A 72089-nucleotide genomic window follows, 5' to 3' on the forward strand; every position below is an offset into this window, starting at 1 on the left:
AATGAGCAGGGACAAAACCAGTCAGAGACTTGACATACTGGGAAGAGAAAGAGCCAATAATCACGCACTGATAGGAAGAGGTGCATTGAACATGTAGTTGCTACAGTGGTTCCCAGTGTGCTTATACAACATTGAAACTATGATGAACATTGATCATGTATGTGGCAAATCATGTTTAAAAATAGGTTTCTGTCTGCTCCAATTTTCTAGCAAAGTCTCCATGTAATGTCGCTGCAATGAATGGAAAAACATCATACTTCATAATAACATTAAGATCTTTATAGGGCAAGACTTCAGAGGATTAGAATTGGGATCCAGGTAAGAAGCAAGTGAGCAAATGCTTGTACTCTGCTTTGAAGCTGTGAAGTGCTGTATAAGGGCTAAAATTATTGTTATACTCGGGTGCACTCCAGTCATACTGCAGTCATGTAGATGGCGTGTGCATGTGAATCTCTGTTACTGCACTGAGGGGTATTTTCTGCTCCAGTTCAGTTATTAGAAAAGATCATTTTAGCCGACACCTGCTCTAAGATGAATGGTCTTTTCCCTTGGAAGTTCATTCTCAAGTAATGCTTTTAAATTAGTGATTAAGGAACATCACCGAATCCACATTTTTGTCCAAAAAACCCACAACATTTCAGTCAAACATTTTTTTGTCCAGCTCTATGGACTGCAATAGGGCTGTAACCCCAGCTCACCCCCTGCACGGGGGTTTGTAGCCACAAGGCTCACGTTAATATGGGCCCCAGTTCCAACTTAACCTGGTCTCTTCTCCCTCCATTTAATCACCTGCTCAGCAGTTGCCCATCCCCATGCGGTGGAAATCCCATGTTGTGGGGCCTAGAACAGCCATAACAGCCTTGGCTCAATGTCACCCTAAAGGTACGTCAATACTTGCGGCGTCATGTGGAGTACAGACACTGGATACCCAGGTAGTACAGGTATAAATAGCAGTGTAGACAGCAAATCACGGCTTGGGTGAGTGGAGTAGAATATCCTACATACCTGAACCACCAAAGTATGCCCCCTTCACAGTCTTTCTCCTGGCCCAAGCAGTGCCTCCGAAATCTACACTGGTATTTTTAACAGTGCATGTCCCACTGCCTACCTGCTGCGACAGTCTTTCCCCGCAGCCTACCCAAGCCAGACCCTTTCTTCGCTGCAGTGAAAGGCCCCAGCAGTGGGGAGCTGGTGGAGCTTTCCCTGCTGCCGGAACCTTTTACTGTGGCGCGTAGCTACAGATGTAGTGCCTGTGATCTAGATGCCACCATAAGTGTAGACACAGCCTATGGGAATGCAGTGCTAATAATCATGGTTCCGAAAATACTAACAGAGGATTGTTCGTGTGTGCAGGGAATCTGGAAGATGTGTGCACAAAGGAAAAATACTGTTCATTTTACAAACAATTCAGTAGAAATTATTTTGGGAGGCCATCGGGTTCTAGTTAACCTGACTGTGTGATATTGGGATTAGCTGGTGTACCTCAATTATTTCCTGTACAGTGCCTGCCCCTGCTAATTCAGAAAACGATTTCAGAGGAATAAATCCAATAATCAGAAAGTCCAATGGGAGGCTTCCGCTATAGGGATGATTCTCATTAGAAACTTTGCACATTCGTTTAGAAACAACTGCAGCTGTTTCCTTCTGCTTCATGCCAAGAAGGCTGCAGCACTAATGAGGTTTTTGCATTGAGTTGTATCACTGTGAGCGGGGTTGTATAGTCCTGCTGACAGTAGTATTCACCTTCATCATCAGCCTGCACCCCACTAATGGTGAATGTGAAGTCGGTGCCGCTGTATCGACCACTGAATCGATCGGGTCACTTTTTGAGGATGCTCTGGCAGTGGAGCTCAGCAGCTGGCAAGGTCACTCTTAGTTAATAAAGTGAGGACTATTTCTAACTCACGGGAGAATCTCTGCCCTCTATGGGGGAGCTTGAGCAGATGTGTCCTGTATGGGGGTTCTCCAAACCCATGTGCATTAGACATGTCTCTGCTCCGATGTGATATCTGGAGGCGAGAGGGGCCTCGGCCCAGTTCAGTGTTTGGGTGGAGGCTGCTCCTGATGAATATGGAGTTCCATGTCTTGGTGTCAAACATGTGCGGACTGAGATCGGAATCAAAACACAACTTCTAGCTCTAAGACACCATCCCGCCTCCGCTCTGGGCAGTGAATCTGGTGCAGTTCTGCTGCTCCAAGGGGCAAGTGAAAGGGAGTGTGGGCAGGTGCGTGAAGGGAAGGGTCCAGGGGAATCCACTGCCATGCAGAGCCTCCAGAGTCTACCCTCATTTGCCAACACAACCCCTGTGGAAAGACTCCACAGCCAATCCCCACACTCAAGGGATTGTTTTTTCCCATGATTTTTTCCCACCCTTGGCCTGACTACTTAGGCTGGGTGTTGTGCTCTGGATAGGGGCTCAAGAGATTTTTGTTTAAAACAGTCAGCTGCCTGGTGTCACTGGAACTATAGGGGTGGCGGTGGGTGTGAATGGGGGACTGAATATGTGGGGGGCCTGGATAGCACTGAGAAGCTAAAAATAAAATGTTTCACTCTTGATTGAATTAGATTTTAAAAGGCTCCTCCCCTTCTCCACCCTGCCCCCCCCCCACACCTTTGGTAACAGTGATTTTTAAAGAACCCTAGTACTTATCAAAAGCCCCAGTTTCTATACAACTTAACAGCTGCAGGGAGGTTTTTGTGACGCTCTGTATCACTGTGTGAGAGGGAAGGAGTAATAATCTCCAGCATCATCAACTTCAACCCTGCTGATGGTGAATGTGTAGTCAGTGCCCAACCCACTGCCGCTGAACCGGTCTGGGATCCCAGAGGCACGGGTGGAAGCATCGTAGATAAGGAGCTTAGGAGCTTGTCCTGATTTCTGTTGGTACCAGGCTATAGCACCACCAACGCTTGAACTGGCTTTGCAGTTGATGGTGACTCTGTCTCCTGAAGATACTGACAGGGAGGCTGGGTCATGACAATCTGTCCACTGGAGCCTAGGCATATATATAGAGAGAATGGAAAAATACAAGTAGAATATAGAAGGAAATTCTATTAATCTCACTGATACACTCATGCAAAGGATCAGCTACATTTATTGGAAAAAGGGACCGGAAATAATTTTAGCTAATGAGGCCAGGTTTTTTTTATATTAATAATTCAGCAGCGTTTTCCTTACTCCGAACAGCAGCAACCAGATACAGTGAGTCAGAAATGTCATGTTGGAGGATGTTCACAGATAGATTCTGGCGATGGGAGTCTACAGGGGAAGGGGAAGTATTTATAGGGGCTCAGGAGAATGGGGGAATGGCAGGTGGTTTGTGAATATGCAAAATAATGGATCAATATAATAACGCAGCCTGTATTTCATAGCACAGATCACTTTTGATTTGATTCGGATGTAGTATTCTAATCACATCCTTTATTCCTATTACTGATCAGCCCGCATATGTTTGTCAAATATGACTGTGGGAAAGATCAGTATTCATATACTTCCCTCTAGTGGTAGCTGAGACAATGTTCAATTTAATAAGTAGATTAGGTCTAAGCAGAATCCATGGTATGTGAGTGGCTCACAGTCTTTACTGTGTCTATCCTCACAACACCCCTGTGAGGTAGGGCAGTGCTATTATTTCCATTACAGGTGGGGAACTGAGACCCAGAGGCCCAGCTCCACAAAGGCACTTAGGAGCCTAAATCCCATTTCAAGTGCCACTGTGAGACAAAACTGCTGCTGCTTAACCCTGTAAGTGACTAAATTCACTCAGTGCCTAAATTTTCACTGTAAAAGTTCCCTAAGTTTTTGGGCATGTGCACTGCTGCGTCACTGTGGGGTCTGGGCACAGATCTCCTGCCTACACCCCAGTGTGATCCACAAACCAGGGGGAGATAGGTGCTCCACTTGCCTCCATCCATGGGGCCCAATCCGGTAGGTGTGCTCAGAAGGTCCAATTCAAAATCTGTCTGGAGGAGGAGGTGCCCACCTTATATTTAGCCCAGGCTCAATTCACCCCTCTGTCTGCGAAGGAGAAAGGATTTGACCAGCAGTTTCCCACGGCTAAGGAGAGTGCTCTAACCACAAAGCTATGGGATATTCACCCTCAGTCTTTCCTGTTGAAGCCATTCCACTTTGGGTAAATAACTACTCATGGGGAGGAGGAGGAGGGGACAGAGAGAGAGAAAGGGAGAAATCCTGTAGTCTGGTGTTTAGGGTACCCACCTGGGAGGTAGGAGACCCAGGGACCAATCCCCAGCTGCACTCACTCTTTTGTTATTCATCCAAAATGCAGCAGCATTGACAAGAGAGACTGTGAGACCTCCTCCTACACCAGGATAGCCCAGAGCATTCTGAGAGCCAGGAGAGCCCTGTTCAAATCCCCTGTCTCATCATCAGACAGAGGAGGAATTGAACCCGGGTCTCCCACATCATGGGTGAGTGTTCTAACCCCCCCCCCCAGTTAAAAGTGGGCATCACTACCCCTTCCAGCTGTACTGTGTGGGTGAGGCAGGTGCCTAACTCATTCTCACAATAAACTACTTAGCTGCCTAAGTCACCGGACTCCAAGAGAGGGGTTTTGAGCTGTGGATTGTTAGCAGAGATAGGCACCTCTCTACAGTTTGGATTTAGGTGTTTATTTCCCTGAGAGGGTGGGCTTAGGGCACACCCCTGTGGTGGGCAACTCCCATTGCTAGCTCCCTGCCTAATGTGCTGGTTTTTGGGGATCACATTCTTAAGCACTTGTCTTCCCCCATTCATTATATAGGGGCCTGGGCACCTAAATTAGGCTTTTTGGATTGCAGTGTTGGTCCAGTGATTTATTAATCATTTAAAAGTTAGTCATTTCAGGTCAACCCCATATTTTTTTTGTTTGGCCACCAAAACAAAAAAAAATGGCTATTTATACAGCTCTGAGAGAGACTGTATCTTCATCTATGAACTACCAACACAGCTTGGGATCTCAAAGCCAGGAGCAAGGTAGAGAACAGACTTGCTCACTCAAGGAGATCTGGCTATGGAATGAACTTCCAGGACAGAGTAGATTAATGCCAGAGCTGGTCGCCTTTAGGTCCTTCAGCAAGACCTTCCTCTTTTATAAAGCTTTTCCTCCACAACTAGAATCTCTTCATTTCTGCAATGAAGTAACCCTTCCTGTAGTCAGGGAACTATAGGAGAGCCAAAGACTCTATAAACTCCAAAAAGGACCTCATTATACGTAACTGCTAACCTATTAATTAATGTGGGAGGAGCTCACATAAGGCAGTGCAGGGTGCCAGTGCAAACCCCTAGGTAGGGAATTAGATTGAACTGATGAAGGAGCAGCACAAACAGGCTCCATCGAGAGTCCAATTGTCAAGGCTGCTTCCCCACTTTGAACTTTAGGGTACAAATGTGGGGGCCTGCATGAAAAGTTCTAAGCTTAACTACCAGCTTAGATCTGGTCCGCTGCCACCATCCCAAAGCTAATTCCCTTCCCTGGGTAGCCTTGAGAGACCTTCACCAATTCCCTAGTGAATACAGATCCAAACCCCTTGGATCTTAAAACAAGGAAAAATCAATCAGGTTCTTAAAAAGAAGACTTTTAATTAAAGAAAAAGGTAAAAATCCTCTCTGTAAAATCAGGATGGGAAAATAACTTTACAGGGTAATCAAACTTAAAGAGCTCAGAGGACCCCCCCTCTAGCCTTAGGTTCAAAGTACAGCAAACAGAGATAAACACTCTAGCAAAAGGTACATTTACAAGTTAAGAAAACAAAGATAAGCTAATACGCCTTGCCTGGCTGTTTCCTTACAAGTTTGAAATATGAGAGACTTGTTCAGAAAGATTTGGAGAACCTGGATTGATGTCTGGTCCCTCTCAGTCCCCAGAGCGAACAACTTCCCAAACAAAGAGCACAAACAAAAGCCTTCCTCCCCCCAAGATTTGAAAGTATCTTGTCCCCTCCCTTATTGGTCCTTTGAGTCAGGTGTCAGCCAGGTTACCTGAGCTTCTTAACCCTTTACAGGTAAAAGGATTTTGGAGTCTCTGGCCAGGAGGGATTTTATAGTACTGTACACAGGACAGCTGTTACCCTTCCCTTTATAGTTATGACACCAATCCAGTACATTTCAAAGGGCAGGATGCAGGTGATCATCTCCCCACCATGCAGAAGAGTAATTCCCTAGTACTGGGCACAGTGAGTCATGTAAGTGGCATGGAGCGCTTTTCATCAGTCTAGAATTTTCAATAGCTCAGCACCAGTATGGACGCTATCTGGACAATGAAAAGTCCCTGTAATGAGGGGTGTGCAAGAGGGAAGCTGGTTCTAGCCAGCCACACTAGATGCAGTTTTACACGACTGAACTCAGTGTTGCTGAATCTTCTGGGTCCTTGATCTCTCGCCTACCTGTTCTTTCAGCCTGTGTCCCGCCAACGCCCTGAATCAGCAGCACCCAGAGTCGGAAGCAGTAGTGCCGAGTGACTGACAGAAAGCAACTCGTGAGGTTTCTAGTGGAAACGGTCCAGTGACAGTGGCTGGGTCATGGGGTGATATGTGGAGCAGAGAAGAGATCTGAAACAGGGAAAGTGAGAAGAGACAGAAGGGTCTTTCAGGAAGCAGACACTTGCATCTCTCCTGGGACTAAAGGGGGAATTCCCTTTTGCAGGCTCAGAACTATCTGCAGTTAGAAGCCAGTGAGGAAACGGAGTTGAAACAGTTCTTGATGATGAATATGGACAAAACCTGTTTGAAAGTAGGCTGCTAGAAAGAAAATTAAGCCCTGTAGGAAAATATCACCTAGTGCAGTGTGTCTTTTTAATGTATTTGCACTACACAATCAGCAGTGACGTACACTGCAAGAGAAATATTGCAATATATAGGAAGAACATAACAACGGTCATACTGGGTCAGACCAATAGTCCATCTAGCCCAGTATCCTGTCTGACAGTGGCCAATGCCAGATGCTGCAGAGGGAATGAATAGAACAGGGCAATTATTGAGTGATCCATCATCTGTCTTCCAGTCCCAGCCTCTGGCAATTGAATCTCTATGGCCACTTGGAGCATGGAGTTGCATTCCTGATCATCTTGGCCAATACCCATTGATGGACCCATCCTCCATATTTATCTAATTCTGTTTTGAACTCATTTGTACTTTTAGCTTTCACAACCTCCCCTGGCAATGTGTTGTGTGAAGTACTTCTTTTATTTGTTTTAAAATTGCTGCCTATTAATTTCATTGGGTGACCCCTTTTTTCTTGTGTTATGTGAAGGGGAAAATAACACTTCCTTATTCACTTTTTCCACACCATTCATGCTTTTGTAGACCTCTATCATATCTGCCCTCTTTTCTAAGCTGTACAATCCCAGTCTATTTAGTCTCTCCTCATATGGAAGCTGTTTCATACCCATGAGAATGGTTCATACAGAATGTACCCTATAAGATTAAAATTACATGGAGATCTGATCATTTATATTGTGAATTGTGTTTTAAAATAGATTTCTGCCTGCTAGAATTGCCTAGCATGGGCTGCTGTAGTGAAAGAAAAACCACAAATGTTCACAATAACATTATGAACTTTTAAGATTAGAACATGGGACTGGGGTAAGAATTATTAGTGTGCTGTGTTTTGTAGATGTACAGCTATGAAAAGCCTACGTACTAATGTTATTAGAGGGCACTAATAGACCTGTAACAATATAGGTGAGCTGTGTATGTGTACCTCAGATATTGTAGTGAACGGGCCTGTAGTGTTGTTGTGCTGTTTCCAGGGGAGAGGATTTTTGCCAAGCACATGCTCTAAGATGAATTGTCATTTACTTTCTAAACCTATTCACAGTTTAAAGATTCTAAACCAACTGAATCAGAAGTGTCCCCATCTGCCCTCATAGGCTTCACACCCAGTGTGCTCTGGCATGAACAGGTTTTTGTATTGGACTGTATCACTGTGTGAAATCAGTACCCTAGTCATGTCCACAATAGTATTCTCCCGCATCTTCAGCCTGCACATCATAATGGTGATTGTATAGGCAGAGAATTCATTTGAGGTGTTCCTGAAAAATGCATTGAGATTTATTTTGGGGGGAAAAGGCAATCAGGTTTCATTTATAGAGAGTCATGGGACTGTGTGATACTGGGCTAGGCAGGTGGAACACAATGAATTTTATCCAAAAAATGTCTGTAAGAGAAACAAATCCACAAACCTGACTACAATGGAAGTGTGACATTGTAATTATTATCCTCAAATGAAACTTTCTACGTATATTAATCTAGAAACATTCACAGCTGTATATTTCTGCTTCATTGCAAAGGGGTTGTGACACTGAAGAAGTTTTTGTGTTGAATTGTGTCACTGTGAGCAGGGTGTCATAGTTCTGTCCACAGTAGTATTCACCTGCATTATCAGCCTGCACCCCACTAATGGTGAATGTGAAGTCAGTGCCCCTGTATCTACCATGGAATGAAGTAGTTGCATCATGTTTGAGGAGCTTGGGAGCCTGTCCTGATTTCAACAAATATAAATTCATATCATCCCTCATGGAACATGAAGCCTTGTGCTGAATGGTGACTCTCTCTCCTGGAAGTACTGTCACAAGCAGGTGTCTGAGTGATAACAATCTGCCCACTGGATTCTAGGAACAGCTTTTTAATGAGCATTATTTTGAGAGGACTGATTTAAAGATCAAGAACCAAAAAATCTGCACTGCTGACCTTCCAAGAAGGAAAAGAGGAGCCTGCTCAAATACATTTGCAAAATAGTTTTACTTCTAGATTAATTTCTCAACACTAATTGCTAAAATGCAGCCAAGGTTTATAATTACTGGGGGGGAAATGTAGGACTTATTTGTGGTCACACATGTAAAACTGAGGCTGGGCTAAACTATATTCAACAGACTTCCTGTGTGCTTCAGGGCTTTATTATTAAGAGGGCACAGATGCATACAAGTCTCAGTATCTTGAAGTAGGAGTAGCACTAACAAGAGAAATATGCTCATGTTTATGGAATGATGATCATGGCAATAATTAAATAGAAAGCTGGTTCTGGTTCTAGAATACCAAAGTATTCTGATAAACTGACACCCATTTATGACAGGGTTTGGAACATAAGCCACAGTGTGAATGGTCAATATATCTTGGGATATTGAAGGATTTCTGATGAAATTTTAATTGAAATTGCATTGGAAAAAAATGCCAATTTTTTAAGCCAACTCTTAAAAACTCTGTCCACTTATTGGGCTGTCCACTTATTGGGCTGTCAAAATGGGAGCTGGGGACTTCTCAATCTGGCCTCACATAAATTCTCTGATGATATGCAGAGAAATGAATCTCAGTCTTTCCTTCTGCCAATGGGTAATTTAGGTACTGAAAAAGTTATTTTTCACCAAAACTACTGTATGGGGAATAAGCACTAATTTCCAAAAGACCCATAAAATTCTTCTATAATAATTATTCTCTAGTTAAAATTTACACATAAACTGGTGTAGTCACATGCAAAGATACTTCCCACCTTTCACACCATGAGCTCATTGTTGGTTTAACCAATTGTATTGCACTGTATCACTGTGAGCGGGGTGCTATAGTGCTGTTCACAATAGTATTCTCCTGCATCTTCCACCTACACCCCAGTAATGGTGAATGTGAAGTCAGTGCCACTGTATCTACCACTGAATCGATTGGGGACCCCAGTGAAACGGCTGGTTGCATCATGTATAAGGAGCTTGGGATTTTGTCCCGATTTAAGCAGGTATAAGCCCATATCATCACTCCTGGAGCTGGATGCCTTGCAATGAATGGTGATGGTCTCTCCTGGAAGCACCGTCACAGAAGCAGGTGCCTGAGTGATAACAATCTGCCCACTGGATTCTAGACCAAGGAAAAATATACATATATTTACATTGCTATCTTTTGTGAGCCTTGGAACTCAAAGTAGCCTGAGAAAAGAAGAAGAATGGACCACTGACCTTCAAACCAGGCAAAGAGGAGCCACATCAAATGCATTTGCAAAATCATGTTGCTGCTTTTTTGCGTCTTTGCTTCTGGATGTTAAAAGGAGGCAAAGGTTTAGAACTGATCTTGGAAGAATTTTAGCAACATAATAAACCCTCTCTATGGAAAAAAAATGTAAATCTGAGGCTGACCTAATTGTGCTGCACAAAACTTCCGGCGTGCTTCATGGCTATATTAGCAAGAGGAAATAGATGCCCGTGAGTTTAGCACCATCAACCATGACTCATGATGGTAATAGAATAAACAGCAGGCGACAATGGTAAAGAATCACAGAAAAAGTTAGTTTCTTCAAACTCTGAACAAGGAACTTACACTAAGGAAAACCAATGTTAGTGATGTTGCTTAATACATTAATAGAAAGTGCTCAGATACTACAGTGGGGGGTGTGGTATAAGAGCTATATAGAAGAGTACAGTATATGGAAACAGAATATCCCTAAAGTTATCTTGCCTCTCTCTCTCTGAATCACTATAAAGCTTCTGCCTAGAAGTCTTCCTAGGCGCCAGACTCATCCCTTGCTTCCTGCTACAGTTTAAAATAATCAACAGAGTTACTCCAGGAATAATTTGGCCCTAGTTTCTCTTCCTCTTTTGTGCTGAACTGTAAGATGTCTTCATAATAAGAAACAGCACTGCACTGGAAGCCTTTTTTCATGCTTTTTCTCTGCTCTCTTTGGCTGAATGTCCTTCACTTTAGATCTCTAGCCCATATTGTGAAGGCTACACACATTTGTATTTTAGCAGGTGGAAGGCTGTATCAGTCTTCAAACATTATGACTTGAGTTCATTCAAATAGTGAAGTAATACTGACATCTAGTGGAACTTAATGATATTTCAGTAAACAGGAATAGAAGGGATAAGAGAAATAATTGTTTATAAATGCATAGATTATAAGACCAAAAGGGTGCATTGTGATCATCTACTCTGAACTCCTGTATAAAACTGGCCATAGGACTTCCCTGAATTAATTTCTGTTTGAACTAGCGCTTATCTTTTAGAAAAATATCCAATCTTGATTTTAAAATGACCAGTGATTAATATAGTCTGAATTTCATCTAATTCTGCGGGTTTTCACTAGTGCCAATGTTGTTATCTGAGTGACTTGTTGACTAGAAAGTAAACGCTTAATACGCTAGTGCTTTGGATACAAAACATAAAGACTAGGATAAAATAATAAGATAACTTTTTTCAGACGTGGATTGATTTAAATTGTACTTCTTTGGTTTCATTATAAGCAAACTGGTCGGAAGTCATCTAGATTGTTTAATTTGAGATATATTGGTTTCTCAAAATGCCCTCTGCATTAATTTTGTATTCAGTAGTCAGGGAAATATAAATGCCTAAAGCAACTTCAGTTGGTTTTGGAAAGGTTATTGAAAGTAATTTTCCCTTATGGAAAAATCCTGTGTGTGATATCCTGGACCCATTAAAGTCAATGAGAGTTTTGCCATGGTCTTCAATGGAGCCAGGTGTTCACCCCATATATTTAATAGAAAATATAATTTCCATAGATTTTTTTTTAAAACCATCCCACAGAATAAAATAGAGAATTGTAGCTTTGCTATTCTGATCTATAAGATAGAGGATGAACTTTTTTCCATAGATTTTATGAGATATTAAACTTGGTAATGTTTTAGAATAATTTCTAAAGAACCTAATTACATTTATATAGATCCCAATAGATTTTCTCCTATTCAATTATCTTCCAGTAAGGGGGAGGAAAAATGTTACACATAATGAAAGCTCAAATTAGTTTGACACACTACGAAACAAACAATGGGCTAGAATTTGACTGCAGTTATAGGGCTGTAAATCCAGGGTAATTGCCGTGGAGGTCACAGAAGCTCATCTGGTATAATTAGAGTAATTTCAGTGAAGTTGTTCTGGCTTTAACTGGGATCAGAATTTAGCCCAATGTATTTAACTTAGAGAAACTATTCATGTATTCAATTTTAGGGCCCAATTCTGGAGCCAAGAATTCCAGAGGTACATTAACGGTAGGACTGAGTTTTGCAGGATCAAATTTCTGGGTGGCATATTACAGAGTTCTGAGAGGTAAAAAATCTCATTTTAGCATTACAAAGGAAGCAAAGCATTTTTTGTTGTTTTGAATATTTTTGCAAATGCAAATGGTGCTTTGTTTGCACGTAGAAAACTGTCATTTTGTCACACAAGGCTGATATTGTTGTGAAAAAGTTAAGTTTCCGTAAGGGGGACATCTACACTTTTATTCAGAGGATTGAGTTTTGTTGTTTTCCCCACAAAGGTTCCACCCAATGAGTAGAAGGCAAAACTTCCACACTGGATCCATGTTGCAGGTCTGCTTATAAATGGAAACATTCAACACATGCAGTTGAGAAACAGTTGCATTCAACTGTGGGATGCCAGAACACTTTCATAAATACCTGGTGGGTTTGAATACTCGGACAACTAATGTCACACCCCATCAATGATAGTAAATGAGGCTCAGCCCAAAAAGATACGTCGAAGCCATGAGAAATGGTGAGCTGATGCATGAAAATCCAGGCAAAATCGGTAGTTTCAACTGAGTGTTTGTTCATATTCAAACTGAATCTCCAGGGGAGGGAAAGTAAGCCTGGGTGCATTGAAGCCAGCGATACCATGAGGGTGAAACTGATGTGTTTCACACAGCTGGGATTATCTCTGTATGTCATCTTGGTTCAATTTCCATATAGACTGTCTCGTAAAATATCCAGATTAAAAGGAGACAGTTTTAAAAGTCAGCTATGTTTCTGTACGGAATGCCCCCAAGAGCCCGTTTACTGGGGCTATTCCGCATATATTTCTGGACCAGAAGTACAGTAACTCTACTGGACCAGAAATATATGCTGAATAGCCCCAGTAGAGTTACTGTACTTCTGGTTTGCTTGGAGTTTTGCAATTCACCTGCAAGTAATGAGCTGGCATTTGCCATCTCAAGTTTGGCAAATGAGCTAATCTGCCCTCGACATGACAGGGGTCCAGTATCCCATCTGCTTTGTACCACACAGAACCCCCTTGTGACTTTGATACGGTTGCACAGGTTGTAAGTCAAGTTTAGAACGTGATCCTGTATATTGAATGGATACAACCTCTGGTCAAAATCCAAGGACAGGCTGTTCTGTTCTTGATGCGTCTTGGGGGAGGGGGCAAAAATGTGGCATTTAAACCATCTTTCCACCACCCAGATCCTGGGGCTGGCCACCGGCATAATTTAGAGCATCCTTAAGGCTGCTCAAAGTTGTACCCATCTGTTCAGAGCCCCAAGGAGCTGGTTCGGCAGCTGGGGATCACCACAAATGCATGAATTCTATGGTCACGCCCCCTTTCTCTCAGCCACACCCCCTGTACTGGGGCCAGGGTGGATTGGTGCGGAACTGGCTGTGGTGGGTCTACTCCAGCTGGATATTCTCCTTATGCTGTAGGAATATCCAGATAGCCTTTCTGGCTGGTTTGTACTTCTGGGGCTGTGCAAAGCTGTGGAGCAGGGGCAGAGGATCTGTCTCTCTGGCATTTAAGTACAGCTCAAGGCAGGTCATTACTCATGCGACTCAGCCTGCTTCTTGGCATGTTGGAAGCAGTGAGCTTATTTTGACCTCTTTGTCAGAAGAATCACTAAGGTATTAAGGGAATAGGACAGGAGCTACCCTTTGAACTGCGCTCCCACATTGGTATTCTCTTAGGAAGTGTACTCAGCATGGCAATTTCCTCCTGTCTCTCAATGTGAATCTGTCACAAGCCTCTCAAACTATCATTTCCTATCACTTCCCCCCTCCAGGCTTCAGTCTCCCCCAAATGACAGAGCTGCTGCTCATGCTTTTCCATGGTATCAGAGAATTTGATGTGTGGAAACACAGGAGACCCTACAGCGCATAGTGTCATGGGAATGCAACTCTGCCAGCATGGAGAAGTATTGGTCTCCATGACTAGCTCTTCCTTCTCCTCCACATTTGACTCCCTTCTTTTCACACTGTGCTGTCCACCTTCACAGCCCTACCCCCTTGCTTTCCCACTGCAATTGGTACCTCTATTCCTGTTTTCATTTCTCACTATTAGTGTTATTTATTTATTACTTATTAATCATTACTAATATTATGAATATCAAGGCCCCACTGTGGTTGGTGCTGTACAACCACAGAGGTAAACATCTTTCTCTGCTCTGAAAACTTCAGAGCCTGGCGCTTATTTTCTCTGGCAATGTAAAGGGGCTTTAGAGAGGGTGTCAATATACAGCCAGAGTGGCGTAATGGGGCCTTGGTATGTAAATGAGACTCAAGCCCCTTTGTGCCCCGATGCATCCCTGTATTCACATCCTACACACTGTTGTAAAAATCTTTGTATGAAACATGCCGTATGAGGTATCATTTGAAAACTCCTAACTCACTGGTCAGTAATAGCATGGTGAAATGTGTGTAGCAACATTATATGTAAAGTTATGAACATAAGCTGAAATTATGATTGAAATATGTTTACCAGACAAGTCTGGGAATGGGGTAAACCTATTCCTCAAAGACAAAGGACAAGCTGACGCCTCCAGCCAGGTGTCATCAAAGTTAATTGGTAATCACTGGTCAAGTGGCCATTCTTTGGCAATGGAGGGGAGCAGAAACAGATCGATCTGCATTTTAACAAACAACAACATGGAATTTCTTTCACCACAAGACATCATGTCTAATTCCTCACAGCTGGAAGGAACTTTATCTAGGGACGACCCTCAGGAAAACGCTTTTGAGAGGGTGACTAGACTATGAAAGTGAAGGGCAAAAACACCCCAGGTATTTCTCTCTCTCTCTCTCTCTCTCTCACCTAAGAAGACAAAGGAACCAGCCCTTTAGACTTTGAGATCCTAACTTGAGAATTTGCTCAGCTATGTTGGGAACATGTGGTAAGGATTTCACTTTGAACCAAGTCTAGATAAGTTTAGCTACTAGAAAGTGTTTTCTCTTTATTTCTTTTGTAACCATTTCTGACTTTAATGCTGTACACTTGTACTAATTAAAATCTCTTTCTTTGTTGTTAAATAAACTTCTTGTATTTTGTAATCAAAAACTAATCTAGTGCTGTGGTTAAACAGAACTGTTTGGGTAACTCCAGTTAAAGTAGCAAAATGTTGCACGTTGATCCCATACAGGGCCATGGACCTTTGATATCTGAACTATCCAGGAGAGGGCTGGACAGTGCAGAATACATGTTTTTGGGGAAAATTCGGGACTGGGAGTGTGCTGCGGCCACCCCGCAGGTAGTAACCTAGGCTGCTGCAAGCCAGAGTGTGGCTGGTGTCTTGCTGACAGGCTGCTGGGTTCAGAGTTGCTGGACCAGGGCTCTGGCTATACACAAACACACAGGGTATGATCTGCATGCTGGCAGGCTGATTGTGAGCAACCCATGTTGGGAGCTACAACAGTAAAGCGTTGTGAGGCACCCCAGGTTGCAGGGCAGCTGGTGACGCAGCCCCTCACTAGTCTGGATGACACCCCAGAATGTGTAAAGGGGCTTTTAGGAGGGTGTCAGTGTACAACCAGTGTGGTATAAAGGGGCCTTGGCATGTAAATGAGAATCAAGCTCCTTAAGATCTAAAATCACAACGAGCGAATGTAACAAACAATAGGAGGGAGAAGGAGCATGACAGGAAGAGTCTCCTGCTCTTCCATCCACTAATAATGTGCACAACAGGGCGGTGCCCAATCAGGGATATATTTCTTTAAATGATCACTTTAAAAATTCCCCTTTGAACTATTAACATTCTGTGATTTCCCCTCTCCCAACCCCTGATTATTTTGGGGGCCCAAACTGAGATACCGTGGAGCAGCTTTTCATCGCTGCCAAACACCCCAAACTCCCCTTTGATTTCAGTTCATTACTCAGCCAATCAGGGGCTGAGCTAGGAACTGCAGCTGGGGGTCACGACTCCCAGGCATTTGCAGTAACTGCTGCAGGATGGGGGTGGGGGTGGGGTGGGGGGTTGTTTTACTTCAGGGGAAGTGCGAGAGCTCAGCTCCTGCTGGGGAAAGTGGTGCGGGAGCTGCTTACGCTGAGCTTGGCACCCTGGTTCCGTGCCTACTACTCCCGCTGGGGGAGCTCCGTTCTCGCTGACTCTGAACTCCGTGCGGCTCCTTCGGAGTTCCTGCTGAGGAGCTCACCTCTGACACACTCTGAGCACTGGTTTTAGATGTGGCCACAGCCCCTGTTCTTTTATCTAACACAGGAAGAGCTGGAGAAACAACATTTTTATGAGACCAGGCCCAAGCAGCCGCCCAAGTGCCTCTATTGTGTTTCTCCCAGCAATTTAATGATTTAAGATACATGGTCACTGACCACTTTGTGTGGGGGTGGATGCGAGGGAGGGAGGAAAGGTTGTGTTTGTTCCTCTCAAGACAGCTTGCTTAGGAGCTGGGTTTTGAGGCTCTTATAATTCTTCTGCAATCACCAAAAATCCCTCCTTGCCCTGGGGATCGAAGTGGAAACACCACATAAAGCTGGGAGGAGTATGAACTGTTATCCAAAGTACAGCACATATAGGCAGTAAAAGAGGCCCTTTGGTTAGCTATTAACTAATGTGTGTAGCAAACACAGGTATTTTACCAGATCCCATTATCCACACTGCTAATTGTCCTCCCACTCCCAGCCAGCCAGGCAGTGCTTGGGGATTGGCTGAATTATATGCACTGGAGGGAACATAGTTCAAGGCCTTTATAAACCGAAGCAGAGGTGATGAGAATGATGTGGGAATAGGAAGGCAGAGGAATGGGCGCAAAACTCATTTTGCCTGTAGCTGCTTCTTTGCATGGTTAATGAGAAGGTACCATTTGTCAGCCAATACCTAGGAACAAGAAGTCACAACCTGAACGGAGGTGTTAATGGGCCTGGCTGTAGTTGGGTAAACTGAGATCACATCGTCCAGTGTATTTACTTCCCCAATCCTGGTTACGTTGTTTTATAGCCTCAATTTTCTATTAGTGGATTCCTCCTCCCTCCCCCCCCCCAGCTGCCATTAATAAACAAATGGAAAAAAACAAACCCTAAAGGAAAAGTGATCACTTCATACCTGGATATGACACTGACAGAGGAACTTCAAAAGGTTCAGGCCATTGAGGTCAATAGAGCGATGAGGAGTTGCACCAGCTGAAGACCTGGCCCTCCAAGTTCAGAGTTCCATAAACCTCCAGACGTTTTGGTGCTAATCTGCATCTCACCATCCCAAAGCCTTAAAATGACACACTGCCAGCGGGAGAAGAGTGATGGGTTTATTTATTTATTTATTTTAACAGGAGCCGATTTTTATTCAGTGTCATTCACCCTGCTGGAAAAGTGAGATTTTCAAGCTCCAGGACCATATCTGAACTTCTCACCTCTGTAGCAGTGACCTGGACATCTCAAATGGAGAGGCTTTTCAAACACTTTCATTTCCGATCCCTGGACAGAAATACCATTAGTTCAATTTCTTCTGTGGCATTTTGCCAGCCCTGGTTCTAATCCAAGTCAAAGCCCAGAACTGGGAATAGGAGTGTTCTACACAGCTGAATATTAAGAAAGGTTCGGATCTAGACAGGGTGTAAAGTAAGAGGGAGTAGATGTGGGGGAAGAATAGCTTACCCTGTTTTCCCTAAAAACAGAGGGAGAGTTCACTCTGTTCCCTGGCCTGGATAAGCAGTGCTCCCCATTAGCACCCCCCCCTTCTCCTTGGATGGTGCGGTGAGAGCTCTGCATCCTGTCTCAGTTATCATTTGCACTACAGTAGCTCCTAGAAACCTCAGTTGAGATCAGGGGCCATTGTACTAGGCACTGTACAAACGCATAGCAAGACACACATCCTGCCTCAAAGATAGCACCATCTAAATTGATTAGACAGACAACAGGTAGGAAGGGAAATGGAGGGGAAGTGACGTGCCCCCTTACACAGCAGGTCCATGAAAGAGCTGAGAACAGAACCCATCCCCTGAGTCCCAGCCCAGCTTTCTGGAGACTGGACCATGCTGCCTTCTTCTAGTTTGTTTTAACACTGGTTCTAGAAATGGATGAAGGCTCATGTGCATACTGGTTCATTTCCTATGGGGCAATGTGGGATGTAATTGAGGATTGAATTTTCCCTGACCTGTTGCTTTCTTCCCTGATCCGGTCCCATTTTGAGATCTGAACCTTCTGCTTGTTCTGTATGAGTCTGGCCCAGCAACTTGGTTGTCTGGAATGCTGGGTCCCACTGATTCCCAAAGGGAACATTTCCTGAGGTGTCCCAGGGCCTGCCACCTGCATTTTTCATAAACTGGACCCTTGCGCTTGACTGACTAAGATGAGAACATCAGTGGAACATGTAAGACTCTTCTTTCTCCAGACCACTGGACTGCTACCAAAGCCCATCAAATGTCAAGATCTTCTTTAACAGCTTGAGTGACTGAAGCATCTCTGGTGAAATTCTCTAAATAAATCGAGTCAGCTCTGATAAGCCCTGCTAAGTGACAGAGCCAGCCCTGCCTCAAACTGAGCAGCCAACTGAGAGAAAATCATTAGAGAAAAACTGAGGGTGGAAAGCAGATGTGTAGCTCCATGTCATTCATCCTGCTGGAGAACAATACGGGAACAGCAATGATGGGCTGAATCATATTTCCTGCAGTGAAGCCAGCCATTGGCTGTGATCTATCTAAGGTATTTGTAGGGTGCTGGTCACTGTGGTGTATAGAGAGCGGTTACGGTAATGAGGAAGAGGTGGACACGGAGCTCCCTCTCATACCCCTAGAAGCAGAGGGGCACTTCTTCCCTCCCATCCTCTGCCTGGTTTGGATAAGCAGCACTCCTGCTTCCTTGGCTGATGTAATGAGAGCATCCCGCTCCTGTTCGACGCAGTCTGAGGGTTCTGGTCTTATTCTGTGCCCAGAGTTACCGGTAATCTGAGAGAGGTGTAATCCCCTATCTGGGGTGGCCACCAAACCCCACTCCTGCTCAGGAGATAGAGTCTATGGCTTGGCGAGGTCTTTTGTGGGGCTATACAGGAAGCGATAGAATTGTCAGCCAGGAGAGGAGGGACCATCAGGCTGATAGGCTAGGATGTGGGGAAGACAATCAAAAGGTTTAGCAGACCTCAGGGACTCTGCCCACCACCTCAACACACAGGTGTGTTTTTTTTTTCATTTGAGGAATGAACCTTCAAGGATACAGCTCAGTCCCTCTCTCCCGCCATGGCAGATCCCTAAGGCAGCAGAGGGGACACAAGAATCCAGGAAGGTAGCCAGTGAGTTTGCCCCATCGATCTTACCTCAGAATGGGCACCGCGCCCATCTGTCCCAGTCAGCCCAGGGCTATCCACAGCAAGTGAGGAACTATTGCATCCGTGTGCCATGAGTTTAGCCTCACAAGATCCCTCGACAGCACGGAAAGATTATTAATTGGGGTGGGGGCAGGAAAGGGGAGCTAGTGAGGAGCTAGGAGGCTCCATTCCCTTAGGATAAAATGCTGTGAAGGAGTCTAGTGCTCTAAAGGGTCATTCCTAGAGAGAAGTACTGTTATAACATCAACAACCCGGGTGTATCTACACTGCAGCTGGAAGTCAGCCTCCCAACTTCTCCCAACCAGACATGCACTAGCTCTGCTCAAGCTAGCACGCTAAAAATAGCAGTGTGGACGTGGTGGCCTGGGCTAGCCACCCAAGTACAAGCCCATCCCATGGGTCTGTACTCAGGTGGCTAGCCCGGGCCACCACATCCACACTGCTCTTTTTAGCATGCTAGCTCAAGCAAAGCTAGTGTGACTGTGTTTACCCCGCCTGCAAGGCTTGCTCTCAGCTGCAGTGTAGACAGACCCTAAGGGACCAAACAGACGATCAATTTAAGAAGGTGACAGTACCATGGCGGTTCCTTGCCGCTGTGGCTTAACATAACAAGCTTGCTTCTCAGACAAAACTCAAACCCAGCAGAGGTGCTTCAAAAGCTCCTCACAGAGCTGGCAATGGAAAGGCAGGGGATCCTCTGCTAGGGAAAGTAAAAAAACTTTAGCGGTGCTTTGATTAGCACCTTGAGAGATAAACTTGGACCTGATGCCTGGATCAGAAAAAACCCTCAATCAAATGCTGCCAACATTTGGAAAAATGGGAATGCAAAACCAGTGCTAATGAGAGTTTGTACACAGCAGGAAATGTGTGCACTGACAGCACTAAGGCCCCAATCCTGCAAACACTTCCACATGCTTAACTTCACTACTGCATACTGTGTCATTGAAGTTATAAATTAGCCCTGAGATTTGTACTAGCTTCTCCGAAGGCAGAGTAGGGGTATTGTCACACCCTCCCTCCCATGTCCCCTGCCTTGGCCGGATGTGGTATGACAAAAGTTACGCTCCGATTAGAGAAAATTAGACAAAGCTAACATATGCCAGGAATTCAGTTCCCTGGGGTTCTGCTGTCTTTACCGCTTTGAATATACTATGCTAGGGAATGGCCACTGCTCCCTACCGTACATCACCACACTGTTAAATGAGGGGAATCAATAGGTGGGAGAGAATGGGGCGCTCCTGCTGTCTGGGGCTAACTCCACACTGTCACATCTCAGAATGAGTAATGCTCATGGACAGTGTGTGATGGCTGCGTTGCCATTTCAGCCTGCGGACTAGCTGCTACAGCTTGTTTTGCAATGTGTTTCGGCTCAGGCATGTTGTGTCCTTGCTGTGATGATAACTGCCGCTCTAAACTGGTAGGGAAACATATGTCTGATGCAAAATTGCTGCTGGACTTAGGTAAACATTGCCATAGAATGCAATAAACTCAAATGGCTGAGGAATAAAGTGAATGTTTAAAAAAAAAAAAAAAAAAGCAAACTCAAAGACTTTGACCCAATTAAACTGCCATCTGTATCACAGCAGAAAGAAGAATGCCCAGTGGTCTTGAGAGAAAGCAGCTTTTCGCCCCTAGAGTTTGGTATATACTGTGATATCTTTCAGCACATTAACACAGGATTAGATTTTCAAAAACCTTTTTGAAGTATCAAAGCCTGGAATTAAGCATCAATTACATCTCCTGTATAAATCCTGCAGAGAATTCTAAATCTGCAGTGTATTCTCAATGCAGTTACCACCGCGGGAAAATAGAGTCATCATGGAAGGCACCAATCCTGCAAGCACTTATGCACGAGTGACTTTGTGTGAATGGAGTCGTAGTGAACCCAGTGGGACTATTACGTGAATAAAGTTATTCCCGTGAACGTGTGTTTTAAGTGTTTGCAGGAGTGAGGCCTCAGAGTGCAAATGAATATTTACACTTACACAACCCATTGCTACATCAGGTGTAGAACTAGTTCTACCGGCAGCTTTTTTATTTGCATTGCACTTTAATTAGAAACCAACCGAAATATTGTTGAGGATTCTGCACACATTCTTTGTGTGCATTTTGGAAGTGCACCTTGAGTGACCATAGGGTCACTCCTAAAAACCCAGACCCGTGTTCATTTTCTTACTAGCAACTTTTTCTTTTTTCTTAAGTCTAACCATAAATTTTAATTTCCAAGCTATTTTTTGAGGGGGGGAGGGGAGCGGAAGAGGGGGGAGAAGGGGTTGGTTTTCTGAGAAAACTATAAATCCCTCATAAAGATTTATTACCTTTAGTAACAAACAGACACTTGTAACCTTTTCACTTGGGAACTGTTAATTAGTTAATGGGCTGGATCATCAACCTGTGTAAATCAGCATAGCTGTAATTAAGTCAATGGAGTTATGCCAATTTTCACCATCTAAAGAGCTGGGTCACTATTTGTAAAGAATGCTGTAGGTCACCACAGAAATATTACGGATCCTTCTTTTCCTATGTTGATATCACTCAATGTACCTCTCTCTTGCTTAATAATAAACAGCAGCAGCAGTGTAATTAATTAATTAATTACTATAAGCTTTGGATAATCATCCAGATGGTAGGAAATGAATACAAGTCTTTAGACGTTTGCCCATTGATAACTATAACTTGGATTATATAGACAGGAAACAACGGTGAAGTCATGAGCATTATCAAGCTCGCTCTCTCTGGCTTTATACTATGCTCAATTCAGTGGCATCTAAACACATCCATGGCATTGCTAGCTATCTCTGTAGCCATAGTAAGTCTGGTTCCAGCTTATTTTCAGCAAGCGCTCTCAACCATAGCTTTGTCATTCTGCCCACAGCATATTGCTGCAGGAAAAATCAAGCAGGTTAAACCATGGGGCACTGCAAGAGTACGGATAGCTAATCCCCTTAAAAGGAATCCTTACTTCTGATTTTCTCTGTGTTATTTACAGATGGCAGATGAGAACAAAGCTGATGTTTCAGCCCCTCTGGGCCATTCTCAAAGGACTGAGATGTTGAGCTTTTATTCTTGCCTACCATCTGTCAATAAAACAGAGAAAATCACAAGCAAGACTTTCTGAAAGTTATTTCTTTATAAAGGGCATTAGCTCTCCTTACCAAAGCAGTGCTCTGGAGTTTATTCTGTTTGATGCATGCACACATCTGCAGGTTTTTACATTTAATCTGGGATTTGTCTTAATGGCCTGGGATTTATTGGAGGGAGTTTCAGAGTAGCAGCCGTGTTAGTCTGTATCCGCAAAAAGAAGAACAGGAGTACTTGTGGCACCTTAGAGACTAACAAATTTATTAGAGCATAAGCTTTCGTGGACTACAGCCCACTTCTTCGGATGCATATAGAATGGAACATATATTGAGGAGATATATATACACACATACAGAGAGCATAAACAGGTGGGAGTTGTCTTACCAACTCTGAGAGGCCAATTAATTAAGAGAAAAAAACTTTTGAAGTGATAATTGGAGGGAGTGTTAATGGGTTGCTCAGACTGTTGGCTCTTTAAGCTATCGCCTTGATGAAAGGTGGCAGCATAGTGCTCTGAAATGGTCCTTGCCTCTGAAACGCCTGCTTCCTTTACTGTTGCACCAGAGCCTTAAGTTGGCTAGTTCAAGTCTTATCTGTTCAGCCAGGCCTTGAACTAGCAGCAGTTTAGGATGGATGTTTATGGTAAGGAAGGGTCAGTATTTCAATTAGACCATCCATATGGATGACTTGATCATTTGTTTGTTCTTAATGTGTGAGGCACCCAGAGACAAGGGTGATGGGTACTAGAGAGATAATGAAATTAATATTTATTTAATCTTCTCCTATAAAACTGTGATTCAGGGTCAGATCCTCAGCTGGTGTAACTAGGCGAAGCTCCAGTGAATTCAAGGAAGCGATTATGAAGCATTTATACCAGCTGAGGATCTGGGCCTCAGTCTCAATTGTTCTCTGTAAAATCTGCTAAAATTAGACCCTAACTCTGTCTTATGCATTCATCAAAGGGCTCCTAATGCTACAGTAGGAGGATTGCAGGTCTGGAGTGCACAGAACAATGTGTTATGGATGGAACAAAGGTCTCTTTGCCATGGCCAATGCTAGGAGACAAACTCATTTGACGTTCCAAACAGGAGGCACACAGCCTTTCCATGGGTTGAAATCTCAGGTGTCTACACAGGCTGTTTTTCCTTTGCTGCTCTGCAAACTGTATTGCATATATGGCCACTGACATGAATTAAATCTGCTGATTTTTTTTTTAAATATCCCTTTTAATATGTGGGCCATGCCTCCTGTCTGCTGGCCTCCTCCCAACATCTCACGGATCTTGCTGTTGTTATTATCTGTTTGCATTACAGTAGCATCCAGCAGATGCAACCGAGATTAGGGCCTCACTGTGCTAGGTGCTGTGTAAACTCATAGTGAGAAACGGTCCTCAACCCAAAGAACTTACAATCTAAACAGCTCAGACAGACAAAGGGTAGGAGAAGGAAAGTACTATTTTACAGGGAGAAAACGGAGACACAGAGTGATTAAGGGCCAGATTTTCAAAGGCATTTGAGTGCCTAAAGAGGCAAATAGGCACCTGTTAGGATTTTCAAAAGGCCTATGCAGGTTAGCCATGTAAGTCCCACTAATGATACTGGGAGTTAGGCCTTTAGCCTGAAAATCCTAGTAGGCATGTATCTGCAGCTGAAGGTGCCTAAATACCTTTGACAATCTGGCACATGGTGACTTGTGGGGTGAATTAGGGGTGAAATCCAGATTTCATAAATCCCAGTCTAGCCCCCTGAGCACAAACTCATTGTTCCTCTATATGATGGGTTCCCAACTTAGAGGTCACCATTTCTGGGGGGGGGGGGTGTTGAACAGATCCTTTGAGATCACAATCACCCTCCCTTTCTTCATCGTTAGGTAGAAGTGGAGTGCCAACATGTTTTTGCTGTTGAAACATGAGGTCACAGCATGGAAAATGTTGAAAACTGCTGCTCTATATCCTTTGTACAGCACTCAGTGTGCATGATGCATAACAGACAGGTGCTGTATGAAGAAAAGGTCCCTGGCCTGCAGATTTTATAAGCTAGAGATAAGAATTTACAAGTCGGGTAAACCTTATATGCCAAGAAGGCACGACGTGATGAACGGACCTGCTGTAATAAATGACACCTACTAGGCCTACTCCAATTGTGAGCTCATCTGTCAGAAAGTGGGTGAAAGTTCATAAAAGTTACAATCACCGATAACAATGAATGTAGATAGAAAATGGTACAAAAGGGAGACAGGGATTACTCCATATAAAAAGGTCTACTGGTACCACGCAAAGACTGTGCTAAGAGCATGACAGGTAAATAAGAGGAGACTGGAACAGGAAATTATTGGACCAAATTGATGTGTCGTAAATTAGGCCTAATTGGCGGATAAAATAATGAGGGGATGGGCTCTTCCCATCCACCATTGCTTTTTTTGCATCCTTAAAAAAAGGGACTTTGAGGATTAAAATGGAGTGTATGGAACTAGCTATGTAGGATTCCATGGGGAACAGTTGACAGGCCTCTGCTTTGCACCAGTGTTGATCATTGGGATATCTTGATCAGCAAACAGGTGAGGATGCTTGACCATCACTGCTAGACCAGCAAGGACCCCAGGCTGATACATGTGACACATACTGCTTTGTCTTCTCTTCCCTTGTGTGTTCCTTTCTGCCCCCCATTGTTTTCCTCCTGTCCTCTCTCTCCCTCTCTCTCTTGCTCGCTCGGTCTTGTCTTTTCACCTAGTTCTGAAACCAATTGCATGCAGCACCAGCACAATGAGATCAGAGGGCACTGCCCATCCTTAAGAAGACCAGTAAAGGAGAGGGCCTGATCAGACTAGCTAGATTTCATCCTAGACCAGGGAAAGTGAGCCAGGGTCCAGAGCAACAGTTGTTGTGGCCAACCTGGCAGCCAGAACAGCTATCCAGGACTGACCAGCCACCTTGTCTTCCAAGAACCTCCACAAAAGCTGTATTTCCACCACTGTGAGTAACTACTTCCTTCTTGTGTCTGTCTGGTCTGTTTGTCAAAAGCAGGAAAAGTAACCACTATTTACAGCAGTCAATGCAAAATTCAGCAGCAGAACTAACTCTCTCTCCCCTACTGAATTGTTTGACAGAATAAGAGACTTTGATATCCTCTCTCTGAAAATGAGACTGTAAGTTTCAATTGGTTTTGCATAATCAATACATTTGAGTTTCAAAATGCCTTATGTTCTGTTTCCCTTTTCTCTTGTACAACCTAATCAATACATTTCCAAACTTTGGCATGAATTTTCTAATTTTTGCCATGGGACTATGAGGGTTGAGTCTCTGTACTCAAACACCTGAATCATGCTTAACTGTTTTGTTCTGTACTGTTTTGTGGTAGGGTCATGTTAACACCTTTGATCATCTGGGCCCAGTTTTTCTATCAAAATTAACACATCAGGCCCTCTTGGCATGTATATGGTTAAATGAAGTCTGTGTCTCTCATGAACTTTGAGATCCACTGCTGTTAAGAGCATGAGTAGCCAGAGAGAACTGAATCTTCATGAAACCCCATTAGAAACGGTTCTCTCTGTTTTAGTACTACGTATGTTTGAACTGACTCTGATCTCAGTTACACTGAGGTATATCAAGAGTCAGTCTGTGATGTTACAATGGATTTACACTAGCACCAGTAACAGCAGAATTTGGTCTATTTTCTGTATCCTATTTGTCAAAACCCGGAAAGCCCATTTGTGGGAAATTCCAAAATGTTTTCCTTCCAAATCAGAATCATAAGAAGAAATTTTGAAATTTCTTGTGGAACAAAATTCTGAATTGTTTTGAAATTACATATCACTTTGACCTCGCTGAAACATTTTGTTTTGATAAAATTGAAACATGTTTTGACTTTACTGACTTGACTCTATAATATAATGTAATATAATATAATATAATATAGTATAAGTAAAGGTTTCAGCTATTAATGCCATGTCATTGTTATTCTGATTGGTTTGGTAATTGGAATTTGATCTGCTCAACTGGTATTCTAGTTGGTCATTTGTAAATGCTGTTCTAAGTGGTAACTGGCATTTACTTTGGTAACTGGTTTGATAATGGATACTTTCCTATAGTAATTGGTATAACATGAAATATAAAAATAAAACAATAAAATAACAACATAAAATAAAAAAAATATAATCTAATTTAGGTTGGTTATTATTGGCTTTTATTTTCATAAAAGGATGGATGGCAAAATCTGGCACAGTATAGGGAAACTCTTAATTAGAGATCAGTCCAAACTAAGGACTCAAGCCAGCAAGATGCCGAGCACTCTGGTGTCCAGATCTGATCTAGGGTTGCCAACTCTGACTGAAGCTATTCCGGGAAATTATTTCCCCCCACATGATGCAATGTCATTTTCTTAAAATAGCCTATTAAAATCTCCCGGATTGCTTTCAATAGTCGCCGGGAGATGGATGCCAATTCCGGGAGACTCCAGGCCAATCCTGGTGGGTTGTCAACCCTAATCTGATCCAATCAAGCACTTAAACTTGACTTGAATGGGTCTACTCAGATGCTTACGTTTTGGCAAGTGTTTAAGAGCTTGTTTGCTGGATCAGGGCCAGGCTGTGCCACACCTTGTAGGGCTGAGTCCTAAATGGAGCCTATAAAACTGCACAGGTTGGCAACCCTATTTTTCTGCTGCCTTAAAACAGGGGCGGGAGCAAACACCAGAAGCCTATAGACTGGTTTACACCAAGGCTCCATGCTTTGCCATGAGGGGTTGGGCTGAACTGATGGTGAAAGCAGCCTTACAACTGATTTGCTCTGAGTCTTGGATGAAAATCCCCCCTCTGCCCCTTTTTCCTTTGGCTCTTCCCCCTCACCCCTTCCCCTTCCCTAAGCTCTCAGCCTTCTCTGCCCTTCTCCCCTCCCTCTACCACTGAACTACAATCCCCACAACCCCCTGCGCGGCGGGGTCCTGCCCTCAGCTCGCGAGGACCCCTCCCGGCCGGCTGCGGAGTCGCCACCCAGGGCCGGATGTGGGATTGGTGGCCGGGCCAGCGCCGGGCCCCATATCCCCGTGGCAGGGCGGGGCTGTCCTGGCAAAGGCGGGTTTAGGGGCGGTTTGGCCTCCGGCGTTCTCGCTGGCCGCCTGCACGCGCGCGCGGAGCCGCCCGCCCGGGCCCCGTGTCATTGGCGAAGGAGACGATGTCTCACTGCAGCGGCGCTTCCCGCCTCCTGGGCCGCCTCCTGCTCTGTGAGTATCGGGCCGGGCCGGGGCCGGGCGGCAGCCCCGGACCCCGCGCTGACTGGGGCCCTCGGAGCCTCGCGGGCGCTAGGGCTGGCTGGGGGGGAGGCCTCGCGGCCCCCCTCCCCCAGCTGGGCAGGGCCCGGGGGGGGCCTTACGCCGGTCTGGCCTGGGGCTGGGAGACCCCCCCCGGGGGCGTGGCTTGCTGTCTCCGGGCCCCGCGGGGCTGGGCTGCCCCCCCCCCCCCCCCCGCGCTTGGTGCCCCGGGGGGGGGGGGGCCGCCAACTGCTCCTGCTGTTTGTGGGGCCCGTCCGTGGGTAGCTGCCGTCTGGGGGACCAGGAGGGCGCGATTAGCTCCGCTTTGGCGGGCGGAGGCGATGGCCGCCCCCGTGGCGGCCCGGTTGGAAGTCACGCCTGGCTCTGGCACAGGGCTCTTCAGCCGTGGGTCTCCAAGCGCCGTGCCGGTGAAGCTGGGATCCTTAGCTCCCTCTGAGGGGTGCGGGGGACTGGCACCCAGAGCAGGGAAGTGACTTTCGGTAGGCTGGTGGCAGAGCCCGGGAAAGAGCCCAGGTCTCCTGTGTCCCCGTCCAATGCTCTAGTCCAGGTGGCATCCGAAGCAGTGAGGTTTTTACCCACGAAAGCTTATGCCCAAATAAATCCGTTAGTCTTTAAGGTGCCACCAGACTCCTTGTTGTTTTTGTAGATACAGACTAACACGGCTACCCCCTGATACTAGTCCAGGGGTAGGCAACCTATGGCACGTGTGCCGATGTTCAGTGGCACTCACACTGCCCGGGTCCTGCCACTGGTCTGGGGGGCTCTGCATTTTAAGAAGCTTCGTTTAAAATTAAATTAAACATTTAAAAAACCTTATTTACTTTACATACAAGAATAATTTAGTTATATGTTATAGACTCTTAGAAAGAGGCCTTCTAACTATGTTAAAATGTATGACTGGCACACGAAACCTTAAATTAAAGTGAATAAATGAAGACTCAGCCCACCACTTCTGAAAGGTTGCTGACTCCTGTAGTCATTAACTTGCTTTTCAATATCCGATTAGAGCTGCACGGTGAGTGAAAACACTATCTTTTATTGGACCAACTTCTGTTGGTGAAAGAGGCAAGCTCTTGAGCTACACAGAGCTCTTTTTCAGACCCGGAAAGGTATTTAAAGTCATATGTCAATGCCTTGTCAGGCAATCCTACATGAGTGGCAGCCCTCAGTGGGCACTTTAGATGATACGGGTGAGGTTACCTTTTAGCAAAACTTTGTAGCTGTTCAAAAAAAGTTGGGTGTGATTGTTCTGCATCCTTTTCTTTCTCACACTTAACACCTGTTGCTGACAGCCTGTATTTCTTTAGAAAGGAGAGAGACAAATCTGTGAGTTATAAAGTTCAGTAAACATGTACTGGAGAAAACCTTCTTTTTAGGACATAATTGTTTTATAGTACTGTAAATGGTGAGCAAAGCATGAACATGCAGGTCCAACTGTTGAGGGTGCTGGGTGGAGCTGTGCCAGCCAGCAAAACCAGAGGTGGTCATCTGTTACTCTTTCTTAAAATACCTTTAATTTTCTTTTCCTCTGTTAGCTGAGAGTCCTGTATGTCATAAGGCGAGCACTGAATGAACTGGGGAGTTTCTTGAAAGGATAAGAACAAATGGTATTTCTTTAAAGTCCAATTCACAGTATATTTGGTCAATTTCATAGTCATAAGAGTTTAAAAATCATAACTATCATGATTTCACCTATTTCAATCTGAAATTTCATGGTGGTGTAATTGTAGGGGTCCTGACCCAAAAAGGAGTTGAGAGGGGGTCACAAGGTTATTGTAGGGGATGTTGCAGTACTGCTACCCTTACTTCTGTGCTGCTGCTGATGGCGCTTCCTTTAGAGCTAGGCAACCGGAGAGCAGCGACTGCTGCTGGCCGGGATCCCAGCTTTGAAGGCAGAGGTGCCGCCAGCAGCAGTGCAGAGGTAAGGATGGCATGGTATGGTATTGCCATCCTTATTTCTGCACTGCTGCTGGTGGGGCACTGCCTTCCGAGCTGGATGCCTGGCCAACTGCCGCTGCTCTCCGGCTGCCCAGCTCTGAAGGCAGCACAGAAGTAAGGATGGCAATACCGGACCCCCTTAAAATAACCTTGCAACACCCCTCCCCCTCTGCACCCCGCAACTCCTTTTTGGGTCAGGACTCCCCAATTTGAGAAACACTGATCTCCCCTGTGAAATCTGTATAGTATGGGGTAAAAGCACACAAAAGACCAGATGTCACGGGGAAACCAGATTTCACAGTCCGTGATGTATTTTTCATGGCTGCAAATTTGATATGGTAGGGTCCTACTAATAACTAAAAAAATATGATTTTTATTTTAAAAATCATAATTCTGCTTGAAAACTTTTTGTGGTCATAGGTGTTACTTGTAACTATTAAGATCACTGTAACCAAAAGAGATTAGCGAAAACATTCTTTGTCTTTACAGTTTGTTTACCTTGCAGTTGGCAGCGCTGTGTGTAGCAAATTTCACTGTATCCCTGTGTAATAAGTTAGACAGACACCGATCCCGCAGTGAGTGCTGAATGGACAGATTGAAGTCAGTGGAGATCTGCACAGGGATCTGCTCCTTTGGAGTCCATTGAAGAATCGGTCCCTTAGTTGTCAGGCTTCTATCCTACAACTGATAGCATATAGACAGACTGGCAAGGCCCCCTGAATTCTTTGGCACTCCATGCAAGTGCAGCAATCTGCCTGTGTGCTTTAAATTACAGGATTGGAGCCTAAGTCAGTTTCCACTCTTGCTGAAACTAACATCCCTTTCTTCTCCCTTTACAAAACTTCGACAGGGCATCAGGAAGAAAGACACTCACAAGTTTTTTGTTTTTGTTTTTTAAGGGATTTTTGGGAAGATATTTAGTATGTACTGGTTAACAGCTACTCTGTTAGGATCAACACTTTTAAAAATAATATTTACAAAAATAAACTGCCAGTTGACAAATTCAGTCACCTAAAGTTCCAAACGGGAAGGCTTGGTGAAATGTTTGTCCAGGAGTCCAAGCATCTGTATCTGTGCATCAAACAGCATGTGTTATTTTGGTCGTCATCCAACAACATACTCCATCATACAACTCCACTTAACAACACTTATTCTATAACAACATCTTCTGTCATACAATTTCACATTAACCTAGTCCCTTTTCCACAGGGATTTTGATGCTGAACATATTTTTTTGTATAAAAACAGTTAATAAAGCTATTCTGCACAGTGATGATTTTGATCATAAGTTGCTGATTTTGATTGTAAAACAGGTACAAACTTATTCTTGTTTGTGCTTGATGATCTTGCAACATGCCCTTGATCGTCTTAATTGTAAAGAATCAGCGTTTAAATCATGGTGTTGTGAAATAATTTCTGTAAAAGGCTAATGAATGGCAAACTAACTCAAAGGTTAGAGATTATGCACCACTTATATATGGAATGTTGAGGCGTTAGAGACTGCTCACATATGTATGTAGATAAGCACACACTGTATTGTAAGTCAAGGTATTGCATGATTGAATTGAAATGAGTCAGGATGCTAGTGGGGGGGGGGGAATCATGGGAATATTCTGAGGTGGTTTTTTTTTTAACACCACCTTTAAAAAAAAATAAAAAATGGCTAGACGTTCCTGGAATAGCTGGGTTTGGGAGATTTATAGGAAAATAAGAGAAACTCATAACTTTGTAGCTGAAATAGCAACCTTATCTTGAGTAACATAGTTATCATTATGATAGATAAATATATTGAGGCTTTTGTATCTATAGGACAACTATAACAGTAGTCATTATTGGGTTTCCTTTCTCTTGGCATGAAGGGGAATGATTACACAAGATGACTATCTGATATAGGGCTGATCAGCTCAGCCTGTCATAGCTAAAGCACCTACTATTGAGGTGCTTCACTGCAGTATCCCAGGGTGGCCGTGGTGGTGGTTGTGTCCGCGCGCCCCCCCCCCCCCAAAAAAAAAAAAAAAAAAGAGTTGGAGCAACTTCTCTTTTGGATGCCATAGTTGGTCCATTTCAATGCAACTGAATCAGCCATATGGTTCATCTGTATGTTGCTGATGACCATCTAATGCTGGACTCCTTGATATAGGAGAAGATGGGGAGGTTGATAGGGACTGAGGTTTTGCTAGTCATTAGTGCAGGTGCCCACTAGTATTGGCTTCATTGGTAGAGACCTGCACGGATACAAAATTTTGATCCACATCCATCCACAATCTGCAAACATGGTCTGCGGATGTGCACGGATATAAAGCAGATTTGCAGGACTCTATTTGTTAGGTGTGGTGAGTATAAGCACTCTCATAACGTTCAAGTTATTCCTTCCATACTGGCCTATCTAAACTCCTCAACTCTTGTCAAGTTTATCGCTGGGAATTTCCATGTCTGTAGGATATTTTTAGTTAAAACTTGAGTTATCTTTGGAACATATTCTTCAAATGAAATTAGAAGTAAATATAAAGTGAAAGCTGTATAAAGCAGCTCCTCAAAGGATTGACAATGAATTGCTTAATTGAAGTGGCCTTGTGGGGAGAGGCAAACACTTAAGACAGGCACCCAGTAAATGCTCCTCTTGGACAGGCAGGTCTTGAAAAATGTACCCAGCAAATACTAGCTTGGGAATTAAGCCCAACTACTAAACAAGATGGAAAAATAGCTGTATTGTTAGGCTCCTCCCTTGTTGCATTCTGCAATTTGAAGGAATGAAAGTTGGGTACTGTCTGGGCAGAGGGGGGTTGCTAGCTGTGGTAGGCAGTCCTCCTAGGAGAAGAGACTCGGGTTTCAAACCAAGAACATCAGTTGATCAGCCGGTTTGTAGAAGCTGTGCCAATCACACGTGCCCTTTGGATTTTTGTCTTCAGGTAGTTTATCACTACAATGGTAGGTTGTCCCCTGGAAGCGATGTGCAACCACTTTGCACGACTGCTGTGGAAAGGGCCTGAGAGTACAAGAGGTAGTAGCCCCGGGATAAAAACCATGCGGGGGAGGGAGGGCAGCAGGGGAGGGGCCGGGGGCAAGTCTGCCGCCGGATGTGGCCCACAGGCTGGGGTTTGCCCACCCCTGGACTAGCTGAAGCAATCTCAGAACTGTTAGCAGTTACCTTTGAGAACTCATGGAGGACAAGTGAAGGCCTCCTGAGGATTGGAGAAGGACAACTCTAGCACCTATCTTTAAAAGGAAGAACAAGGAGGGCCTGGGGAATTATAGATGAGTCAGCCTGACTGATACCTGGAAAGATACTGGAACAAATTATTAAATCAGCTTGTAAGAAATTGGAGGATAATAGGACTGTAAAGAATATCCAGCACAGATCTGAACAAATAATGCCAAGCCAACCTAATTTTCTTTTTTTGACAGAGTTACTGGCTTACAAGGGGGGCAAGCTATAGATGTGATGTATCTTGATATTAGTAATGCTTTTGGCACAGCCCCACATAATTCTTATAAGCAAACTAGAGAAATGTGGTCTAGATGAAATTACTATAAGGGGGTGCACAACTAGTTGAAAGTCTGTACTCAGTATCAGTGGTTTCTGTCAAACTGAGAGGGCATATCTAGTGGGGTCCCGCAGGGGTCAGTCCTGGGTCCAGTACTCGTTAATAATTTCATGAATGACTTGGATAATGGAGTGGAGAGTGCGTATAAAACTTGCAGATGACACCAAACCTGCAAGGGGCTGCAAATACTATGTTGGCAAATTAGAGAATTAGTCTGAAATCAACAAGATGAAATTCAATGAAGTGCAAAGTGCTTCATTTAGGAAGGCAAAATCAAATGCACAACTACAAAATTGGGAATAACTGGCTAGGCGATACTACTGCTGAAAAAGATCTTGATTATAGTGGATCACAAATTGAGTGTGACTCAACAATGTGATGCAGTTGCAAAAAAGGCTAATATTCTGGGGTGTATTCACAGGAGTGTTGTATGTAAGACGTGGTAGATAATTATCCCGCTCTATTCGACACTGGTGAGGCCTCAGCTGGAAAACTGTCCGATTCTGGACACCACACATTGGAAAGATGTGGATAAATTGGAGAGAGTCCAGAGGTGAGCAAAAAAAGATAAATGGTTTAGAAAACCTGACCTATAAGGAAAGCTTAAAAAATACTTACTTGTGTTTAAATCTTGAAAAAACTGAGGGATATCTAATAACATGTGATGACTGAGAGCTGTTATAGGAGAGGACTGTGATCAATTGTTTTCTGTGTGCAGTGAAGGTAGGACAAGAAGTGATGGGCTTAGTCTGGAGCAAGGGAAATTTAGATTAGATATTAGTAAAAAGCTTCAATCTATAAGGATACTTAGCCACTGGACAGAAGGACAAATATCTGTCAGGGGATGGTCTGCTTTTACGTGGTCTTGCCTCAGCCAGGGTGGTTGGACTAGATGACCTCTTAAGGTCCTTTCCAGCTCTACATTTCTATGGTTCTGTGACATGAGGAAGGTTGGTGTCAGCCTGGAAGATGCGCTTGACAAGAATGCTTGGAGACGAGGAACAAGAGCTGCTCATCCTGATTGATGAAACAAGGCAAAGGTGAAGAGGAAAAGTGGGGTACCGTATGTGCGTGTAACAACAACTTGCTATTCAATAAACTATTTAAAAAATCTTGCTACAGCCCTCTTGCTTTTATTATACTTTCTTTCCCTTCATATCGTCACTCCATTTTTTTTTCTTCACATAAGAGGTCATGGTATATCTTTTCCAAAGTTGTCTTCTGCATGTTTCCTCTTATCTTAGAGTGGATCGATTTAAATCACAAAGTGAAAAGCCTCAGTTTTGAAGTCTCAATTTTAATCTACTTTTCCGTTTGTACCTCAGATCTTTTCTAAGGAAAGATGAATTATCATTGGTTGATATAATCATTAAAGCATGTTGATTTGCAACTACATAGAGCCTCTCTACACTAGATCTGGTACATCTTTTTGCTACCCGGAAGGGTACGCTATAACTATATACATTTATTTTAAGCAATTGCAGAAACTCTCCTTGAAAAGAACAGGGTTGGGCACTCCAGAGGGACGCTCAGAGGACTAGATGGTTGTTGTGTGCCTATCATTAATCTACACAGAGTGAGTCAGGCCTGGAAGGCTCAGCAGCTCTACTCATGTTGCCAGAGGCTGGTGGTTTCACGGCAGGCACGTACAAGACTTCCTCACGCTAAGGGCAGGTCGTGGTGATGAGATGCCTCACAACTCTGAGTACCCCAGGAAAGTGTTACAGGGGCCTCTAGCACTACTGTAATACAAACAAGAAGTAATCAGTTAAGATTAGGATTCTTGGTACTCTTTGCCAGTATAGAGAAGGTCTTAAACAATAAACGTGGGGCCTTATTATGCCATTTTTACAGTCACTTTTTGGACATGGTTAGGATAAGTAGACTGGCCCTACTGGGTCAGACCAAAAGTCCATCTAGCCCACTTGCGTCTGATGAAGTGAGCATTCACCCACGAAAGCTTATGCTGCAATACTTCTGTTAGTCTTAAAGGTGCCATAGGACCCTCTGTTGCTTTTTACTAAAACCATGTTGACTCTTCCTCAACAAATTATGTTCATTGATATGTCTGACAATATTGTTCTTCATTATAGTTTCAACCAGTTAGCCTGACTTCAGTACCGGGCATACAGGCCTGTAATTGCCGGGATTGCCTCTGGAGCCCTTTTTAAAAATTGGAGTCCCATTAGCTATCCTCCAGTCATCTGGTACAGAAGCTGACTTAAATGATAGGTTACAGACTACAGTTAGTAATTCTGCAATTTCACATCTGAGTTCCTTCAGAACTCTCGGGAGAATACCATCTGGTCCTGGTGACTTATTGCTGTTTAATTTATCAATTTGTTCCAAAACCACCTCTAATGATACCTCAATCTAGGACAGTTCCTCAGATCTGTCACCTAAAACGAATGGCTCAGGTTTGGGAGTCTTCCTCACATCCTCAGCCATGAAGACCGACGCAAAGAATTCATTAGTTTCTCTGCAATGGCCTTATCATCCTTGAGTGCGTCTTTAGCACCTCAATCGTCCAGTGGCCCCACTGGTTGTTTAGCAGGCATCCTGCTTCTGATGTACTTAGCAATTTTTTTTTTTTTATTACTTTTTGAGTCTTTGGCTAACTGTTCCTCAAATTCTTTTTTGGCCTTCCTAATTGTACTTTTACACTTTTTTTTGCCAGAGTTTATGCTCCTTTCTATTTTCCTCACTAGGATTTAACTTCCACTTTTTAAAGGATGCCTTTTGCCTCTCACTACTTCTTTTACGTTGTTTAACCACGGTGGCTCTTTTTTGGTTCTCTTGCTATGTTTTTTTTAATTTGGGGTATACATTTCAATTGAGCCTCTATTCTGGTGTCTTTAAAAAGTTTCCATGCAGCTTGCAGAGATTTCACTTTTGGCACTGTACCCTTTTTCTGTTTAACTAACCTCATTTTTGTGTAGTTCCCCTTTCTGAAATTAAATGTTACAGTGTGGGCCGCTGTGGTGTTTTTCCTGCCACAGGGAAATTAAATTTAATTATATTATGGTCACTATTACCAAGCAGTCCAGCTATATTCACCTCTTCGACCAGATCCTGAGCTCCTCTTAGGACAAAATCAAGAATTGCCTCTCCTTTGGTGGGTTCCAGGACTAGCTGCTTCAAGAAGCAGTCATTTAAGGTGTCAAGAAACTTTATCTATGCACCCCGTCCTTAGGTGACATGTACCCAGCCAATATGGGGATAAGTGAAATCCCCATTATTATTATTATTGAGTTAACATTAATAGCCTCTCTAATCTCCCTGAGCATTTCATAGTCACTATCACTATCCTGGTCATATGGTCGGTAATATATCCCTCCTGCTATATTCTTTATGGGGAATGGAATTTCTATCCATAGAGATTCTGTGGTACAGTTTGATTCATTAACAATTTTTACTTAATTTGATTCTATGCTTTCTTTCACATATAATGCCACTCCCCCACGAGCATGACCTGTTCTGTCCTTCCGATATATTTTGTACCCTGGTATTATTGTGTCCCATTGATTATCCTCATTCCACCAGGTTTCTGTGATGCCTATTGTATCATTATCCTCATTTAATACGAGGCACTCTAGTTCGCCCATTTTATTATTTAGACTTCTAGCATTGCCCATTTATTGACCTTGCCCGTTTGCTGTTCAGATACAGTGCACACACTAGACCAGTGTTTCTCAAATGTGACCACGTGTCGCATGCAATCACCAGTAGCTTTTCTTGCGGCCAGGACAGCCTCCTGAGTGGTGGAGGGCAAAGTAGCAGCTACTCCCCTCCCTGTTGCTACTGTATACGGCTTCCTTGGTGTTTGCTAATGCCGCCAGCAGGGGGTGGTGCTCTGCACTGCATCTGGAGACATGTAGGCATGCTGGGGGAATCTTGGACTCCAGATGGCCAGTGAGTTCCTGACCCACCTTCGTGGGGGTGGTGGGGCTTCAGGCTTCAAATCTGGGACCCCAGGCCCCCCCTTCCCCCAGAGCTTGCTGTATTGGGGCTTTCCCAGACTGAGTAAGCCTTCTGTGAAAGGTGATATTTGTATGTTTCGTTAATATCACTTTTTACATCAAACTTACTAATGCAGACTTCACAGCAGACTTGCTAGCTAGGTTGGGGCTGTGAAAAGTGCTATATTAACAAACATAAAAAATTCATTTTTCACAGCCTCCTGGCCAGCTATCAAGTCTGCTGTAAAAAGTGATACTTCCACAGCAGATTTCCTAGCTAGCTGGGAGGCAGCGAAAAGTTATATTCTGTTTAGTTCCAGTAAAGAATAGAGACAACTGTGCATTGTTTTTATTATTGAAACCGTCCCCTCCTCCCCAAAAAACCAACCCTACATGAATAAATTAAATATTTGGGTTTGTATACGTGCATATTTATTTTTCTAAAGTTAATTAAGTATTTTAGGAAAAAGTGTCAGAATGCACACTAGCAAGAGTTGGTGACCACATGCTGAGGCCACCCAAAACATTGTTATGAGAACCCTTGCACTAGACAGTATACAGCTGAGGATAACAATCTGCTCATGCCTATATCCTTCCCCCCCCCCCCCCAAGAGGTCGATTTCTACCCGCCGTTTCAGGCGGGTAGTATAGACCAGACCATAGACCTGGTCTAACCACAGAGTTACACTGGTTCAACAACCCATGTTTATGTTTTGTGTGTGTTTTTTGTTAAACCATTGTCCATTTTTGTGGATGCTTACCTCCATTTAAACCTCACAGCAGCTTAGTTTGCCCTTGTAATTGATGTAACCAGGTTTAAATTGAGGTGTGTCCACACTTAGCTGCACTAGTTTAAAATAACACACTTTTCCCTGACTGAAACTTCAGTCTGCTAAAGATTACCCTAAAATCACATTCAATATGCTCATTAGAGCTTCAGACATGGACTTACTTGATCTGTTGGCTTAATGGTTTCTCTTAAAACTTAAAGAAATGTATGTAACATTGTTTATTTCGAATAATACTTATTTGTTTATTGCTTCCAGCAATATTGATCAAGCAGACAAAAGCAAGTGATTAGATTGAACTATTGCAAAGGCTTTTCTGACTTCTTAACAGACTGATGACATGCATATCTAGCAGTTCTGTTATATGCTGTGAGCCTCCCTATCCATTTTCCCTTTAAACTCTAATTTTATTGACTGTTCGAAATGTTTGGTGCTATGTAGAGTCTCGTGTAACATTCTTTTCCCAATGGTTCTTCAAGAAAACAAGACTGCTTTCCTGATAGGTTGGAATCAGACATAGGCATATGCTATTATAATTCTTCACATTTTTTGGCATGACTGAAAAGTAGGGAAAAGACTACAGCGCTTGCTGGAGAAATCAGGCTTGACTTAATAGTGTATAAACTTCTTTTGATGTTGGTTTAGCCTTGCTTCTCATTTAGGTTGAATGGAGGTACACACAGAGGCTTTATCTTTAAAAAGCTTTTTGCAAAGAGAGATCTCAGTAGGATTACTGTCCCTTTAGCCTCTCCGTGGGGGGGGAAAAAAACTTGTAACTGCTTAGGTTTTAAATATTGTGTAAATGAAACATCGACTAATAAGCCTTCCATAATTGCAATTTCTATCTGGTGCCTTTATTTTAACATGTCAGTAACATGTAGTGGTAAGTAGACAAGTACGTGTATCTGGTCATAAGAGCTCGTGTTGAAGCAGAGTTGGGAGGGATAGTTCAGTGGTTTGAGCATTGGCCTCCTAAACCCAGGGTTATGAGTTCAATCCTCAAGGGGGGCATTTAGGGATCTGGGGCAAAAATCTGTCAGGGACAGTACGTGGTCCTGCTGTGAAGGCAGGGGACTGGAGTCAATGACCTCTCAAGGTCCCTTCCATTTCTATGAGATAGGTATATCTCCATATAATACGTTGTTTGTGAAATACTTGGAGAGTTATTTTTCTTTTATGTTTTTTCCAGCCAGTGAACTCTACATACTGTGGTCTTGTTTTTTAAATGATGTGGCTCCCCTACAGGCATGCTTGAGCATGTGCCTGTTCAAACCGAAGACAGTCCAGATAGGATATCTTTATTTTAGCTTCCCCTTTCCACTTCCTCCCTTTTTCTTAAAGTTCATCTCTTAACGTTTTTTCCTCTTAAGACTTTAGGTACCTGAACAGCACCACATCTCTTGTAACGTATACTAATATTGACTGTGCTGTGTGCTAGGAATGTACAATTTCCTGCTTAGAATAAGTGTTATAAAATACAGCCCGGTTAGGGAGGATTTCTAAACTATCCAAGGCCCATTATAGGGTTGAAATTCTCTACTAGAGCTGACCTTTTTGCAAAAGGATTTGTGAAGAATCTGTCCCTCTTTTCCCTAGCTATCTCTTATCTTATATTTCACACAAGTAAATTAAACTGTGCTTTGCCATCGAGCGGATGATGCAACAATAGAATGCCTTAACTGTTCAATGGGAAGGCAATTAGTTCCCTTTTCTGTACTCATTGGTTTTCTTTAGCTGCATATCTTTAGGGCGTTAGAAGCAGTGAGAAGAGGCACATGCAAGCATCCTCTTGCTGAATTAGATGGAAAGTGGTGCTGGTGGTGTTGATGGAGGGTCTTCCTTTTCCCCATGAGTCCAAGCATGATTTTAAGCTTGTGGTTTCTAAGCCCTAGCAGCTAGGGAAGTATTGGAAAAAGCTTCTCTCACTGAATCCTCACCCTGGAGTGATCCTTCTGAGGATCACTCAACATGCTAGATGTTTCAGATTGGCTAAGAGGTTGTGTGTGTGTGTATATATATGTATGTATATGCATGAAGTTGTGTGGCTATTGGGACCGAGGAGCTGGCTCCATTCCCAGTTCTGACAATGCCTCACTCTGTGGCTGTGGTTAAGTCTTAGGCCATGTTTTTAAAAGTGTCCTCTATTGTTGGATGTATTTTTTTTATTTGTTTTTAAACAGTTAGTTAGGGTCTGATTCTTCATATGCTGAGCACCCACACTTAGGGTTGCCAACTGTCTAACTGCACAAACCCAAACACCCTGCCCTGCCCCTTCCCTTCCCTGAGGCCTTATCCCTGCCCCACCCCTTCTCCAAACCCCCCCTCCCTCCAGCCTCCATCCCTCCATCACTCACTTTCCCCCACCCTCACTCACTTTCACCAGACTGGGGCAAGGGGTTGGGATGCAGGAGGGGGTGTGTGCTCTGGGCTGGAGGGTAGGGCCGAGGGGTTCAGAGTGTGGGAGAGGGCCCCAGGCTGAGCCTGCGACAGGGGTTGGGGTGCAGGAGGCGGTGCAGGCTCTGGGAGGGAGTTTAGGTGCAGGAGGGGGCTCAGGGCTGGAGGGGGTTGGGGTACGGGAGGGGATGAGGGGTGCAGGCTTTGGCTGGATGGTGCTTACCTCAGGCAGCTCCCTGAAGAGACTGGCATATCAGCTCCAAGGTTCAGGGGTGGCCAGGTGGCTCTGCGTGCTGCCCCTGCATGCAGGCACCACCCCCACAGCTCCCATTGGCTGTGATTCCTGGCCAATGGACACTGCAGAGTTGGCACTCAGCATGGGGGGGCAGCACGCAGAAACCCTCTGCACCCAGGAGCCAGAGGGACATGCCAGTCACTTCCAGGAGTTGCACGGAGCCAGCGCAGGTATGCTTACCTTAGACCTGCTGCACCACCGACTGGACTTTTAGCAGTCTATTAAAATCTCCCGGACTGGTTTCAGTAGCCACTGGGAGATCGATTCTGGGAGACTCCCGGCCAGTCTGGGAGAGTTGGCAACCCTACCCACATTCCAGACCAAGTCAATGGGAGCTACAGGTGCTCAGCACCCCTGGGAATCAGGCCTGAGGTTTCTAAGGTAGGGCACCCAAAATTAAAGCTTTCTGAAAATCTGAGTCTGTCCTTCCCTTATGTAACTGTAGAATGGAGTCGTGTCTGATTCATGGGGTGTTGAAAGGCTTAGTTCAGTGACATTTGTAAGGCCATATAGAAGGGTAAAGTAAGATTCTAGAAACACAAGCGATTATTAACCTTTTTATTTTATTATTTTTAGTGCAGCAGAATGGAGTACGTCACTGTTCCTATTCAGCCACACGGAAAAATCTTTATATCAATAAAAATACAAAGGTTATCTGCCAGGGTTTTACTGGCAAACAGGTGCGTATCTTTGGTATAGATGAAATGCTTAGTATAACCTTCTTTAAATGGAAAAAACTGAGTAGCCAAGAGATTTAACAGGTGTTCCATATTTCTGGTTTCATTTGTTGTGCATATATATGTCCTAGCAAATGCAGACGTTTTAAAAGCTGGGTTATCTTATTATATCACTGTTTGCTTTATTTAGCCTTGTCACCACATCCAATATAAGGTATTTCTTCAAAAGGTTCTGTGAGGAAAATATTTATTCTTTGTAGAAACAGCTTTCCTGTTTTCCGCTTTGAATTTTTTCTGCTGAATTATCTTCTGGATAAAGGGAAATGTTCTTCATTGATGAAGCAGTTTGCTTCAAGCATTGTGTGTTGCTACGCTGCAAAACCATATCCTGTATGTAATTCTGTTACTGTTTGACACCACTGACTTTCATCCTTATTTTGTTTAGAACCAATCCTCCATGATATGTGTTAATTGAAGCTTTGTGTCCTCTGAATAAGAGGTTGCCTTGTGTAGTCACTTTATTCTTTGTATTTTCAATTTCCGACAGCAACCTGGAATCCCACTGTTTCCAATCCAGTTCATGCTCAAATTCAGCAACTGCGCTCTTTAACTTCTCTGGTTAGTGATTGTTCATTCAAATGTTATCATTGAGACAATGCCTTTTGTTTTAAATTAAGAGTTTATTTTCCACAGAGAATCAGTTTAATTCTTTGTCATCTTAATTCATTTAATCCTTCTTTCACATTCTCTCATTGTTACACATTTGAATGATGAAAAGACTGCATTAGATAGCAGAAGTGCATTGATATGAATTAGCAGCAGCTGCCAATATTCTTTTTTTGCACTTGATTATCATGTTTGTGATCTCTTAAAGCTGATTTGGAATATTAAAATGTGGGCCTCTGCTATGCTGTCTGAAAATGTATTGGCAGGGGAGAACTAACTAACTGAACTATTACCTTGTGATTTGGAGCCTAACTGCTCTGATCTAAAAGAAAAAAAGGCATGCTGTATTCTGAAGGTCATTTAAAACTTTAATGTGCACTGTAAAATAGCTATTCATTATGTCCACATGTCCCATTATATTACTCCTGTGGGAATTCTGCGCCATTGCACGCGTGCAGAATTTGTGTCCCCCTGCAGATTTCTTTGTTTCCCTTTCATTTTCTGAGGGGAAGCAAAGGGAAGCTATGGTGGGGTGTGGGGGGTGGTGGTGGTGGGGAGGGAACAGAACAGGGATGCTCATGCGTGTAATTTTGTGGGGGGCACAAGCAGGCAAGGTATGTAGGGACACATGGGGTCATGTGCCACTGCCACCCCATTTCTACGAGTGCAGCGCTTCCCAGTTCAAGGAGGGTACCACTTAGATGCTGCCTCCTGGGTACTAGTGCCGGTCATGTTCTTCTGTGTGCTGGGAACTATCCTGTTTTCTGCACAACAGTGAGTGCCAACAGGGGAAATAGGGAAGTGGGGGGCAGATGGGGCAGGAGGAGGGGGATGTAAGAGTTAGGGAAGGGGGATGGGGCAGGGGATAGTGAACAGAGAAAGGGAGGGGATGGGGGAATCATGGGAAGGGGCAGGAGCCCAGCATGTGGTGTCCCCTGGGCAGCAGCAGCTGGGGCTCCCCCCGTTTTAAGCAGGCGTATCAAATCCCCACCTCAACAAGCCCCACCCCCCTTCACCTGGACCACTCTGACAAGCCCTCCACACTCAGACCCCTATCCCATGGCGCCCCAACCACCTGCACCTGGACCCCCACCCCAGCAAGCTCTGCTCCCCCAGCACCCAGATTCCCCCTGCCAAGCCCCCCCCCCACACACACACTGCTCTTGCTGAGCCTCAACCACCTTCCCCTGGACCCCCCTGCATCTGGAAACACCCCCTTTCCCCCTCAATGAGCCCCTGTGCATTCAGCTCCCCCCACTGAGCCACTTGCACCCAGATTGCCCCACAGAGAACCCTCTTACCCCACACTTGGATCCCCCCACCCTAAGCCCCTCTACATTTGGATCCTGCTGGGCTAAACCTGCCTGCCCACACTTGATGTGCCTGGTGCAGAGGGGCAGGGCCCTGGGGTGTTTCTGGGGGAGGCCTAGCCCTTGTGCTGGGTCAGGGTCGGGTGCAGCCTCGTGGCCAATTCCATGTTGGGGGTAGGGAGGGGCTGCAGGGTGATCTTCCACCTCCATATAGCCAGTGGCCTGGGCTCCCCACTGCCATGCTGTAGCCTCCACATTTATTTATTGACAAATACAATTTGCAGAATTTCATTTTTTTGGCACAGAATTTCCTCAGCAGTAACTATATATTGTGTATCTACAGTGCAAATGACCTCTAATTATAGCCTTCATTTCCATGTGAATACCCAGAATTCTTTTTTCTGTTCATAACGTAATGCATTTTGTTTGAATTCTCAGGGAAAGGTTTGTATGCACCGTGCTTGTGCATCAGCCTTTTTGTCTTCATACATTTTCGATAGAAATTTATTCCCTGAGTTTGGCCCTTAATCTCAAACCCTTTTTGTGTTAATTAAATTGATCCCTCTTTTTATTTAGATTGTCTGTGTTACAGTTAATTGTGTAACTCCTTGGTAATGAATCCCTTTATTTTAACAATACTAAACTCCAATGGGTACAGAATGCTGTGGGCAGATTACTACCTTTCTCCAGAAAGTGAGATAATATCTCCCTCATTCGCCACAGCTTTTCCACATACAACAGTTTCCCTCTTGACTTTTTCAGATCTCTCCAAGAATTTACTCCACTCTTCCCCTACGTCACCCTCCTTTCCATGGACATCCTCCTCTGTCCTCATTTATTCACTTGTGTGCTGCCTCATTTATCTAGAAAACTTGCATCTCTTTATTTCCCTTCAAAATCGAGATCACTCCCTCTCTTCTAAATCCCATTCTAAAACTTTTCTTTTCACCTCAGTTTAGAACCATAAAGTTGCTTTGATTCTACATAGATTATATAAACACAGGAACATGTTAAGAGTACCAACAGTTTTAACAGGGAATAATTGGGTTTCCTTTTTTAAACAATATTTTGATTTAGAATATTACACTTCTTTAGAATGTTTGACAAACATGCTGCAATTTCACAAACATTGAAATGAGCCTTTTAGATGGCATAAGTGTTCTTTCTGGCTTCCATCTTCTGAAGTTTCCTGTGTATCTCTTTTAGGGCACCTTTCATAGCCAACAGGCATTGGAATATGGCACCAAACTAGTAGGTGGAATTTCCCCAGGGAAGGGGGGCAAAACTCATCTGGGCCTGCCAGTTTTTAACACCGTGAAAGAGGTAATCGTATAGTTATTGAATGGACCACTAGACAGTAAAGATGGGGGTGGGAAGGTTGTCAAAGTTGAACATGCTAGAACTTTCTAGCATCCAGAGTTGCAGAGGGACAGAATCTGAGAGTGGAGTCATGGTTACAGTTCTGGTTTTAAAGTATGTGAGAAATAAAATCAAGATGGTCTGTGGTCAGTGTCTGTATAATAGTGGACACAACCAATGTATCGAGTTGGAGTTCAGTTTCCATTTTAAAAGTCACTTTTTCATTTGTGCATATAAATAAAAAAAGGGCCTAGAAGTCATTTGGTGTCAACTTACCTTTATTTTATATGGAGAGTGTTCAATATCCCTCATGACTTTAGCTCTTGATAAATTGATCATAAAAACTGAATGAATAAATGGACTGAAGAGTACACTTTGCTGATTGTGGTGTAAACTCCCTGGAAGATGAACCTATTTTAGGAATCAGTTCTGCAGCTATTCCATTTATATCTCCTGTTTAATCTGAATGAAATTGCTATGCACAGAACTGCTGTGACCATAGACTTTGAAACTTCTGATTTATTTTTTGTCATATCAATTTAAATAGATACATTTAAAGTGTTAGTTGCCCAATGTACTCTTAAGGTTTACTGAATGTTTCATATGCTTTTTGTTAATGCATATTTAGGCTAAAGAACAAACAGGTGCCACTGCCTCCGTTATATATGTGCCTCCTCCATTTGCTGCTGCTGCAATTAACGAAGCTGTTGATGCAGAAATCCCCTTAGTTGTGTGCATTACGGAAGGTATTCCACAGCAGGATATGGTTCGGGTTAAACATAAACTGATCCGTCAGGATAAGACGCGACTAGTGGGCCCAAATTGCCCTGGAGTCATCAATGTAAGTGTTTGAAAAACATTTCTTTTAATGTTTTGGAGACTAATCCGTCTTTAGTGAATTTTCAAAATTATTTTCATTGTGATTTTTTTTTTTTTTTTTTTAAGTATTTGTAATTTCTACTCTTTTAGCCTGGAGAATGCAAAATTGGTATCATGCCAGGCCACATTCACAAGAAAGGAAGAATTGGTAAGTCTTGCATATTCATGCTGAAGCTGAAATATGTTGTTTTATCATTTCATGTCATGACCTATAACTAAGCAATAGGTATACAGTGTAACAAGTTGTTAGTGAATTTAGCAATGGTCAGTGGAGACTGAAGCCCCTTATTTTGCCACAGACATTGCTTGAGCAGAAGTAATGCAAGCAAGGGGTTAGAAAGGATTCTTGAGGCAATGTGAGCCGCTTTGTTTTCTTAAAAGGAGCTCTAAAAAACATTATCTGAGGATTTTAAAGAACCAAATTCCTAAACACTTGTCTTCTCAGCACTTGGAGGGTTTTAGGAGGGAAGGGAACTTATAAGAAAGAGGAAAATAGGCTTCTCACTGAATGTTGATTTGTCTGCACCTATATGCCATGGTGGTGAGTATGTGATAAATACCTGAATAGGGTACATATTTCAGATAGTGGGCAGGGAGGACAGACGATAGCATCACACATTGAGTCAATAACAAAACTAGGAATGGATGTCTGGAGTCTTGATTCCCACTCCCCTTCTTAAAACACTAGAAACTTTTTTTTGTTAAAGATACAATGTACGATATGCCATGTAAATTAGGCACTATTACACATAGAGCTTTTGGGCTTCTATTGTAGACAGGGTGCACTTGGTTTGACTTCAGAATTGTGCACCATCTGGTATCACTCTTCACAAGTTTTTTACATGTGAGATAATGCTTCTTGACTGCCAGTTGGGACATGCTGAGTTAGGGTTACCGTATTTCAGCAAGCAAAAAAGAAGAGGATGGGAGGAGACCTGACATAGCCCCGCCCCCTCAGAACCACCAACCCTCCCCCCCGCTCCTTGTCCCCTGACTGCCCCCTCCTGGGACCCCTGCCCCTAACTGCCCCCCAGGACTCCACCCCCTACCTAAGCCTCCCTGCCTCTTGTCCTCTGACTGCCCCCTCCCCCCATCCTAACTGGCTCCCGAGGACCCTACCCCCTACCTGTACCCTGACTGCCCTAACCCTTATCCACACCCCCACCCCCAGAGAGACCCCTGGGACTCCCACGCCCCATCCAACCACGTCCCACCCCCGACAGCCCCCCCCAGAACTCCCGACCCATCTACACCCCTCTGCTCCCTGCCCCCTGACAGCCCCGCCCCCAGAACTCCCAACCCCCCCTCTGCTCCTTGTCCCCTGACTGCCCCCTCCTGGGACCCCTGCTTCTAACTGCCCTCCAGAACCCCACTCTCTACCTAAGCCTCCTTGTTCCTTGTCCACTAACTGCCCCCTCCTAAACCCCCCCCACACCCTGACCCCCAGGACTCTACCCTCTACCTGTACCCTGACTGCCCAAAACCTTACCACCCCCCAGAGCCTCCCTGGCCCCCTTACCCTGCCGTTCATCCCAGCACACTGGGCAGCAGGGGAGGAGCTCCATACTGCCGGAGGCGATCTGCGAATGCAGGGAGGGAGTGATCTCAGCTGCAGGGGAGAGGAGGAGGGGCTCTCTCTGGCTGTCGGAGCCCCATGTAAGTGGCACCATCCGGCCGGTTGCCCTGTTAGCCACGCGTGCTCTACATGGGGGGGGGGAGTCTGGACATTTACAAATTCCCCCCCGGACGCTATTTTTAGCTCAAAAAGCCGGACATGTCTGGGGGAATCCGGACGAATGGTAACCCTATGCTGAGTCAAAACCAGAAGGAGAGGCGTGTGCTAGCTAAGCTTCAAAACTCTTGCGTTTAGTGTCACTGCAGTGCAGATTCGAAGGTGAAAGCAGAAGCTGGATGCAGTAGTATTAGCATTCGGGTCACGCCTCTGGTTTCAAAAGTAGCCATAAACCTGAAATTGAAAAATCAAAGACGAATGCAGTTATACCCTTTGTAGATACATTCTTTTAATAGTCATAAAGCATTGGTTTAATGGTATCATCTCAAGTGGTCTTGTATTCCCTTCTGAATCAAATCTCTTCTAAATGTCTGCAAGAGATGTCAGATACTCATAAAATGTTCGAAAGAGAGAGAATCCAGGGCAAGGCCCATGAAGTACTTAATCTTTTTGCATCTGCATTGTCCACCCCCCAGTGGAAGCACAGCCAGCAGTGTTCTAAGAATCCCTTGAGTGCAAATGTGAGCTTTATGGCACCTTTGCACCCTTCTCCCTGACTCCTTTTGTGCTATGTGCTTCTTGGGTCTCTTTCATCCCATTTCTCCCTCCTCCTCCCCATTTCTGAAGGATTTTTGGACCCTTCATAGTAATATATTTTAGTAATACTCTAAAGAAATATAGACTACAATAAAAAAAAAGTAGCCTGTTTTCTGCTGTTTAATCTCCAGTGTTTAAAGGATATTTGATCTCAATTTAAAAAAAAATTACCTTATTCTCATGGACTGAGCAAAACTCTTCACCATCCAACAACAGAATTAGGCTTGAAAGAACTAGATTTAAATTAGTACACAGAATCATAGGACTGGAAGGGACCTCAAGAGGTCATCTAGGCCAGTCCCCTGCACTTATGGCAGGACTAAATATTATCTAGACCATCCCTGACAGATGTTTGTCTAACCTGCCCTTAAAAAATCTGATGGAGATTCCACAACCTCCCTAGGCAACTTATTCCAGTACTTAACCACCCTGACAGTTTCAAAGTTTTTTTTTTTTTTCCTAATGTCCAACCTAAACTGTCCTTGCTGCAATTTAAGCCCATTGCTTCTTGATCTGTCCTCAGAGGTTCAGAGAACAATATTTCTTCAAGCGCTTGCTCATGTCCATTCCGTATTAGGTGTGTGTGCTCCCCACGTGCACTGCTGCCAGACATTTTTCCCTCAGTGGTATCTGGGTATCCGTAGGGGACTAGCTCTGGCATCCTCTGGAGTGGTGCCCATATGGCACGGTATAAGGGGCGCTGCCGGCTCCCCCCACCCTCAGTTCCTTATTGCTACCAGACACTGGAGCGTCTGCTGCTTCGGCTAGCCTTTTCACTTTGTTTAGTGTTACAAACTTTTTCTTGTAAAATAGTTGTACATAGTTAAATTATCCCTTAGTGTCTTAGTGTTAGTGTGTTTGACTTGGTTAGTCCTGAACAGGACTCGGCCTAGGGACGGGTCATGCTTTAATCCCTGCAACCACTGCAAAAAACCTATGCCCATCAGCGATCCACATAACAGTTGTTGAAGGTGTGTAGGCGAGTCGCATATAAGCAACAAGTGCTGTAACTGCAAGTCCTTCAAGCCTTGGACCAAGAAGGAATGAGACATTCGTGTCAAAGCTCTCCTTATGGAGTCAGCTCCAACGCCGGCACTGGAGTAGTTGAGGTCCGACTCCGACGTTGCGGTGCTCAGGGCGATGCGGAGCGCCCCACAGGTGCCGTCGACTGACTGTCACCAATCCCCTTCCCCGGCACCGGCCAAGCGACAAAAGAAGACCAGGAGAGGAAGATCTACATTCCGCAAGGGGAAGGAGAGGGGAGGAGGGCAGCTCTGCACCTCCCAACTGGGAGTTGGGCCCCAGCTCTGGTCGAGCGGTCCAGCCCATCCCGATCCATGTCTGCCACGCTGGACAGTGACGCGGGCCTTCGTCAGTTAGAGGTCCCGTCAATGCCCGAGGCCCTGCAGGCAGTGCAGGATATCTTGGCACTACCGGTGCTGCCCACACCAGCTACGGCGGTACCCCAGTCTAAGGGTAAACCTGCCTCGGGTTCTTTTTATAGGTCCCCGTCTCAGCAGCACCACTCCCTATCTCTGGGGACGTCCTGCCTGCATGGAGCCACCAGGCCTCGAAGGCAGAGAGGCAGGCTCGGTAAAGCTTTGGCCGTTCTTTGGCTTCAGGGCACTGCCCGCAGGGCTTGAGACACTCCTCATCGATGACCTGGCAAAGGCCTGTAGAGGTACGCCCTTCCTGGCATCAACGGCACCAAGACCAGACCAGCGCTTCACCCATTGCTCGGCACCGGTCGCGGGCCCAAGACAGTCGATCCCACGAGCAGAGTCACCCGTCATCAGCTCGCCAGTACGTATCCCCGTGACATGGATCCCCTTGGTTGGGAGGAAGGTCTTCGGGTGGCTGACCCACTTCAGCTCCCAGTTTTGCTCTAGATCCCAGTACTGATTGAACAGCGTAAGGCGTAGATCGCTGGAACGCCATTGCCGATCTGCCAAACGCTGCCTGTCTCAGAGGACCCGCAGAAGGGACTAATCCTGAGCGGAGAGCTCCCCATCGAAGCTCAGCGATAGGCACCGCAGCGAACGGGGTCGCCAGTCCACTCGCTCGGGGTCGCCTGAGAGCAACCACTCAGGTTCGGTTTCCAGCACCGGGCAGGAGTCTTTGCTGGCGGGCCAAAACCCAGCACCGGTGGTTCCCTCGATGTCGGCGGTACCGCCGACAACTCCATGGCCCCAGGGCCAGTGGCCGGCTGCCTGGTACCTGTGGAACCCATGGGGCTTTACCCAGCCTTCACCAGGGCTCAGGTCTGTGGCGGGGGCCTCGGACAACCATCAGCTTCAGTATCCCGACCTCCCCCCGAGCCAGCTGTTCCTGAAGAGAGAACTCCTCAGGCTCATGTGGATCCCAGGGATCAGCCAGTTGGACCACCAATGGACGCGTCAGACCCAATGGCACCGGATTCTTCCTCCTCGTCTTCGCCTGGTGAGGCGATTGCGGGCCCTCCTCACCCAGTTCTTCAGGATGATACTAAGGCTCATCAGGAATTGTTGAAAAGAGTTGCCTCTAACCTGGCGTTCCAGACTGAGAAGCTAGAGGAACCATCAGATTCCCTATTTGATATCTGCTGCTCAACGACACTGGCCAGGGTGGCTCTCCAGATTGTCCATCTTTCCTGAAACGTTGCACCCAGAACTGGACACCGTACTCATTTGAGGCTTATTCAGACCCAGGTACCCTATAGCCGACGGCCACGTGCTGCCGCTCCTCCAACTCCCGCTGCCTATTTCCCTGGGCCACTTCCCCACAGTCATAGAATCATAGAATATCAGGGTTGGAAGGGACCTCAGGAGGTCATCTAGTCCAACCCCCTGCTCAAAGCAGGACCAATCCCCAACTAAATCATCCCAGCCAGGCTTTGTCAAGCCGGGCCTTAAAAACCTCCAAGGAAGGAGACTCCACCGCCTCCCTAGGTAACGCATTCCAGTGTTTCACCACCCTCCTAGTGAAATAGTGTTTCCTAATATCCAACCTGGACCTCCCCCACTGCAACTTGAGACCATTGCTCCTTGTTCTGTCATCTGCCACCACTGAGAACAGCCGAGCTCCATCCTCTTTGGAACCCCTCCTTCAGGTAGTTGAAGGCTGCTATCAAATCCCCCCTCATTCTTCTCTTCTGGAGACTAAACAATCCCAGTTCCCTCAGCCTCTCCTCATAACTCATGTGCTCCAGACCCCTAATCATTTTTGTTGCCCTCCGCTGGACTCTTTCCAATTTTTCCACATCCTTCTTCTAGTCTGGGGCCCAAAACTGGACACAGTATTCCAGATGAGGCCTCACCAATGTCGAATAAAGGGGAACGATCACGTTCCTCGATCTGCTGGCAATGCCCCTACTTATACAGCCCAAAATGCCGTTAGCCTCCTTGGCAACAAGAGCACACTGTTGACTCATATCCAGCTTCTCGTCCACTGTGACCCCTAGGTCCTTTTTCTGCAGAACTGCTACCTAGCCATTCGGTCCCCAGTCTGTAGCAGTGCATGGGATTCTTCTGTCCTAAGTGCAGGACTCTGCACTTGTCCTTGTTGAACCTCATCAGGATTTTTTTGGCCCAATCCTCTAATTTGTCTAGGTCCCTCTGTATCCGATCCCTACCCTCTAGTGTATCTACCATGCCTCCTAGTTCAGTGTCATCTGCAGACTTGCTGAGAGTGCAGTCCACACCATCCTCCAGATCATTAATAAAGATATTAAACAAAACCGGCCCCAGGACCGACCCTTGGGGCACTCCGCTTGAAACCGGCTGCCAACTAGACATGGAGCCATTGATCACTACCCATTGAGCCCGACGATCTAGCCACCTTACAGTCCATTCATCCAGCCCATACTTCTTTAACTTGGCAGCAAGAATACTGTGGGAGACCGTATCAAAAGCTTTGCTAAAGTCAAGGAATAACACATCCACTGCTTTCCCTTCATCCACAGAGCCAGTTATCTCATCATAGAAGGCAATTAGGTTAGTCAGGCACGACTTCCCCTTGGTGAATCCAGTCCTAGCACCTTCCCAGCCCTTTGTGTCAGAGGCCTCAGTCTGGAGCTCCCTATTGCTGCTCTGACCCTGCCCAGCACTGCTCTATCTAATACTCCTCTAAGGCAGCCATTCGTTCTCCTTTGCACTCCAGGGAGAGACTGCCTCTGCTCTGTTGAGCAGCCCTTCTTATATGGCCGTCCTGGCCCTGATTGGCTGCTCCAACAAACCTTCCCCTGACTGGGGAGGAGGGCTTGTAAAGAGCCAATCTCCTGAGGGCTGCTTTAACCCTCCATCTACCTGTGTGGGGCAGCTGCCCCACCACAGACACGTTTTGACAACTCAGTTTTGGGTCATGTAGTGTGGGAAGCCCTGGGAGGTTAGGTTTTGAAGTTGGGGGTTCGTGTCCTGACTCGGGGAGGAGGCTGCAGCCCACCCCACGCTCACCTCAAAGCAGCTGCTCCTGTGGCTTCAGTCCTGCGAGACTAGCCGGGCTTGGCTTGGCTTCCCACCGTGATCGCAGTGGTGCTCAGGTTTGGCCCCGCTGCCCCTCTGTCATAATGACTGGATGGGACCAGCCACACGAAGTTTGAGTGACTGGCACTGCAACCTCATGCACCCAGGCGCAATACCACTCCACAAATTTGGTCCAGCTGTCCCTCCATCAAGGGGCCTGGGCCAAACTTGAATGACACTACTGCCCCAATGGTTGCAATCCCCAGAGCAGGGAACCAAGCCGAGCCAGTCTTGCTGGGCAGGAGTTGTAGGAGCCGCCACTGTGGTGTACACAATGTACTTATGTAGTACTTATTTTGTTACCCACAATATAGAATATACCGATTAAGAAACATTTAGTAAGCCAGATTTTTTGTATTAAAACTTATTTACTGGGTCATGACAGGCCATCAAAATTTACAAATGGGTCCTGAGCCTAAAAAGGTTGAGAACCACTGTCAGTTTGCTTTTGTAACTGGCTCCATGTGTAAAACTCTACTGTGAGGAGTGCTGTTTTGGCCAATGCTACTGGTTTGTTGGACAACTTTAGATAACTCCCAACTGAGTGGCAGGAAAGCCAATCAGAAAGCAAGAGGGGAGGACAAATCTAATCTTAAATACTATATAGTATGAATCTTCATGTGTATGCAAGTATATCTGGGAAGTATTGAATATTCCCTGTAATCTTCTAAAGTTATATCCCTGAACATGTGTACTTATGCATATCCGGAACCAGCTAATTACATACAATACTATCAACCTTGTCTTCTTCCTTTTAAGGTATTGTGTCAAGGTCTGGCACCCTGACGTATGAAGCCGTACATCAGACGACGCAAGTTGGATTGGGACAGTCCTTCTGTGTTGGTGGGTTTCTTCCACCAAACCTCTTCTGTTAAAGACAGACAGGCCCAGTCAGTGTGTAAGAACCACAACCCATTAGATTGTAAAAACTATTGAAAAATATTGAATGCCTTTTAATTTTGGTTAGAAATGTTACACCTTTTCAACCAACCTAACTCAGGCACTTTGCATTAATAACGATGCAGCAGAATATAACAAGCCTTTTCTGTTAACTAACTCTTATGTTCTGAGTTCATCAAAAGCCTGGCCAAAGCAGTCTTGCATGGAAAACTGCCAACATGCAGGAACCTACTGTGGTTTTATTTCTATTTTAAGGCACAACATAGAAAATGTTACACTGTTGGAGAATGCGGGCACATATTTGTTATTTCTCACGTGTTCATGGAATAAAAATCAAGATCTGGCGCTTAGCCATAGAAACTGTTTGGAGAGAGCAGAGTTGCTTTGCGTATTTTGTTTTTAAATGATACAACCCTTAGGGTATGTCTGCCTTTGAACTTCTAGGTGCGATACCCGCACTAGGTCTGCTTGAGCTAATGCCTAAAAATAGCAGTGTGTCCATGGTGGCTCGGGCTAACTAGAATACGTACGCAGGGGCTCGGATGGGTTTGTACTTGGGGTGGCTGGCCCAAGGGGCCACAGCAGCCACATTGCTATTTTTAGGTGCTAGCTTGAGCAGAGAAAGCGTGGGGATCACACCTGACAGCTCCAATGTAGATATACATTTAGTTAGCCTTTAGATTGAACTATCTTTCAGTGTTCAAAATTAGTACATTCAACACTTCCTGCCTGCTAGTGGCAGATTATCCTGGTCATCTCTGGCTTGGAAGTACAGTGTAGGAACAAAGGCTGGAAATGTCAGATTGACTGCCTGAAATTCTTTGATCCACGAACTCTGTACAGCACAGACAGGCGTCCTCATACTGACAGTTCTGAGCACGTTCCTTAAACCTGACTACGGGTGAACGTGAGTTGTCACGTCCATTACATTCTTATTTGTTTTGCAAAGACTGGCACACAAAGATGCATGTTGACCTACAATTTTAAAAAGCTCTGACTTATGTGTATTGAGCTTCCAGACTTGGTGAGCTCTTCATTTTAGGCTATGTTTTCACTGCCCAAAAAAGATGTGTGGGGTTTTTTTGTTTTGTTTTGTTTTTTACAGTGAGATTATTAATGCAAGTCCGTTATCTTGCCATAAAATCCTACAAGGATTGTTGGTGAGTTAACTATGCCCTCCGCCTTAGGCTCACCTCGCCTAGCTGCATTGAGGTAAAAATTACCTGTGCCTTGTCTCCTCTTGGATTGGACAGTGAATTAACTGGCATTAGTCATCCATCGCACTATAAAACATACCTTTCTTGACAGTGAAGACATAGCCTTATTTTAGTGTTTGAAATACTTGCCACTACATGTTTGGTTGTTGGGTTTTTTAAAACTGTACTTTGACTTGCTTGAGATTGAGAGGATCCCAGCTCTACCACAGGCATCTTGTATGACCTTGGGCAAGTCACTTAATCTGCCCATGCCTCAGTTTCCCATCTGTAAAATGGGATTAATAATCTCTTCTCCTCCCCCCCCCCCCCCAACTCTGTGCACTTTTTATCTATTCAGATTATAAGAACTTGAGGCAGTGATTGTCTTGTACTATGTATACAGTGCTTTGCAGAGAGGGGTCCAGATCTTGATTGGGGGACTCTAGGTGCCAGTGTAATACAAATAATAATAGACTGAAATTAAATTTGTTTGTCTTGGTTGTTCATGTTCACATTTACTCATGTTTGTGTTTTAATTCCTTTCAGGGATTGGAGGAGATCCCTTCAATGGAACTAATTTTATTGACTGTCTTGATGTCTTCCTGAAGGATCCCCAAACAGAGGGGATAATATTGATTGGTGAGATTGGAGGCAATGCTGAAGAAGATGCAGCAGCGTTCTTGAAGGAAAATAATTCCGTAAGTTTAAGAGAATGTGCCATTCATTCCAAAAGACCCCATTAAATGTGCACCTTGTTTTAAGCATTTACTGCTGTAGAGAAACTTGTCTAGTTCTCAATTAATAAAAAGCCATGACTAGAAAGTGTGGAAAATGCAGTTAAAGCCAATTAAAGATAGGGTTTAAAGACACTCTTGAATAACTTTAGATCACAATTCTGCAGTGCTGTCTGCTAGAAGAAGAGCCTTTGGGTAGCTCAAAGCTTATCTCGGTCCAATAAAAGTTGTTACCTCCTACACCTTGTCTCTCGAATATCTTGGGACCAAGTTGGCTACAACAAAGCAGCTTATATTTTAATTGTTTTGTGACCCATATGTGGCTGCTCTGTAGAAAAACTGTTTTATATTCATGACTGCTGTTTACATACACACTTCTTCTGAGAGAAGCCATTCTAAGTATCCTAGGCCAGTGCTTTCGTATCCCTTACCTGCAGGGTTTTCCTAGTCTAGATGTCTAGTTCTTGCCTTCCCCCCTGCTACCCTCTTGAGCACTTGGCCGGAAACAGTCCATCTCTTTCATGTTAACAGTGTCTCTTCTTTCACCACAGAGTCCAAATGCCAAGCCTGTAGTGTCCTTCATAGCTGGTCTGACTGCTCCTCCTGGCAGAAGAATGGGTCATGCTGGGGCAATCATTGCTGGGGGAAAAGGTGGCGCTAAAGAGAAAATTGCTGCTCTTCAAAATGCTGGCGTTGTTGTCAGTATGTCTCCTGCTCAGCTGGGTAGCACTATACACAAGGTTAGTTACATGGATGTCATAAGTGCCTTGAAATGATGGCATTTAGCCAGTGTAACCAGAACAACAGACATTTGAAAACTGCCTTTTGCTTTTATGTCAGTTTTGCTTCTTCCCAGCGAACAGTTATAATACACTGTTTCCTCATTTAAGTCTATTTAAAACTGCATCTCGGCATGTAGTTGCCCTGCTGAAAAAAAAAAGCCATTAAATAACAGTTGCAGCTGAGTTTTTATTCACACAAGCAGCTTTGTGTGTCATGTTCTCCTTTGTCAAAGCCATGTGGCAAAATTCAGAGAATTATATTTGGCTCAGCAACAGACTAACACCACTTTTATTTTATAGCAGCTAAACATCATCTGAACCTAAATTGATTCTAGATCAGAAAACACCCTTTATGTTTTTTTACATTACAAATACTAGGTAACTTTGTAACAGTGCATGGACTCTTACCTTTTTCTACAGCTGTCTATTGATGTCATTTTAAGAAAATTGTTTTAACTTTAAAAAAAAAAAAGGGGGGGGGGGGCTAATTCATATCCCTGGGCACATGCATGCAATTCATAACAATCATGTACCTCATACAGAAGTTTAACTCCTTCCTGATTTCTCCTGCCTAGATCTACAAAGGGTCTTGGGCATTGCAACACTCAGCAAATTGCAATGCTGAACTTCTAAGCACCTTGTCGTCTGGTGGAATCCACACCCCTGAGTTAGAGCCTAGGTTCTCTGTACATCTCATGGGGAGAGTTAGGAGCCTACAGATGGGATCCACAAAAGCCAACACACTCAACGTTAGAGCTGCCTAAGCTAGCCAGTTGGAAATGTTGAGAAGAGGGGCAGGGATTTCCCCTAACCACTGGACTATGGGGTATTCTGGTATTGGAGACTCATTCTCACCTGTTGAAGTTGTTCCTTTGGGTATAAATTAAATATTCATTTGTCCAGAGAGAATGAGTGATTCTATTGACTGATGGTTTGGGCACTCACCTGAGATGGGAGCCCCAAGCTGGAATGCCTTCTCCACATCGGGCAGACTGGGCAACGGAACTTAGATCTCCCAGATGAGTACTCTAACCACAAGGCTGAAAGTTACAAGGGAGCGCCCCCCCTGACTGTTTTAGGTATGCTCAGAACGCACCTATTGGTTTGGGCCTTGCAGGTGAGATAGGTGGAGCAATGCCTATTTTGATGTTCCTTCCCGGGGGGGGTGTAGGTATGAAACAGGGCTCTAGACTGATGTGTCTGTGTGCATGCTCACTGGCAGAAAAGTAGGATGCCTATGGAACTTGAATGGTGGAAGTTTAGATGCTTAGGGACTTTAGGTGTCTCCAGCATTAGGTGACAGCTGAACAGGGGTTTTGAGGATCTCTGTGCTGCCCACAGCTGCAGGTAGGCACCTAAGGCCTTTTTGTGGCTCTAGCCCTAATTTTTTCAAAGTATACACAGTCACTTAACATTTATTTTAACTATCTTTGCTTTTCTTTTGGGATAACTGCCACAGCAAGATTTAGAAAATTTGCACTTTTTCTGCAGTATTTCTGCATACTTTAAAATGGAGGTCTTAACTGAAGCTGGGTGAAACTTCTTCAGCAAATAGGAAATGCACCAAAAAATGCATTTTTTCAGGTCAGCAAAACTATTCACAAATTCAAATGGGTTTCAGCTTGGAAAAGTTTTATTTTTTCAAAAAGTTGAAACAGTTCATTTTGACCATTTTGAAATTTAGCTAAAGAGTTCAGTTTTAGTTCCAAAGAGAATTTTGTTTGGATGTTTTTGGTTCAGCCTCCTGGACTGAAAAATCAATTATTAGTCTTAACCATTTCTAGTCAATTCTTTAAAGAGCTGAAATGCAAACTGCTGTTCTTATGCAGCACCATTATAAGAATTCACTGAAAGAATGTTAGACCACAGCTGGGGACAACAGGAGAGCCCTGACAACATCATATTTAGATGAGGCTGATGAGTTAATGTGTTACAGGTTCCTCACAGCGGGGGTTTTTTGTTTTTGTTTTGTTTTCCCCTCCCTTCCTGCATCTGCCATGGGCTCTTTTTGGGGTATGAGATGGGGAGAGAGATTTTCCTCCTCCTCTCCTGTGGAATCTACTATCTCCCAATTTTAACTTGGTATTAAGACTTCCCTGTTGGTGTATCAGGCTTCTGATTGAAAATTGAGGCATGTTGTCCATCTCGCTAGCAGGTGGAGGGGAGGGTTGGCTAGGAAATCAGTTTAATGACTGTGAGAAGTGGATATATAGTTTGCTGTTACCATCTTTTCCCAAAATTTGGCAGCAAAATTCTGCCATGTCTTTAATTCCAAAAATCAGCTTCACTTGGGATAAAGGCAGGAGCGGAGATTTGTATATATATATAAATAGTGGCATGGGCAGATGCATTTAATAATAAAACGAAAATGTAAGACTGTCAATATTTTCACTGTGCTATATCCTGTTTAAGAACGTGTCAACAAAAACCAAGTTGTAATGTGAAAATGAAGTTATGAGTGAATCTGTATATGGGAAATTTTAAACAGACCCAAATAAGGGTGATTTGGAATAGCATTTCTTCTAAGTGCTCTCATTCTGGTGTAGTTTGCCTGTGTTTTTAAAAGGATACTGAAACTGACAGCTTTTTGAAAAACTCTCTTGTCACAACTGTAATATGTCTTTTTTTTTCTTTCTCTCTCTCTCTCTCTCTCTCTCTCTCTCTCTCAAGGAGTTTGAGAAGAGGAAACTGCTGTAAAACCCCTGGAACATTGTCACAGAAAAGTCAAGACCGCACCTTGCCTCTATATATCTGTCGTCCACTAATCTTCAGCTGCCTGAATGTGACTGATACTTGGTTTCAATTTGACTTTAAAGCCATAAACATTATTTCAATGTCTCCTGCTCAGAAATGGTCGCCTGATTGTACATCATAGCAAATTAATAAATCTACCACTAAATTTGATTTTTGAATTCCTGAAGCTCAGTGATTTTTTTTTTTTTTTTCTCATTGCAAGACAGCATTTTTTACTTTTAGGAGGAGGAAAAAAAAAAAAACCAGCACAACCCTATCTGGAAGCATTTGAGCGCATTTTTATAGCTTGAGATTTACATACTCATTGCACTCTGAGTTAACGTAGCTTGTACAAAGATGCATTGAGTGGGGTAAGCTACCCACTTTGCAAGCGCACACATTTTAAAAACCAAGCAGTCTTAGTTGCTCATTACTGACTAGTAAATAGTTTATCTGAGCTTTAGGCAAAAGTTGATGCCATCCCCTGAATTACTGCTCTTGGATCCACAGGGTGTGTCCTGCTGATCCTTGCAGCTGGATATGTTGATATACGTCCAATTGTATTGTTCAGAGCTGCTGAACTATACAGAGCGTAGCCCCACATTAGTGAGGGGCTTGTTATTTTGTGTAACTTCTGGGGAAGGCTTCAGAGTGTTTGTCTTCCTTTTAATGACAAGGATTACATTTGTCCAGAGTGGAGCCAGTACCCCATAAATGCTTTAATTGATATTTCAGAGTTATATTTATGTTCACAAGAGTTTAAATCATAGTTTCCCATGAAAATGCATATTCATACTGTGTGTAACTTGGAAATCAAATTCTTTCTGCTTATATTACCTTAACTTTTCATCTTTTAACCTTAGACAGATGGTCCTTTGCTTTGAATGTTTTGAAATACTGATAATGTTAGAACTTGCTGCAGTAAAAAAAAAAATTCTGAAAACAAACTTGCTGGGGTATATTTCTTGTGAACGATTCACCAGTGCTACATGCAAAGGTCCTATCTTACTATAGGAATAGAGCAAATTGAGTGTCTGTAAATGAGTATTACAAGTCATAATCAGAACTGACTGCATTTAGGATTGCTTTCATTATAAACAAATAAAATCAGCTAGGGAAACCAAAATTAGCTTCTTATGTAACATTTCTTGAAGGAAAAATGCTATGTCATAACAATTCTCTTCCAAAACCTCATGTCCTTATTACTTAAAGTGGTAGTTGTGGTTTTCAGCAGCACACTCTGTGGTTTGTCTTGCTGCTCCATGGTCAGTGGTGAACAGGTTTTTTAATGCCGCTGTTTCAGGTCTAGGAAACCTCAATCCTGAAGCACTGGAAACATACTCTGCCAATATCGCCCTGGTATTTACAAAGTGGGCTGTTAATTAGGTACAAATATAATATCCATCTCAGATTAGTTTACAAAAGTAACTTGTCCTAAGACTGTCACTGGATGGTTGAAGGTGGTATGAGTCGGATAAATAGCATGTTTGCACAAGACTTTCAGAAAGACTTTGACGAGGTTTCTCAAGGCTCTTAAGCAAAGTGGGCAGTCATGGGATAAGAAGGAAGTTCCTCTTATGGATCAGTCACTGTTTAGAAGACGAAACAAAGGGTAGGAATAAATGGTCAGTTTGCACAGTGGAGAGAGGTAAATAGCTGTGGGACCGGTGCTGTTCAACATATTCATAAATAATCTGGAAAAAAGAGTAAACAGTGAGGTGGCATAGTTTAGACAATACAAAATTACTCAATCGTCAAATCCAAAGCAGACTGTGCAGAGTTACTGGGTGACTGGGCAGCAAAATGGCAGATGAATTTAAAGATTGATAAATCCAAAGTAATTTACATTGGAATACACAATCCCGACTATCCATATAAAATGATGGGATCTAAATTGACTGTTACCACTCAAAGATCTCAGAGTCATGGTGGATAGTTCTCTGAAACCATGTGTTCCAGGTGCAGCGGCAGACAAAAACTAACAATATTAGTAACCATTAGGAAAGAGAGATAAGACAGACAGTATCATAATGCCACTCTCTAAGTCCATGAAATGACCACACCTTCAATACCACATGCAGTTCTGGTCTCCCCATCTCAACAACAACAACAAAAAAAAGGGGGGGGCGAGGGAAGAAGTACAGAGAAGGGCAACAAAAATGAGGAGAGATAAAAAGACTGGGTCTGTTCAGCTTAAGAAAGAGATGAGTAAGGCGGATATAAGAGAGGTCTATAAAATCTTGAATAGTGTAAAGAAAGTGAATAAGGAAGTGTTATTTACCCCATCATGTAACACAAGAACCAGGGATCACCCAATGAAAATAGCAGGTATAATAACCAATGTAATAAAGTTCTTCTTCACACAACAAACAGTTAACCCGTGGAGCTTGTTGCCATGAGATGTGAAAGTCCAAGGTATAGCTAGGTTTAAAAAAAGAACTGGATAATTTCACAGAGGATCTGTTCATCAATGGCTCTTGACTAAGATAGTCAGGGACACAACCCCATGCTCTGGGTGTTCCTAAACCTCTCTGCCAGAAGCTGGGACTGAACACCAGACAAATTGTCCTGTTCGGTTCATTCCCTCTGACACAGCTGACACTGGCCACGTCAGAAGACGGGATACGAGGCAAGATGGACAATTGAACTGATCCAGTAGGGCTGTTCTTATGTTAGACTTTAGAATAGTAATTTCTTAATTATTCTTGCTAATATGCTGAGTTTGCAACCTATGCATGGTTTAATCTGGAACATTTGCTGAATAGGAGAGAAATTACAGCTATAAAGTTTCATTTATGAGAATGTAGGCCTGCCCCTTAACCCATAAGCTGAGATGGCTTTGAGACCACTGTACCCCTATTAATAGTTGAGTTGCCTTCAGTGGTGTGCTGGTGCTTCCCCAGGGGCAATTCTCAGCAGGCAACTACTGCCCAGCTTGCATGAACTTCCACGCCATTAGAAATATGACATGCAACGTCCCAGCCCACCTTCAATGTAATAAGCTGTCTATTGGAGACTGATTCACTAAAGCCTTTTCAGGGGCACAGGCTACCATAAAACGAATGGCAGTTATCCCGTGACTGAATGCCACCTCTACTTCTGAAAAGTGGTGTTTTGTTTTTAGATTGCATGTGATCCTGCTTTAACCATTACAGCACTTCACCACCTGATACTCACTAGCCAGCCAGCCAGGGTCGACTCCAGGCACCAGCTAAAGAAGCAGGTTCTTGGGGCAGCAGTGCATCCGCTATTGGGGTGGCACGGCCGGGTCTTCAGCAGGAGTTCGGCAGCGGGGCCCTTAGTCCCACTCTTCCTCTTTGAGCTGCCGCCGAAGAGTGAGAGGGAGTGAAGGACCTGCCGCCGAAGAATGGCACGGCACCCTTGAGCTGCTGCCGAAGTGCTGCCAATTGGCTTTTTTTTTTTATTTTATTTTATTTTTTTTGTCGGTTGGGGTGGATGAAAACCTGGAGCTGGCCCTGCAGCCAGCTAGCTGTTCTCCTAAATAGGACAGCCTCTGCTAGCCTAGAACTCTGCAACACTTACAGACGTGGGTGAAGTGTATCCTTACCTTGATATAAAGCTTAATTTGTGCAACTGCCTCTGAAGTGAGAGTATAACTCTGTTAACAAATGTAAGTTGTCAGCTCCTGCTGCTGTTACATTGCCTATGAAAATGTATTTCTTTTTAAATTGCTTCAAGACCGTGGTGTGTTAATGTTTCATGTGCTTGTGAATAAATACTTTAAAAGGCTGGAATGGGAACATTAGTCCTTCCCTCTCCCCCCGCCCCTCCCCGCAAAAAAAAAAAATAAGAAAAGAAAAGGTGAATACCTTCTACCATTAAGTCTTATTACAGTTTTGGTTCACTGATCTTCTGTTTCCCTGTAACTTAATTCTTGCTGATGGAAAAAGAAAGAGTGCCTGCGTGTAATGACAAGCTAACTCTCAAGATTGACTAAATGTAATTGTTTTCCAAGAGGCCAATCCTCCTAAATTTTAAGGGCCTGATTTTAGTTGTCTCTACTGCTTTTGTTCAGGCTGTATAAGAGACTCATGCCTCCTAAGGAGGAGCAATAGCAGATGCTTCATTTAGGTTAATGTAAGAAAGTTTAGCATAGAACAACTTTGGCTATATATTTAAAAAATGGCCATAGGTCTATTCTACGTTCTCTTTCATTGATCGCTGGGTCTGCCCTTGGACGCTACAAGCCTGTCTTCTCACTAACACAGGTGTATGTCCATTGACTTCAATTGAGTTATTCCTGATTTATACTGTTGTGAGGAGAGTACTGGGCCCAGTGAGTGAATACTATGTCTATACAAATCGGTGTATTGATTGGCCTGGCAGTCTACACAATAATTCTAAAAATCATCTTTTATAGTGTGTATTCTATGTGATTCTAAGGGTCAGCCATTTGCTTCCTTATGGAATGTTAGGGATATGACCATTTTTGCCTAGTCTCCCTACCTGGAAACTTAGCTTCTGTATTTAAAAGATGTTATGAATTAAAGACTCTATTAAGTTCAATAAAATGAATTTCCAGGAATGTGGGCTAATAAACACTAATGCCATCAACCTCCATAAAATGGGTTCATTTGAAAGTGGAATTTAATGACATCAGAGCATTTAAAACATCAAATCTATAGGACTTTTAAAACAATTTTTCACCTGGAATTCAGGTCATATACATTTACTGTACTGGTGTTGAAAAAGCCTTGGTGGATCTTTGCCGAAGGTCACTTGCTTCTGCTGTAATGTCTGCAAGATATCGGTCAGCACCCGATGGCCGCTTCAGAGGCAAAAAACTTCAAAACTTCTAAGCAGTTTGGAATCATGAAGTTGTGTGTGTAGCTACTTAATATAACCATGTGCTCTTCTTACTTTTACCCTTGTCCTCCCCTGCCATTCCCACCTATTGTTCATTAATTGTCATGCCTTGTATTAAACTCAAATGTAAGTTCTTCATGACAGGTCTGTGTCTTCCTATGCTTTTGTACAGCAGCTATCACAGTGGGGCCCCAATCCTGACTGGTGACTTTAGATGCTCCCCTCATATCAATAAATAACACAGGCATGATGACTCCTCACACCAGCTAGTTTGCAGTTGCCCAAAGCAACAGTGTGATGATGCCCACAATTCAGTTTAACATCTTACAAAATGAAAAGTCCTGTCACTTTTGGTTTACTCTCTATCTATTTTGGCCACTGCCCTTCCAGCCCGCTTATAAAGACGGGAGCCCAAAGTCATGGCTGCCCAGAGGATTCAGAGGGCCTGGGGCAAAGCAATTTCAGGGGCCCTTTCCATAAAAAAAAGTTGGAATACTATAGAACACTATATTCTCATGGGGGCCCCTGTGGGGCCCAGAGCAAATTGTCCCCTCCCCGCCCCCAGGTGACCCTGCCCAAACTGTGTTTTAATATCCATGCTGCCAAATATCAAACAACATAACCAGACAAATGAACAGACATTTATTTTCTGAATGGCTCATGACATTGCAGCTGGGCTGCAGTCTACATTTACTGCAGTTTCACTGTAACGAGATGTTTTAAAAGACCCTTAATTGTGTAGCTGCAGAGGACGGAGGTCATCGTGAGAGACTCCAGCAGTTCTCAGCAAGAATGGGTGATACATTTGGTTGAGCAATGCCATAGGGTGTAGGGAGTATTCTTTCCGTCTTGTTAATTTGGATATTTTGGGGAGGGGATTCTATAAACAGAGGCTTATTTCCTTTGCCCTTTCTAATCACACAACTAGTGCATGAGCACAGGCCGGTGTTTTCAAAAGTGGCTTCTGATTTTGGGTTCTCAGCTTACAACATTTTATAGATTTCAAAGCCAGAAAGGACCATTGTGATAATCTATTCTAATCTGTATAAATCAGCCTAGAGAACTTCTCCAAAATAATTCCTAGAGCAGATTTTTTTTTTTTAGAAAAAACATCCGATCTTGATTTAAAAATTGCCAGTGATGGAGCATCCACCACTGTCCCTGGGAAATTGTTAATGGTTAATTATTCTCACTGTTAAAAATTTGCACCTTATTCCCAGTTTTATCTTGGGCTGAGTATCCCATTGGTGCTGTTGATTTCATTAGAAGCTACAGGTGCGCAGCACCTCTGAAAGACAGGCCAAAGGTTTTGCAAGTTGCAGACCAAAACTGAGGGCACCCAAAATCAGAGCACTTTTGAGAATTTTGGCCTGTCTTTCTACCATGAGACCTTCAAGGGTCAGCTTCACAGATGACCTGATTCAACGGGTGCCATGCCACGTATTTCAATGGACTTTTGGTCAGGCCTACAAGCCTCCTTGGACTCTGCCTTTACCCTTCCATGAACCCTCAACTTTTGGATGTGTGTTACCTCCTGTAAATTAGCTATCACTAGAGCTAACTGACAAGTTGCATCAAAACTTTTTAATAGAAAACTGGGTTTTTAACTATACACATTTTCATAGAAAGTGTCTATTTTCTGTGGGAAATGTTTGATTGTTGTAAAAAAACCAGGAATGCATGAAATTGAAATATTTCAATCTGAAAAGGCTACTGTAGTGTCTCATGGGACTTGTAGTTCGGTTGCCTCAGAACCTCATTCACCTCTATGGTCCTGTTTCCCCCGTCAAACTACATTTCCATGCCTGCATCACGGCTAGGTACTCCTATGCTGCTCTGCACACGTCATGAGTTGTCTGTTTCTGTCTGACTTCCCGTGTGACGCGCTTCTGAGAGGCATGCCCATGCCTGCTTTACAAGTGACAAGGTGCTCGAACTTGACAGGTACCCAGGATGTTCAGGGAAGTTCGGTGGTGGTGGGTGGGGGGCGTATCTTGTTTTTTATTTTCTACTTCCAAAACAATCCTTGTCAAGTTCACTGCTATAGATGTGTGCGAGGCAGTGAGCCACTGGGTATTAGTAAATGAAGCCTAGTCCTGTCACATGGTATTCATTAGTACTGAAGACAAGGCCACAGTTCATGTATTGCCTAGCACTGGTTGAAAAAAAATATATATTTTTTCAATGTGGAAAATTTCAATGAAAGCAACAATTGCAAAAAAAATATATATATATCATCGTCATCATTTTTTCTGTGGAAAAACTTCAGCTTTTCTGTGAAAAGTCAAATACCAAAAATGATCAGCTGAAAATCTACAAACTTGGTCTGAAATCCCAAATATTTTGATGTGGAAATGTAGCTGTGCTGCCTGATGCTGCCAATATCCTCTATCTGTGGCATGAAAATAGCTCCCAGGATGCTGCGCAGTCCTCAGAGAGGCATCAGGGCCACGGCTCAGAGAAGCACCTTCCTCACTTTGAAATTGGATGAGCTTTAAATTTAATTTCTATAGGCGCCGAGATCCTCTGATACCTTCTTTGTGTTTGCTCTTCTGTCCACTAACAGAATGGAGCAGGGGTGGCCAACCTGTGGCTCTGAAGCCACATTGGGCTCTTCAGAAGTTAATATGCGGCTCCTTGTATAGGCACCGACTCCGGGGCTGGAGCTACAGGCGCCAACTGTCCAATATGCCAGGGGGGTGCTCACTGCTCAACCCCTGGCTCTGGCACAGGCCCTGCCCCCATTCCACCCCTTCCTGTCCCTTTCCCACTTGCCAGCACACACAGATACAGAAAGACTCACAGGTAAAACACACCCATCTGCAGACAATTGTCCTGGTTAATGGGAGTCATCAAGATTCCAAACCACCATTAATGGCCCACACTTTGCATAATTACAATAGGCCCTCAGAGTTATAGTTCATATTTCTAGTTTCAGATACAAGAGTGATACATTTATACAAATAGGATGATCACACTCAGTAGATAAGCTTTGTAATGATACCTTACAAAAGACCTTTTGCATGAAGCATATTCCAGTTACATTATATTCACTCATTAGCATATTTTTTTAAAAATTATAGAGACTGCAACATTACAATCATATTAAAACAAAAGACTTCTGCAAGACTCCAGCCATTGGTTGCTCCTCTGAGATACGGATGGAGAAAATTAAACTGTGAAGAAAAGATTCGTCTCAATTACTTAGCTATATGAGCATGAGGCATTGCGCCATAGAGCAGGTGAACCATGACAGCATAGTCACTTAGACATGATTGAGGTGTCGCGGCAAGCAAGCCTAAGGGTGGACATGATGCGCCCTCTCGGGCCTGGTTCTGAAATTGTTCCGCACACTTAACTCCCGTTGACTTCCAGCAACCAACAACCATGCTGCTGGGTGTTCAAATTTTGCACACAGGGCCCTCAATCACTCACAAAGGAGTCCAGGTCTTTGTGCCCTATGAGCAATGTTTGAGACTATCTGTCATATTTGAAGCAAGGCGACAACTACAACAACAACAAAAATTGCTCCTCCAAAGTAGTTTTGTCACATCTAAATTGTGCTGTGCCCCTGGGCCTGGCTTCTGGAGGGTTTGTGCCATAGACACAAGCGCATGCCTGGCGCAGCAAGCCACGGGGGGTGCCCTGGCGGTCCCTGTGAGGGTGGCAGTCAGGCTGCCTTCGGTGGCTTGCCTGCGGAAGGTCCGCCTGTCCTGCGGATTCGGCGGCAATTCGGCGGCGGGGACGCCGAAGTCACGGGACCAGCGGACCTTCCGCAGGCATGCTGCTGAATTCACGGGACCAGGGACCTCCCACAGGCAAGCCGCCGAAGGCAGCCTGACTGCCGTGCTTGGGGCGGCAAAAAAGCTAGAGCCACCCCTGGCCATAGACAGGAAATGCAGAAGACTCAGGCATGTACGCCGAACCTCTGTCTACCCCTCATCCCATTCCTCTTGGACTAGAACAGTCAGGCTATTGGGGATCATGAAACTCTGGGAGGAGAGGTGGGTAGAAGGCACAGCCCTCTTTCCCCAAGGGGGCCCCTAACCATGCTGTGTCCTGGGGTCTCCTGCAGCTGCAAGCCTATCAGTGTGCAATGATTGTGATGCTATGGTGCCACTGGCTTGCACCCTCTCTCCCACCATGCCAGTGAATCATGATTAACTTCACCAGGAGTTACACTGCTGTGCGATTAGGATCGGGGCCTGCAAATCAAGGTGCCGATTCAGCAAAGCACTTATGCACTTGGATAGTTCGGGGCGGGACCCAGATTCAGCCCTGTTAGCTCAATGGAATTGCACCAGAGATGAGTTTTAAACCACTGAGCCAGAATCTCAGCTCGTGTGGCTGTATTGCCTTCAATGGGCCTGTTTACACCAGTTGGGAACCTGACCCCCCTCTGTATTTAAGTGTATGTCTATCCTGCAGTCAGAGGTGTGATTGCAGCTCACGTAGGCTTACTCATGCCACCAGCACAAGGGGCTTCGTCAGCAGGCTCCCAGCTTGGATAACTAGCACAGCCCTTCTCCCCCTCCCCCCTCCCCCCCCAGTAGCGAGGCTGTTGGGGACATGCTCAGGACATTTGGATATCCTTGACCCCCAGCAGCTGTGGCTATAGTGGAGCAAGTTAGTGCAACAGTCAGGGTTTTGCAGCCCCAGGTGAAGGGATTTGCTGCGTCTCCTCCTTGGACCCTGCGCTTGGCTCTGTAGTAGTGCAGGGATGGATTCAGGCTTGACTACCTATAAGTCAGCAAAGGCGCAGCACAGTTCCTGGCTTGATGAGATTACAGTCTAAATAGACAAGCCTGCAAGGAAACATTATTATCCTCATTTCACGTGTGGGGAACCGAGGCACAGAAGGAGTAAATGACTTGCCCAAGGTCACAAAAGAAATCAACCACAGCTCTCGGGAATCCCAGGCCAGCACTTCAACCAGGCCCCAGCCCCTCCTCTCTGCTTATAGTGTAGATAAATAATAATAGACAATGAACTATCTTTATGTTATTTCATGTGTATGCGAGGGAAGCAATAACCCACTATTTTTCACTTGATCCTGTTTACTCGATGGCCTGGTTCTGTTGCAAAACCTCTACTAACGATTTAATACGTCTTTTATAAATGATCCTGCAACACTGGGCTCCGCGTCTGTAACAAAGAAAGCCAAACCACACACCATTAATCCACGCTTTTTTGCAGCAATGGGAAACAATATCATGAGAAACCATTCTTTCAGGCTGCAAGTAATCGGATTGTAAATTTTATGGCAGCGGCTTCCAAAAAAATAAGCAAGAATTAGTGAACTAAAGAAACGTGCTCTGCTAATTTCCAGTTGGGCTTTGTTTTATGCTGTCCATCCTGACAAATAGTAGCTTTTAACTGGCTGGCCTGTCTTGCTGATATCAATCACCTCATGTGGGGTGAGGGGAGCTCTGCCAGCTAGCCTGCTGTTTCCTCCATCCCGCACTGCACAGACACATGGTGAGTGCCATCACTGGGGGGAGCTGCTGCCACCTCGCTTCTGGGCTTACCTTCCAGAGGCATCTGGAGAAATGGGGGCATGTCACATCCGATGCCCCACCCACGCATTGCCTCTGCCCCCGCAATCCACTGAAAGGCTTCTGGCTGTCTAGAGTGGGACCACAGTCCACCTATTGACTACTCCTTACTGGCTTAGGGTTTACACAGCCAATCCATTACCTGCTTGAACAGGCCACACAGCCTGATCCCGTACCGAGGCCCTCCTCAGGTCGAAAAGCACCTTCAGGCTCTGAGAGTACTGCCACCTCTCATTTCGGGGCAGGCATTGCTCTGAAGAGACAGAGGAGATGTTCTCCATCGTCAGCATTGAGGAAGAGGTCTCATAAGACCAATCGGGACTGCTCCAGGTCGTGGGGCGACTCCTCTGCCTACCCCAGGAAAAGTGTGGACTGGCATGGGACTGGATCTGGTGCGTCGGATGGCATGGATACCGCTGACCTTTCCCTGGTAACCAGCAGGAAGGGCAGAAGCCCCGTACAGTTGACTCTGCTTCCGACCTCTAGCTGTCTGTTGAGTCTGGTACTGATGAGGGCAATGCCAGCACTGACTGTGACCGCTGCATCAGCCCAGCCTATGGCGGACCTACTCTGTCTTTCCGTTCTCTTCTTACTGTTGGCCGAGGACTTTCTGAGGCTTGAGCTTTTGGCAACCGCCTCCAATGGAGTCTTTGTACCTCTTGGCACTACACGCGCAGACATTCCCCTCCCCATGGTGGGCATGGACCTGGTACTGGAATCAGTGCAGGAGACCTTGGCACTAGGCCCTTTTTGCACTCCCCTTCCTCCCTCCCCATTCAACGCAGCAGTGGTCCCGTCCATCCACATCGACGCATTCGCGCCGCTTTTTGCATTACGACCTTTGTGTTCAGTACCAACGATAATGCCTTCATTGGGGGCACCGATTCCCACTTTATTCTGGGCAACGGTTGAAACGGCTTGCCTATTGGATCCCTCGAGCATCACTCTGCCCATGTTGCTGAGATCTCAGGGCTCTGATTCCAAGCTGGAGTCATCATCCTTCTGCTCTGTATCACCCGATTAGCTCCGGGGAGTGTCAATGGACCAGTATCGCTCCCAGGGTTGGTCTGTATCCTATGGCCAGGACTGAGGCTGTTCTGCCCCCCTACAGGCCCTACCTATATCAGTGGCTGTGGACTCAGTGGAATGCTCCTTGTTCACAGAGACCCTGCTCTTCATCCTGTTTGAAGCCAACGTCACCTGCCAGGTCAGTGGTGGCAGCTTTGGATTTCCCCAGGCCCAGGCATCAGTGGTTTTCCTCTCCTCAGAGTCTTCCTGGCTCAGCCAAGACCTTCATCCTCATCGCTGGATGATGCTGTGCTTCTGGGTTTGTCCCCCCCACTTCTATCCCAGAGGACTTTAAGGCATACCGGGACTGTTTATGCCACCAGCCGGCAAGAGCCCTATAGAGTACATCAGCCTCGGTAACACCAGTGGCTAAGTGCATGGAAAAGTGCTATTTTGTTCCCATGCAGGAATTTGAGGGGTGTATTCCCACCCGGCCCCAAGTTCCCTGGTTGTATTGGTGTAATGATGTATTGGTGTAATGGGTGTAATGATGGGGCCTGGCAGGGTAAGTTCAAGTCTACCCCCTAAGGACAGAGACTCCAAGTAGTTGGATCTTCTGGGCAGGAAGAACTACACCTCATCATCCCTACAGATGAGGATCACAAATCAACAGGCATTGCTGACCAAGTATGATTTCCTTAACTGGTTAGCTAGAGCTAAATTCCAGGACCAATTGCCCAAGGCCTAGAGTGAAGAGTTCCAGGTGTTCATTGCAGAAAACTGCTTGGTGGCCAAAACATCCCTACAGTTCTCCCTTGATGTTGCAGACACTTCAGTCAGGGTGGTAACTGTGAAGAGGGTTCCTGGTTGCAAAACCCTGCGATCACTCTGGACGCCCAGCAATCTATCGAGGACTTGCCTTTGATGCCCGAGTCTTTTTCTTGGGCAAGACTGATGACACTTTGCACTCCTTCAAGGATTCCAGGGCTACCTTGAGGTCCTTGGGATTGTGCATATGCCGTATGCGCAAAGATGCCACTATTGCGTGCAGCAGCAACAACGATATTACCCTCAGCATTCCTCTGCACAACCTTTTCCCCGCAAACAGCAGGACTACGCTAGGAAGAGAAATAGATCTCACAAGAGCCAGCGGTTGGGCTCAGGCTTTGGGCAGCCCACACACCCTCCCTCGGCACAGGTTAAGCCTCTATTTTGACTCCCTAGTCCAGAACACTGGTCCAGTAGTTACCCTGCCATCTCCATTCCGCCATCCCTTTGGGGACAGGCTGGCCTGCTTTTACAAGGCTGGGGACTCGATTGCGGTGGTCAGGAGGAGGGGAATCCACATCTTCCTATACCTCAATGACTGGTTGCTGAAGGGCAATGCCAGAGAGGAGGTTAAGTGTCAGAGGGGTAGCCGTGTTAGTCTGAATCTGTAAAAAGCAACAGAGGGTCCTGTGGCACCTTTAAGACTAACAGAAGTATTGGGAGCATAAGCTTTTGTGGGTAAGAACTTCACTTCTTCAGATGCAAGAGAGGAGGTTCTCACCTACGTCAACACCATGTTGCATTTGCTGGACCATCTCAGACTCATTTTAAACATCACATAGTCAATTTTGGCTCCCACTCAAAAAAAATCAAGTTTATTGGGGCCATGTTAGATTCCACGATGCTGAGGGCGTTCCTGCCAACTGACTGCTTCCAGGCACTACAAGAGCTCTGCATCAGTCCGCAGTCTTAGCCTGCCACAAGAGTCTGCATGTGTCTGAGCCTGTTGGGCCACATGTTCACTTGCACACAGGTGGGCCAGTTGTCCAGGCAGCACCTCTGATCTCTTTAGGTGTGGCTTAGGATGGTCGACCACACTGCCCTGCATTCTCTGGACAGGTTGGTTCGCTTTCCTCCACTGTCTTAGATTCCTTGCACCGCTGGAAGTCCCCAAACAATGTGTGCCACGGACCTTTGTTTGGCCCTCTCTGACCAAGTCAGTGGTCACCGATGCTTTCCTTCTGGGTTGGGGGTGGGGGCACTCGTGGACTTGTGAAGGGTGCAGGACCCATGGTCGGAACAGGAAACTTTGCTCCATATCAATACGTTGGACCTTCTGGCCTCTGCAATGCATGTCATG

At 44.7% G+C, this 72089-nt stretch overlaps 1 protein-coding gene across 1 annotated transcript; it reads left to right on the plus strand.

The window, feature by feature from the left end:
- The first annotated feature begins 27398 nt into the window (after positions 1-27398).
- On the plus strand, positions 27399-59518 carry SUCLG1 (succinate-CoA ligase GDP/ADP-forming subunit alpha). Its single transcript, XM_034771261.1, has 9 exons — positions 27399-27540; positions 41084-41187; positions 44367-44483; positions 45148-45360; positions 45489-45546; positions 52986-53069; positions 54869-55020; positions 55608-55796; positions 58509-59518. The coding sequence occupies exons 1-9, from the start codon at positions 27492-27494 to the stop codon at positions 58533-58535; spliced, it is 993 nt and encodes a 330-aa protein (XP_034627152.1). The 5' UTR covers positions 27399-27491; the 3' UTR covers positions 58536-59518.
- Positions 59519-72089: the final 12571 nt, after the last annotated feature.

This window comes from Trachemys scripta, chromosome 5 (assembly GCF_013100865.1).
Source record: "Trachemys scripta elegans isolate TJP31775 chromosome 5, CAS_Tse_1.0, whole genome shotgun sequence".
Taxonomy (NCBI): domain Eukaryota; kingdom Metazoa; phylum Chordata; order Testudines; family Emydidae; genus Trachemys; species Trachemys scripta.

Excerpts from the sequence above, each read along its gene's own strand:
- SUCLG1 (XM_034771261.1), top strand. The coding sequence starts at position 27,492 with ATGTCTCACTGCAGCGGCGCTTCCCGCCTCCTGGGCCGCCTCCTGCTC. Across the intron at positions 27,541-41,083 it reads CCTGGGCCGCCTCCTGCTCT|TGCAGCAGAATGGAGTACGT; the intron begins GTGAGTATCGGG and ends TATTATTTTTAG. Across the intron at positions 45,547-52,985 it reads TCACAAGAAAGGAAGAATTG|GTATTGTGTCAAGGTCTGGC; the intron begins GTAAGTCTTGCA and ends CTTCCTTTTAAG.